Below are 72,089 nucleotides of genomic sequence, written 5' to 3' on the forward strand. Positions count from 1 at the left end.
TTGCGGAGTAGAAAGGATGATATTCAAACATATAGTGCAAAATAGACGAATGCCCACCAAAGCGAGAGCTGAGCCATGAACTATAACCAGCACGCGGCCGTATAATATCCAAAAATATTCGAAGCCCAGTCCAACCAGTACTGACCACAACCCCACCTCCCAAAGGAACAGGATTGTCATTAAAAAAGCAATTACGAGTGGCAGGAAAGGTGGAGCGCAGCAGAGTAATGAACCGAGACAACGACCGCAACCAGCATGCAGCAATAAAAGACGCAACACATTGCTAAGATCTGTGCAATCAATACCGCCCTAAGAACCCGTCCACCCACAAAACAGGACTGCCCATCGGTAAGGCCCCCCAATATCAGGATTCGAGTAGGATTTCAAGCATAAAAACAAAAACACATACAACACAAAAACCCCTTCCCCCCACCCTGCACCCCTGCATATGGCTTCCGCCTAACCCCAACTAGCAGTGTGCCTGTCGCCCCATCTAACTAAATACTAAAAATAGAAAATGGAGGAGGGCACCTTTGTGTGTGCCCCCGGTCCCCCCTCCCCACCGCCAGAACCAGCATCCCCAGAATGGACCCACAAATCTATTAGTAAGCTCATACATAACGGGACTGGGGAAGCTGTAGACACCGCCCAACCTCCCGTATGCACCATGATAGCAAATCCCACATCCATAGAGGCCACAATACCAAGCCCAGTCAATCAGTCTCAACCCTGGCCCTTCCGATTAATCGTGCGAACCCCCTCCGGTCGAACTGCCGCTTCTGCAGGATATTCAAAGTGCGAAAAAAGTTCAGCAAAGGTCATCCTGAGATGAAGCAAAGATGTTAAGTCACTGAGAACCCCATCAACAGTAAAGACTCCCCTCACCGCCATGAACTCCCAACGTTGTTTCCTCAGCAATCGTAGTGAAACTGCAGGGGGGGGGGAGACGCGGTTTTGAGCCTAGAACAATTCCCAACAGGAGTATCCAGAGATGGAGCACCGATTAGGCCTCCCACAGTCAGCAGCGATGTTAGGCTTGATGAACCGTTCGAAGAACCGAGCTCGCGGTTATCGGCAATCACACTGACCAGAGGCTTCGACACCTCTTGCTGCACGGGGCCCACATCCTCCATTGAGATGGCCATATTGGGCATATTAGCTCGCTTTAGATCGTACAATGGAGCAGGGTCCGGTCCGATATGCCCTGTTTCAAACGTGCCCGCAATAATTTTGTGGACAAGGGCTTCCACATGAGAATGAACTGCCCTAATGCCCGCCAGTACAGTCCTCAACAACGGTTCACACTTAGCCCGTCCCATCTCTCCTCGCTCGGTATCGACCATGGTCACTTCCCCCAGAGAGCCCGGTCTCTCAGGGGGAGCAGGCAAGAGCGGAACGGACGGCGGCGGAGAGCAACTTATCCTTCACCACGGCAACAATCTGCACTTCGCTGCCGCAAGCGTGGACCCCGACCCAACGAACACCGGCGGGGGACAGACCGGGTCCCCGAATCAGGGACCTCCGCCCACAGCCTCAGTCGTGCCTCGTCACCCCTCCTTCAATATTAACCAGCTCAGATGACCGCCATCAAAATCGGGCAAAGAAAACCTCCACAGCGATAGACTGGACCCTGCCGAACTCCCACGGCCGATGTTATTCAACTGGAACCTGGCTGGGCCAGTATTCAAGGCCCCGGCTCACAGGCCGCCAACTAAAATACGACGTAACTCCGTCCACCAAGCCGGTAAAAGTCTCGGGATCGCACCATCAGACTGTACTCCGGTTCATACACACGGAGGCAGGGCGTAGACACAGGATAATTGACAGGATCATCTGGCAGAAGACGGAGGCCGGAGGAACCGGGAGCCTAAGCAGCCATTTTGTTTGCTAGCGTAGCTCCTCCTCCACACTTTTTTATGTAAAAGCAATGGTCACGAGTGGGCAGCAGTGGCGAGTGAAGAGATGCAAGATAATTGAAAGGGAAATCATAGTGGAACATCACCAAATTGTATTCATTTTTGTAGTTTTACATAGCTCAAACTAGATCAAGTGAATATCTGAGCACTTTACATAAGAGAAGTTTCAACCTGCAAATAGCAGTTTGCTTTTTGCAGGATTTTGCTATTGTTATGCAGTTTGCATAAGATTGTTATGCCTGAGAACACATCAATACTACATAGGGGAAGTTTTGACTTAAATTGTTTCAAGAAGCTCAGTAGTAAACAGTTTCTTTTGATCGTATCACTTTGTAAGTGCTGTTCATCCCAGTCCCTGCCAGTTTGTTATTTCTTTGTGAGGACATCCCTCCTCACCAAAGATGGCTGCTAAAACTTCTTGCAGGGATAAAAAGGAAAGCAGGATGCTCTCTAGTCTGATCAACATTTCAGTTCAGCCCTTTCAATCATGGCAAAAGTAAACAATGCTGTTCCAATGTAGAATGACCCACGACCATCCCCATTCTGCACACTGATGGAGATTGTCGTTCAGCTGTGGGTTGAGTGGGAGACAGCAGTGGTGTGTGAGGGCGATTCTGCACGTCTGACCCCTCAGTAAGGCACTGAGCCCTCCCAGTCTTTTCCCTCTGTCAGACCCGATATAGGGGGGCCACAGCGCAGACCAGGGCTACTGGGTCAGAACGTGGTGGTTGAGATCGTTTGCCATTGGTGTCCTGGATCCATCCTATGGTGGCTCTGCAAACTGCGCCAAGTGTAATCCTTTCGCCACTTGACTCTCTAGTGTTTGCCGGTGAGTTGAGCAGGGCTTGTCAGGGAGGTGACAGGGGAGGCAACAGCTCTGAACACTACAATCAGTCAAGAGACACAATACTTTTAACTTCCACCCCAGTACATGTCTGTTAGTAAACAAAAATGCACTTTAATTACTAATTACTACACAAACTAACAATGCTCAAGATTACAGGATTAAAGCAATGGATGCATCCTTCAGGTTCTGCTGTATCCTCCCTGGTGATACATAGGCACTGTGGTTCCCAGTATCTAGTGACAGAGGCACAAACGAGGTTAGATTATCACAGCCACTACAGTTATTTTGAGTGCATCTCAACCCGTGTGCTCCAGTCACAGGGGAAATTTGAGGCCCTCACAGCTCTTGTAACAAGACATGAGCAGCCATCACTTGCGGTAAATGTCCCCTGATGTCACCAATGCTGAGTTCATGCAGTTCTAGTACTGATGTCACAGCCCAGCTGTGCCAGCAAAGGCAACATCTTCAGCTGGTCAGGTTCACAGTGATAATGTGCAAGTGTTGCCTATTAGGCCTAAAAGATTCACAGCAGTGTGGTGTAATTGCAACCTCCCAGGCTGATGAGTCTTACAAAGGTGATGTGTAGTTGAGGTTTCCCAAGTAGATGAGGCTCATTGCGGCAAGAAGCCGTTGTGGCCTCCCACGACAACCCGAAACACAGAAGTGAGGTGCAGTGGCAGCTGCACAAAGTCATAGCTGTAGTGGGCAGCAAGCAGACACAGCCATGTCTGGGTAATAAGTCTTTGGGGCAGTTCTCAAGTAGTATTCACACAGAGAGACCAGGGTCCCCATCATCATGTGTATGGCTCCTGACTTTGCTCTCTGATAGCATCCTTTGCGCTGGGGGCTCCACGCCCTGAGAATGTGCTGGGCATCTCCTATTTGACAGTCTCTCCTCCTGAACACACCTTTAAGTAGGCAGGTTTATAGGCAATAGGCACTCTCTTTTTTTGCCAGCAGTAACTGCAGAATTTAGGTGATGTCCCCTCACCTCTGGGAGACTGCCTCTTATGTTATGGTATGTTATGTTATAATATTTGTAAAGCGCATGGCTGCCCCAGCAACGGGGCGTCCCAGCGCTAGTCTTAGTGAGGCCGGCAAGAGAATAGACAGAGGATTTAGGCGGAGAATAGCCTGGTTTTCAAGGCTTTTCTAAAAGCCCAGTGATTCTGAGTGCTCCTGATGGACAGAGGTAGTGCATTCCAGAGGGCACAAAAAGAGTGCCCTCCTGCTTGCGCTCTTTTGACACACGGGACACAGGCCAAATAAAGGTTGGTCGAGCAGTGGGCCCGCAAAGGAAGAGATAGGTGGAGCAGATTGGAAAGAATAGAAGGCCTGTGAGAGTTCACAATTTTATGAGCTATGCATAGAACATTGAAATGAATCCTCTTGTCCACAGGGAGTCATTGCAGCCTGTGGATAAACCCGGACACCGAGCAAAACATAGGGAAGGCAAATAAAGTCTGTGGCGCAGTATTTTGGGCCATCTGTAGTCTTTTGGTTGCTAGATACAGCGCATTGCAGTAGTCCAGCCTAGAGAGTATGGTTGAGTGGATAATAACCTGGCGAGTCAGGGAATCAAAAATCCCAGAATGGGTTTTAGCCCTCGTAGGAGTCCAAAACATACATCTGTCGACGATTTTCCCTCCGCTTCGAAAGTGAGAGCGCTATCAATCCAAATGCCCACATTTTTAACCACTCCTTTGGGCTGGGGGGTGACCCTAAATTGGAGAGCCACCAATAATCACCCCATTGTTGGATATCTCGCCCTAGGAGCAGGCACTAGCAATGGTTACACAGTAGCTCTTCATGTTCTTCATAGCACTTCATTTCTGGTCAAGAAGACCTTGAGACTGGAACAAAGTGGGCCGTCTCACTTTTATACATATTTTCTAAAATATGGATGTGGCTCCACTGTCTCAAACTTCAGAACCACTTAGGAGTGGTTCAATTTCATGTATCCTTCTCAGGATGCTCTCCAAACACAGCAATGGGTAAAGTGATGCTTCATACAGAAGTTAGCACAAGGGCTGTCTTTAAGCAGGAGTGTTGTGTGTTTCCTGCATGGCCCATTGTCCTTTTCCCTATGTCAGCCTAATTGTGCACGTTGTATTTTCATACAGAAGCTGCATATGTTTTTTCCAGGATTTAGTCTGGACATCAAAGACAAGGTCAAATAACAATGTCCTACTACCACATATGTATAACATGCTTACTGCTTGCAAACATGTACTCCATACACATGATGTCATTGCAAGGTTCTGGGGTACACATAACAACATACAAGAAGGGTCAGTAGGCCACACTCCTACTGACATAAATATAAAGGTCTAATTACATTATAAATCGCAACACATAGCATGCTACCAGCACTACTTTATGTCCTACACACATGCCTTTGGTAGGGACAGTAGTTCTTTGCCCACTATGAGGGCATGCTTGGTGTGCCCCTCCAGCTACAGGACAGATCCTGGATATTGCATTCCCATGGACCGGCCTAGCCATCTGCACCCAAGCTAGATTAGCGGGACTTCAGGCATGGAGTAAAGTCAGGATACAACATGCAGTTGGATTCTCAGGGCAGGGGACATTCCCGTCTTAACACACTTGCTGTACCCTGGTGGCACTGGAAGACTTCCACAGCAAGCAGGGTTTATGCAAAGCACACAAAGGGCACCTGGTGGCCACATCTTGATGAACGAGTGAACCCAGCTGGACATGGACCAGGGAAAAAGGGCTTTTGTTGAACCCCTCACTCCAGGTTCACAGCAAAGCGGCAACCTGGATTCATTCAAACTTGAAAAACATGAGTACCATCAGCGGGACTATTGACGATGAGAAAATAACATTTTACAAATATCAATTCATGTATCTTTGTACTCAAAGTCCAGGACATCCTAGCTAACACTCCGCCTTACCTGCAAACATCTCTGTGCAAACCCAGTGAGGAATCCTCTCCATATCCCAGAAGGTGTGGAAGTTAACCACCCCAAAGTGGCACAGGGCTTGATGTCATCTTGTGAAAGCATCCTCAAAATCCTGAAAAAAGTCATGGCAACTGCTGATCCAGCAGGATATGTGTAGAGGAATATAGGATCCACTACGGTTGTATGTCTAAACAATGACTGCCTAAACCACGACTGCCTTAACCACTAAAGCCTAACCATGAGCTATTCTTAACCACTACCTTTTTTAGCACGACTTCCTGAACCACAAAATGAAACATCTCATGTTTGGCCATTAGATGGCACTATTGTACTTACAATACTTCTTGCGTGAACCACTCGTTAGTATGCTTTGACAACGCATACCATTAGCTTTTTTTTTTAATTTATCCTTTTTTATGGGGGGAGACCCCCACAACCCCCCTAATGTTCCCTTAATTTTGAGGAGTGACGTTATACAGGATACGTTATACTTCGTTGTTCAGCCTTTCGTACTTCCGGCCGACGTTGTTCAGCAGTCTTCGTTATTTTCTCCTTGTTGTTCAGGTGAGTCGTGGGTCAATCATCGTGGTTTTGGATGTTTCCGATCCACTACAGTAGTCCCCTTGAGATCCAGAGTTACTCTGAGCTGATTCCCTCATTAGTCCTGGTGGATTTTCCTCATCCTCACCTGAGCTCAAGGATGTGCCAAGAACGGAATAGGGACTGTCTAGCCCCCTTCCCACTGAATAAGAGTGTGTGGAAAGGAGGAGACAGGCCATGAATAATATTGAAGGAGTTCCATAAGGTAGTTCACAGGAGAGAAGGGTATGCCATGAGGCCCAAATTCACCGCTCCCCAACCAGTGACCCTGCACCACCTGGGAATCACAGTAGAGGGGCCCACTCTGCAGCATGGCTCCAGAAAGGAGGGTCAGATTTGAGGAAAGAGAAAACACAAATTGTACAATCAGAAATGAATACTAAAAGCTTTGTCACAGGGACCAACTAGCCAGCCATGCAATGGCTGCTGAATAGTCCAGCAATGCTGTAGAGTAGGGGAAGGCGTGTCCTTGTTCCCAGAGATCGCCCACTATGTGCCTGGGTGCCTAAAGCTCTTCCCACTGCTTGTCCATGTGCTCCAAGCTCCTGATCTGGCTGTCCATGTAACCCAAGACCCACTCACTGCCCCAACAATCTGTCCATTCACCCCAAGCTCCTTACAGAGTCTGGCCCAATGCCGAAACATCCGCCTCAAACACCCAGAGTCAGAACGAAGTTTTAAACGTCAAAGAAAACGGTAACGAGAGGAAGAGAAAGATGCAGAAACAGTGACAGAAGGAGAAAGCAAGGATGAAAAAGAATCTGCAAGAGTAAGATAAAAGAAAGGAAGTGCAGGGTGCGGTAAGACAGAGGCATGATGTGGCACCAAGAATAAGTAGCCTTGGTATTCAGCAATACCTAACATTGGCAGTGCTGGGCTTGTAAAAAAATACTTTTCACCGGTGCTTATTTATTTTGTATTTACTCATTAGGAAGTGAGCACTTGGGATTTAGCATATAAGCTACAGCTCAGAATAAAATGCAGATGTTCCTCACAGTGCCAGCGAGTAACAAAATATAACTAGACATTGTTGCTGACAAGTGACTGAAGTAAAATAAATTAAAGCCACGGCTGTAGGGATGAAATTCCTACGTCTGAAAAATATGTGCCACCCTTCCCTCGTTTTACATGACATGGCCTAGCTGCACGACTTTGTCCTACTTCAAGGAATGGCAACAATTTGAGCATACCTAAAGGGGTTGGTTGTCACCGGCTTCCTACTGTGCACCCAAAGCATAGTAAATACTGGCCTCAGCAAAACCAGAAGTTATTTTCCCCCACCTATCTCAACTACTATAGAATCCTGACTTGTACTGCCTGTGTTCAAGAAACCAGAGCACAGCCTTTGAGGGTGGGGATAAGCCCCCCCCAACCCCGCCCCCCCCCCTCCATCTGGAAGCGCTTTTCCTAATAGCCAACTCGACGGCCAGAATTCCTCCTCTGCTGAACTGTGACTGAGACCACTTTGGACTACAACAGGTCTCTTCCTCGAATACTGTAGTATGCGTTCTAGCTTTCTGTCGCCGTGCGTGTGACGCAACACGCCACGACGGGAAGCGGCGAATGAGTGCGCATGCGCGAACGGCTGTTTGCGCTCCAGAGTTCCCGGAGCAGTAGCGCTGTACGCACGCTCGGCGCTCTTTCTGCTTACATCTTTATTAAATAATAAACCAGCCTGCAAGCCTACAAGCCTGTCTCCTGGTCCTCATTTGGTGGGAGTAAACCACATTACAATGGCGACGAGGAGTGGGATCTCCCACAGACATAAATAGAAAAAGTCAAGGAGAGAGGGAAGGAAGACCAAAGGACATCACGGACCCAAGCTGGTACATTGTCCAGTGCAAACATAAGCTGGAGGAACAGAAGGAGCGTGGCAGAGGCGTGCAAGAGAGGGCAACACCCTACCAGTACCCCAGAGCCAGAAGGCACAAGAGACCAGCTAATTAAGCAAGGTAGGAGGGCAGCAGTGCCCCACCAGGCCCTGGCGGAAGGAGGAAACAGTGCAGTAGGGGGGGGAAGAGAACCCCGTCCCGACACGGAGCAGGAGGAGAGTACCAGTGCTCCAGGCAGCCCCAGGAACCGGGGAGAAAACACCAGCGAGCCTGGCAGCCCCAGAAATCAAGGGGAAGAACCGGAGCAGCAAGTAAAAATGAGCACCCAAGCGACCTCGATCACAGCGCTGATCCCATTTCTACCCAAACCAGGCGAACCGCAAATGAAGTGGGAGGATTGGAAAGAATACTTCAAAAAACTACCTGGAAGCATTAGAAGATGAAAGTGGGGAAGAGTTCTCGAGTGCGAGAAAAAAACGAATACTGCTGCATAACCTGGGCCCTGAGGGAATCAGAGTGTTCAAGAACATAGAGCCAGCGCCCCGGCAAGCAGCTGACGGTGATGTGTACAAACATGCCCTGAAAGACCTGGACACGCACTTTTGCCCGGCTGTATGTGTCTCTGTTGATCGCTATAACTTTCAACAGAGAAAACAAGGTGAAGGAGAACCCATTGAAGACTACGTAGCAGCTTTAAGGAGACTAGCGGTCATGTGCAAGTATGGAACACTCCAAGATGACTTTATAAAGGATCAGATCGTGATGCATACCACCAACAAGGCCATACAGGACAAGTTGTGGGCACATGGTGAAGCGACACTAAAGGAGGTGATTGCGATGGTGAAGAAAGCAGAGCTTTCGAAACGTTGCGCTGAGGCAGCGAAAAGAGAGAATGTGCAGAGAGTGATGGTCAACAAGGTGGATGACGCGGAAGCGTCAGGAAGACACAAAATGGTGCCAGGAGAGAGCAGAGGAACCAGCAAATGGGCGGGGAAACCAGGGCAAGCAGGAAAGCAAGCAGGGGACAGCAAAACTGCATGCTACAGGTGCGGAAGTACGAACCACGTGGCCCAAGACAAGCGATGCCCGGCTTTCCGCGCCCAATGCATGTACTGCGGCCTGATGGGCCATTACGAAAAGGCGTGTCGGCGTAAAGGGAAGAAGTCCATGGTGAAATTTGTTGCACAAACTCAACCAGGTGTAGAATCGGAGGAAGTATCGAATGAGGACGACCGGGTGCTATGCATCGAAGAACAGGTGATGGGAATTGACACCAAGCGCTCTGATAAACCACGTGCAGACATGCTGATTGGGGGAGTGAAGATAAGAACTGCAATAGACTCGGGATCCCCATACACCATAGTCCAAAGGTTGGTATGGGAAGAAGAATTCAAGCCCATCCTGTGTTCCAAAATGGAACCACCAGACATACGTCCGATCTCGTACACGGAAGACCCCATCCCCATGGTAGGCTACCGGAGCCTGAAGTTTGAATTCAGAGGGAGATCTGCAGTGTGCAAACTGTACGTAGCGGAGAAAGGCCCCTCTGTACTAGGATGGCGAGATCAGGGAGATCTTGGAATCAAGCTGCATCCGGGGGGTGCGGAACAAGTGTTGCTGACTGACTGCGGCAAATGCCCAGATGTAGAGAAAGTGAAGAGAGACATCCCCAAAGTGTTTGGGGGGAAGGTAGGCAAGTTGGAGAAGTTTATGCACAAGATAGTACTAAAAGTAAACTCCCAGCCAGTGTCCCACAAGGTCCGAAACATACCTATAGCGGTTAAAGAAGCGGTAAGACTCGAACTGCACAGACTGGAGGAACAAGGAATCATCAAACCTATCGACAGTTCGGAGTGGTTGGCGCCCCTAGTGGTCGCCAGAAAACCCAACGGCAAGGTGCGTTTGTGCGTGGACCTGCGCGAGTTCAACAAGTGCCTCGTTGTGGAAAAATTTCCCTTGCCAAGGATCGAAGAAATGTTAGCTAAAATGCGAGGGGTCAAGTGGTTTTCCACGGTGGATCTCACGTCCGCCTATCATCAAATAGACTTGCACCCATCCAGCCGGAGATTCACATCGTTCATCACACCCTACGGATGCTATAGGTTTTGCAGGATGCCATTTGGGCTGGCGTGTGCCGCAGCGGTGTTCCAGAAACGAATGCACCGCCTGTTTAAAGATGTCGAGGGCATCCAATAATTCCAAGATGACATTCTGGTCATGGGGATGGACCAGGAGGACCATGACCGGAAACTCAACAAAGTACTGAGTGTGCTACAGGAGAAAGGCCTAACGGCGGAATGGGAAAAGTGTAAACTGTCTTGGTTGTGATGGTCGCAATTGCACACAGTGTGTAATTTAGTTAAGCACGATTTATTCAGGTGAGTGGTGCAGTCGAGGTAAAGCTCTCTGAGCTCTGAGCTTAGTAACGTTCAAAGTGCGGCACTTCCCTCAGGAGTGTCGTCTCCTCGGCGCACTCCGAATACAATTTCACGTTGGTGGAACAATAAAGGTCTTAAATGGTATTTGTGGAAATTTCGATTTATTTTCTTAAATTCATTTTATTCCTTCATAAAATGTTTCAAAAGCATACGTTTTGCCCAATGCATTTCGGGCGTTAGCCCTTCATCAGGGGACTTAAGGTCCTGCAAAATAATACAAAAGCATATGGTTCCAAGTTTTCAATGTAAACATACAACTCAATTTACCATGTCATACGGTAATTCAGATCTATATTAGGTAACAACCAGTGCATTCAGGGAGAGGTTTTCGAAAGACAGTGGGTTTAATAAGAAATGACTCGTGAATAACGCTGTTCGTGTCAAGTGAGTGAGTTAATAAAATGCAGCTCGAAGTACAAACATGTGTGTTTTTTTTTATCGTGACTACATAACTAAAGTGAATCGGTGTGCAGTACATTGGAGTGAGTTACCGCTTCTCTAAAAAAGTGCACCATGCAAGGGTAAAGTGGTAAATGACCGAGATTTCTTACCTGAAAGTCGTAAACTCCATGCGTTTGGTTGAAACTGTACGAAGAAAAATATATTGTTAAAAAATGGCAGTGTGGCAAGTTCTATGTTCTGTGTAATCTAACTCTTCTAGCACCGTCAAACGGTCCATTAGGGCTTACCATAAATCGTGTAAACAATCCCTTCGGTTTTAAAACTCTCTCGAGGTCGGAAAAAGTGATAAGCGAATCTCGCGGTCGGTGAAAAGTGATCTCTGCGGGGTCTGTGTATATATGTTACGGATTAGTGCAAAGTTAATCACGTGTGTGCTGCTGTACGTGTCGTGACACTCGATTCGCGGGTTCGGCATTTCTAGGTATCGAGGGTGATTGGAAGTCGCTAGGCAACGGGCGGCAACAGTGAAGTTACGCGTGTGTTTCGGACAGAACGAGTGGGCGATCAATGTAAATAAAAATAGAAATGACACTACATGTGGAGACGATAAGAATGTGTGTGAAAGATCATTTTCATAACAAAAACATGGCAAAGTTAATAAACAAATTAAAAGAGTGTGAACGATGTGAATGGTATATAAGTTCAGTCATTTTCATAACAAAAACATGGCAAAGTTAATGGGCAACATTAAAGGGTAAATGAATATGGCAATCATGATTATAGCACCAAAATGCAGATGATGTAAATACAAATGCAGAATTTCTTAACACCTTAGCAGCTATGGAACGTCCAGCTCCAGTGCTGGACGTTCCATTGCGCAGGTGCAGTTGGAACGTCCAACGGCCGACGGCAGCACTCCCGAGGTTGTGGTGCCGTCGGCCGTTGGACGGGCTCAGCACTTAAGGTGTTAAAGGTAACAACTAAATTCTACGCGTTCATTGAGTCCCTTAGGTTGGACCGTACACAAACGGTCTATCCAATGTAATTCGCGCCTGAGCAGGTATTGGGTATTGTCTCTACCTGGTAATACTGAAATTGTCTCTAGAATACAAAATTTCAATTGGCTGGGATTGTGGTTCAGTTCGTTAAAATGTGCAGCCACAGTTGATTTCATGTTTTTTGTGCGTATATTACTTTTGTGCTCTGTGAGTCTTGTTTTGATTTTTCTGGATGTTTGACCCACGTAGGACAAGCCACATGGACATTTTAACATCTAAAAACATCAAAGAACTATTGAAACCGAGAACAACATTTCCCAATAAAGAATTCAAAGGAACATTACCGTGCCACAATTGCGGAAATTGTAATGCTATCATCAAAGGGAATGAAATAAATCATCCTACAAGAGGAACCAAAATCAAACTCAGAGTAAACGGGACATTTGACAGTTCTAACCTCATTTACATGTTAAAATGTCCATGTGGCTTGTCCTACGTGGGTCAAACATCCAGAAAAATCAAAACAAGACTCACAGAGCACAAAAGTAATATACGCACAAAAACCATGAAATCAACTGTGGCCGCACATTTTAACGAACTGAACCACAACCCCAGCCAATTGAAATTGTGTATTCTAGAGACGATTTCAGTATTACCAGGTAGAGACAATACCCAATACCTGCTCAGGCACGAATTACATTGGATAGACCGTTTGTGTACGGTCCAACCTAAGGGACTCAATGAACACGTAGAATTTAGTAGTTACCTTTAAGAAATTCTGCATTTGTATTTACATCACCTGCATTTTGGTGCTATAATCATGATTGCCATATTCATTTACCCTTTTATGTTGCCCATTAACTTTGCCATGTTTTTTTTATGAAAATGACTGAACTCATATACCATTCACATCGTTCACACTCTTTTAATTTGTTTATTAACTTTGCCATGTTTTTGTTATGAAAATGATCTTTCACACACATTCTTATCGTCTCCACATGTAGTGTCATTTCTATTTTTATTTACATTGATCACCCACTCGTTCTGTCCGAAACACACGCGTAACTTCACTGTTGCCGCCCGTTGCCTAGCGACTTCCAATCACCCTCGATACCTAGAAATGCCGAACCCGCGAATCGAGTGTCACAACACGTACAGCAGCACACACGTAATTAACTTTGCACCAATCCGTAACATATATACACAGACCCCGCGGGAATCACTTTTCACCGACAGCGAGATTCGCATATCACTTTTTCCGACCTCAAGAGAGTTTTAAAACTGAAGGGATTGTTTACACAATTTACGGTAAGCCCTAACGGACCGTTTGACGGTGCTAGAAGAGTTAGATTACACAGAACGTAGAACTTGCCAGACTGCCATTTTTTAACAATATATTTTTCTTCGTACAGGTTCACCCAAACGCATGGAGTTTACGACTTTCAGGTTAGAAACCTCGGTCATTTACCACTTTACCCTTGCATGTTGCACTTTTTTAGAGAAGCGGTAACTCACTCCAATGTACTGCACACCGATTCACTTTAGTTATGTAGTCACGATAAAAAAAAACACACATGTTTGTACTTCGAGCTGCATTTTATTAACTCACTCACTTGACACGAACAGAGTTATTCACGAGTCATTTCTTATTAAACCCACTGTCCTTCTAAAACCTCTCCCTGAATGCACTGGTTGTTACCTAATATAGATCTGAATTACCGTATGACATGGTAAATTGAGTTGTATGTTTACATTGAAAACTTGGAACCACATGCTTTTGTATTATTTTGCAGGACCTTAAGTCCCCTGATGAAGGGCTAACGCCCGAAATGCATTGGGCAAAACGTATGCTTTTGAAACATTTTATGAAGGAATAAAATGAATTTAAGAAAATAAATCGAAATTTCCACAAATACCATTTACGACCTTTATTGTTCCACCAACGTGAAATTGTATTCGGAGTGTGCCGAGGAGACGACACTCCTGAGGGAAGTGCCGCACTTTAAAAGTGTAAACTGGGCATGACAACCGTCACATACCTGCGGCACGAAATAGTGGGACAAGGGGTCACCCCCAAGAAAGGAAATGTGAAGGCCATTTGTGATGCCAGAGCTCCAATCAACAAAGAGGAAGTAAGGTCATTCCTAGGCATGGCAGAATACTATAGCAGGTTCATCCAGCACTTAGCCACGAAAACCCACAAACTGAGGCAGCTGGTCAGGGAAAAGACGGCGTTCCAGTGGGACGAGGAAGCTCAAAAGGAATTCGAAGAGTTAAAAATGTACATCAGCCTAGCGGTGCCGCTACACGGACACGATCCCTCAGGACAAACGATTCTGACTACGGATGCCAGCAATAAGGGGCTAGGAGCGGTACTGGTGCAGGAAAGAGAAGACAACACAGTGGAAACCCTGAGTTTTGCGTCCAGAGCGTTATCCCCCACGGAGCAAAAATTTAGTGTCATTGAGAAAGAAATGCTAGCTGTAACATGGGCCATGGGGAAGTTCCGACAGTTCCTGTGGGGAACGAGATTCCGTTTGCAGACCGACCACAAGCCACTGGTCAAGGTGCTCACCTCGAGTGGACACGACACAGCCACTCCGCGCATATCCAAGATGACCCTTAAGCTCTTAGACTACAGGTATGATGTAGTATACATTCCTGGCACGCGTAATAAAGTTGCGGATTATCTCAGCAGGGCCGCGGCCATGGAGGAAGCCCCTGATCCTGATTTGGAGAATGAGGAGATGGTAGCGGTGATGGAGGATACAGAAAAGGCCATCAGCAGGCAGGAGTGGGTGCAAGGTTACGAAGAAGATGAAGAGTTGCAGGAAGTCAAAGACTGCCTCATAAAAGGGTACCCAGAAAAGAAGAGATTGAGAGAAATGATCAGAAAATTTTATGAGGTGCGAGAAGAATTATCAGTGAGCGATTCCGGCATCTTCTTGTATCGAGGGGACAAAGTAGTTCCCCCAAAATCATTGGTGGCAACCCTTTTGTGTCAGCTACATGAAGGTCACTTAGGCATCGTCAAAACCAAGGGGAGAGTGAAGCAAATGTACTGGTGGCCAGGAATGGATATTCAAGTGGAGAGACAGGTAAGGGACTGTGCCCAGTGCCAATGCGCTGACTAAACATTGAAACCATTAAGGCCAGCATTAGGTAGATTTGAACGCCCATCTAATCCATGGGAAGATGTGTCAATTGACATTCTTGGTCCAGTGTTGGATAACCAAGGGACAGCGAAGTACTTGTGTGTTATGGTAGACAAATAATCCAAGTGGCCGGAAGTTCATGTGCAAGAGGAAATGGAGTCAGACACAGTGATAAAGTTCCTCACATCTGTGTTTCTAAGAGAGGGAATTCCGAGAACTATCTTGACAGACAATGGCCCACAGTTCACATCGGAGAAATGGATCAGGTCCACGGAGAGAAATGGAATCAAATCCAAGCACACTTCAGTGTATCATCCCGCAAGCAATGGACAGGTAGAAAGGTTCAACCGGGTCCTCATGGGGTCCATCCAAACTATGAAGGGCAAAGACTGGGAAGCAGAAATCGAGAGCATGTTGTGGGCGTACAGGATCACACCCACTTTGACTGGCTACAGCCCCTTCCAAATCTTGAGGGGTAGGCACCCCTTCACTAAGGACAATATGATGTGGAGAGAAAAAAAACATCACCAGCAAATAGTCCCCGGCGGTAGTCCAGCATAACCTGGAGAAGGCGCAAAGGGTGTACACTGAGTACTACAACCGGAAGAGGAATGTGAGAGAAGCGGATCTGGAAAGAGGAGAATGGGTGAGGGTGAAGTTGGCAGTACTGAAAAAGAAGGGAGAAAGTAAGTACAGCCCGCCCCTGAGAGTGGAAGAAGTGTATGACAGAGCTGTGTTACTCAGTGACGGGAAGGTGTGGTCCCAAGATCGCATGGCGAAGATAAACAAAATTGTAAGATGGCCTACAGAAGGAAGAAGCAATCACTCAGTCCTTACACAAGAGGATGGGGTGGAATGTGCGACTGCAGGAGACGACGGCCAAGAAAGCGAAGGAGAACAAGAAAGGAGAGAAGACCCAGAAACACTGAGTGGGAGAGAGACAATAGCCGAAAGGGGTGTCACGCCCCAGGGAGGTGAACCCGGTATACAGAGAGAGGCAGCAGTGAGTCATGCACCAGAAGGAGCACGTGAAGTCACCTCTCCGGTAAGATGCACACGAGCAGGAAGAAGGGTGGTCAGACCCACACGCTTTAGAGACTTTATATTGGAAGACTGTTGAACCTAAGGACTCATTCATTGTGTGTGTGAAAAAAGGGAGATATGTAGTATGTGTTCTAGCTTTCTGTCATCGTGCGTGTGACGCAACACGCCACGACGGGAAGCGGCGAATGAGTGCGCATGCGCGAACAGCTGTTCGCGCTCCAGAGTGCCCGGAGCAGTAGCGCTGTACGCACGCTCGGCACTCTTTCTGCTTACATCTTTATTAAATAATAAACCAGCCTGCAAGCCTACAAACCTGTGTCCTGGTCCTCATTTGGTGGGAGTAAGCCACATTACAAATACTGGCTCATTGTGGATACCAACTGATTAAACCCCATTAGTTCTGTTAAACGGATGTTGAGATTTTGTGACATGGCCAAGTGACACACTAACTTTATGTTGTGCATATTGGGTGGAGCCCTAGTTCCTATTTGGTGATGGGCTTGGGGTTATTTGCATTTTTGGACCACTTTACCTGCTGATATCTCAAGATCTGCACCCAGTACCACTGATAAAACACAGCAGAGGGCAGACGTGTACCCAGAAAGTGTAGTATTCCATCTGCCACTCATCTTCGTTTACTGGCTGTAGGAAATGGAAATTGTAAATCTGAGATTTCATGAGGTCTGTTAAGGACACAGGAGGTTTTTTGCATACGATAAAACAGTCCATGCGTAATTGGATATGCTGTGATATTTGTCCCAAATGTATGCTTCGAGTTGCATCTGCGCAGAATGTGCTAGAACATTGTGTGTGGGAGCTATTTCCACTTATATTTGCGCTACATTCCTGTCTCTATATATAAAACTGCTTTTTCCAATAAGATATTACTCTGCCTGGATATTGAGCTTATCAAGTCTAATTACTTGTGTCATGCAGTATCCAAATTTCAGACGGATTTCAATTCTAACAGCATGCCTAGCTGCCTCAAGAAACTGGGAGATACAAAGGGAGTAACTTTAGTTATCAAACTGAGGTGCAACAGCAGATGAGACCCCAAACAAAGCAAAGCACACAAACTCAACAGTCAAAACACAAGCGAAGAACAGGAAGAATACTCAAAAACATTATTATTATAAGATTGAAAAGCAGATTGTTAAAGGCGCAGAGGCCAGCACTCGCTGACAGCTTGTATACCACAAGACGGACTTTCAGCTTTTCACTTCCTGCTTCTTTTCACATTTCTGGTTAATGATTACTCACATGGGCATGAGACAAATATGAATGACTCTGTAAACACGACTGGACAAATTCTGACACCAGGGTGCACAGTCCAAGAAACTCCACTGCAGGGATGACCTCATGCTCCTCCCTAACATTTTACCTGTGGCCTGGCTGCGTCCACCACTGCATTAAGTTCTAACTAATAATTCTTACTTTTAGCACACTGCAGTAGCAACCTCATACGTTTTGACATCATGTTACCAGTGCCGTCTTAATAATGACAAACCAACCCATTTTCTTTGTCACCATCCTTTCAGGAATTGTTCATTGTAGAGCCGATTATGTTTTTCCTGTCATTTAATACGTGAAATGGGTTATGGCAAAAGTGTTCATGACAAAAGATCTGCAGGAAAGAATGTCCATCTCAGTCGCTTTTGCTTTTATGTGAATTGTAATCTGTACCCTTTTATACAACACAGTTTTTTACATAAATGTGGGCTTTAATAAGTATACACTTATGTAGAATTGTTTTTTCCAGCTGAACTTTGTCCAGTTTAACGTTTGATTGATGGTATAATTAAATAATACACTTTGACATTTGATTGCAATAATCCACCACTTGGGGCTTAATGATAATCCACGTTTTGAAATTACTATAGATTTAGATATTAAAACGAATCCCTTGAGGCCCTATTACCTGGTCTTAATGCATGGGCATGCTGGGCAGTTGCCCGGGGCCCTTCCAGAACAGAGGCCCCATGCAGACCAGAATAGAACACTCATTTTCCGTTAAACATTTTTCTTCCAGTGAGTGGGTGTATAGGCAGGGCCCAGAACACTGCTTTGCCCTGGGGTCTATAATGCTGTAAGACGGCCCTGCATGTGGCCTCACAATCTCAATGATATGGTGGCTTATTAAAATGAGAACTAATGTGTGCTATGGAACTGATAAATTAGCTCCTTCAATCTACTCTTAGTTAAGAGACAGACCCACAGCTATTTTAAAGACCTCGCTGGATTTATCACAGGGCTCCTCTACCATTGTATGTGTAGATACCCCGTATGGGCTATACTGCTGAAACCACAGAGAATCCATTCTTCACATGAGCCTGAAAGACTAAAACCCACTGACACAATGCACGCAACCTAGGAGGCCCTTACCTATGTTTGATTTTGTATTCATTTTAATTGTGAAACTTTTGCTGAGAACTATAGGATTGAATGTAACGGGGGAGCTTCTGACAGTGGTGGCCAAGCTGAAATAATGTAACAGGTAACAGTCATTAACATTAACATCAGAAATGTTATAATAGGTTAGGACAGGTTTTCATTTCGGTATATAAGAATGTAGATTACTTCAGAAGATTAACAACGAAACAGTGTTTTTATATGCAGTATATGTTAGATAAATCGTTGTGTAGTGGCAAGAACGAACGGACATTTGAATATAAGAAGCTTTATTCAGCTAAAATGTAGCCATAAAAGTAAAACTTTTTGATACAAAATGAATTTAGCCGTAAATTAGATTAAGTTCAAACATTTTAAAATCAATGCACCTAAACGCTAGGAGACCATAAAAACCATTATATAGCCATCATTCGTTCCCAGTAAAACTCCATTAAAAACTTATTATCGAACTGATGAATTGTCCACTGTTGCTTGTGGTGCAAAAAAGTGCAGATGCCAGATACACAAGTGCAAAATATGCACATTTAAGAGAGATTACCGCAATAATATGCATGATAATTAAAAACATGGGGGGCGTGGCTTACGCGCCGACGTGTGATGGCGCTGCCCGGCTGAGCTCCGGAACGACGCGGGACATAATCTATCTTCTCTGCATACTTCCCTCACACGGACACCGGGAAAAGTTCATTTCGTACGGCGGAACATGGTCCCCGTAATTGGCGAGCGGCGGCGGCGCTTTAAATTGCCGCTTTAGCGTCTTTTTACACTTCAGCCTCTATTTTCAGTACAGGGACGCGGGCGGCCGCCATTTTGTGCCGCCGCGATCGCGTCCCGTTTTTCTGGCGAATTTACCATCGTTCCTGTTCATATGCAGCCGCCACAGGTCACAGTTGGACAAGGTATGTCATGAATACTGTGCAGAATGCTTCCTCTACATTTTTATGAATCTTGGCGCCAGAGTCCCTCTCAACTTCTCTCTCACTACTAGTACTGCATATAGGCGGCCATTTTGAGGTGATACCTGCGCACCTGCTCTATTCCTGTATTTGTGTCACCATTAACCTTCGTTGCTCAACGTATAAACCACATGGTTTCCAACCTATATGGACGCTCTGCTGCTTTTTTCCTCATTATATCCTTGGTTGGTTCCTTGATGTGACTTTCTGAGTCTTGCTGCCTCAAGACGCCTATCCTATAGGTTGTAATTACTGCTTCTCCAGTGCTGCACATCACCCCGTCCAGGACTTCTTCCATCAAGTATTTTCTATTCATTATCTCGAGGGTTTCACAATTTTTGATATTTGGTTTGGCTTCTATTCCTGCAGTCCTCCTAGTTTGCCCCTCTGGTGGCATCATGTCTCAGGACGCAGGCCATGTGAGAGCGTCTGTCACCGGAACGAAACCAAAACGCCAAAAGAATGACCCTCCGTCCCCAATTCGCACCTCGCAAAACCCGGTGCTGGACTCTATTCTGGAAGAGGTTCGTGGCCTACAGCCTTTCATGACGGCGACTAATGAGAAGCTCAAACAGATCGAAGATAGATGGGTTATCATGGAAAACAAAGTCCTGCAACTGGAGCAACGTATCAGTGATGTCCAGGATGTATCCACAAAAATTCCTCTCCTCGAAAAGGAGATACAGCAGCTGAAACTTCACACTGAGGACCTTGAAAACCGTAACAGGCGAAACAACCTTCGAATTTATGGTGTTCCGGAGTCCCATGGGGAGGGCGATATGGTGACCTTCGTCCGTAAACTCCTATATGAACTTTTGGGTCTTCCACCTGAATCTACCCCACTAAACATTCAACGTGCACACCGTCTGGGTCGACCAACGTCCAACCCGGCCAAACCCAGAGGTATCATTCTGTTGTTTCTGGAATTCACCGAATTAATGACTGTCCTTAAGGCCGCAAGAGCAAAACGTCGCCTCATATGGTCGGGCCACACCATCTATATATCTCAAGACCTCTCGAATGCTACCAATGCACGCCGTAAGGAATTCCTTAATCTACGTCCTCGCATGAGAGAGCTCAACATCCAATATGGCATTCTTCACCCTTGCCTCTGCAAAATAACCCATAATGGTCGCACCCGTACCTTTGAGGATCTTCAGAAGCTTCGAGATTATCTTCTCACCATCTCTTCACCGACGATGGACACCAATGACTGAAACTAACTTTCTTCCACTTTTTGCAATGGTGTTTTTCTAATGTCTTGACGACTGTTGTGGCCTTGTCCCGGTTTCCTTCCTGTCCTGTCTTGCTAAAACTTTCACTTTTTATCGAACATATCTTACTTATTTTCCCGCGTTTTCCTGGCTCTGTTGGCTAAGCGCCCGCGTTGGCGTTTCCATGCTTCCTTTACTTAACTCTTCTCTTGTTTCTCAGATCTGGCATTCCTGCCTTGATCTGTTTCTTAGCTGTTTCCTTCTCTTTTCCTCTTTTCTCTTTTTCTCCCTTTTCACAGGCCAATGTTGCATATTCTTTGCTCATTCATGTTCAGTTATCTTCTTTGTTTCCCTTCATGTCTTTCAACTCGTATTCTCTAATGTTCCCCATGATCATTTATGCCTCGTTATATGGACTGTGATGTTCCTTCATATTTTGTTCTCATACATTTTCCCGATTTGTATTTCTAACGTGTATGTCTTCCTTGTATCTCCCTTTACTTCCTTACCTGCAGTGTTCCAGACCCAACTGTTATCTTCCTCCCTTACCTCCCATCATGTGTAACTTCGTAACGTGGAATGTTCGTGGTCTTGGCAACCCAGTTAAGCGTCAAAAGGTATTGTCCCATTTATCCAAATTGAATGCTCAGATTGCTTTTATCCAAGAAACACATTGTTCAGATGTCGAATCGTTGAAACTCAAAAGGGCTTGGGTGGGTCAAGTGGTGTTTTCTCCTGCGATTGACAAGAAAGGGGGGGTTGCTATATTATTCCGTAAAGGTCTAGACGTTCAAATTTTATCCTCCCAATCAGATGCTGAAGGTCGTTGGGTTATGTCAAAGGTGTCTATACAGAGCAAAACTATGGTGCTACTTAATATCTATGGTCCTGTCCGTCCTGACCCTCAATTTTGGAATAATATTAAAATCCTCATTTCATCTATCGACTGCCCTAATGTTGTCATAGCTGGTGACCTTAACCAATGGTTGGACCCATTCTCGGATAGACTATCCTCTTCCAAATTCCAGCCGGACAAGACTCATAAAGCTTTCCAGTCTGCAATTGCCTCTCGTCCCCTTTTTGACGTGTGGAAAACATGTAATCCTGATTCACTCGAATATACCTTCTACTCTAATGTACACCACACCAGGTCCAGAATTGATTACATTATGGTTAGTAAATCTCTTCTCCCTGCTATCCAAAAATCTGAAATTGGTTCTATTTTCCTTTCGGACCATGCACCTGTATATGCCACTTTTGACCTGTCCCATACTACCACCTCTTTCAGTCGCTGGAAATGTAACACTTTCCTTCTTTCTGATTCTGAATTCATGTCTAAAGTTAAGAGTTTTATTTCTGAGTACTTCTCCCTCAATCAACCCCAAGACACATCAGTTTCAAATAATTGGGATGCCTTTAAAGCTGCACTACGAGGGTTTACCATTTCTTATGTGTCTAGGAAGAAGAAAATCAATAGGTCCAAATACACTGCCCAGCTCGCCAACATTAAAACCCTGGAACATTCGTACTTCTCTTCCAGGGACCCTGACAATCTCCGTCTCCTCATTAAAGCCAAATCTGAACTTAATCAAATTGCCACTGTTGAAGCTTGCAACACCCTGTTAAAGATTAAATCCAAATTTCATGGGGGTCAAAATAAGGCTGGTAAAATGTTGGCAAATTACCTTAAAATCAAAGCTGAACGCAAATCAATTGGCTCTATTCTTAATGAAGACACTAATACCAAGGTTTCCTCTGATGAGGATATTGCGCAGGTTTTCCATAATTATTATAAACTCTTGTATACAGACGATACACGGCCTGGAGTTGATGATCTTTCTCGTTTCTTTGAAGGCCGTCCCCCTCCTCCATCACTTCCTACTGAATTTCAACAATTAGAAACTGACATTACACCCCAGGAAATACTCAAGGCTATTACCTCCCTTAAGAAAGCGAAAGCCCCTGGTCCAGATGGTCTCCCTATCGAATTTTATGCCAACCTGCATTCCATTTTTATCCCTCACCTTTTACAGCTTTTTAATTCCTTTATTGCAAATGCCAAAGCGTCGGGTTCATTTTTGGATGCCCTTATAGTCATAATTCCCAAACCGGATAAGGATCATTCCTTTTGCAAAAATTACCGCCCCATATCCCTTATTAATTACGACTGTAAAATTTTTGCCAAAATCCTAGCTGCCCGTCTAGAATCCCTTATACCCCTATTAATCTCGACTGACCAAGTTGGCTTTGTGAAAGGAAGACTTGCTGCAGACAATGCACGTGTTTTTACCAATATTATTTCCCACAGTAACCGTTTCAAAGCCCCTTTAGCTGCCCTTTCCCTAGACGCAGAGAAAGCGTTTGATAGAATTAATTGGCAATTTATGTTTAAGGCTTTACATTGGTTCGGTTTTGGCCCCCACTTCATTTCCTTGGTTAGACTCCTTTACGATGCTCCCCGTGCCAGTGTTTTTGTTAATAATCAATTCTCTAAGTTTTTCCCCTTATCTAGAGGAACCAGACAAGGATGTCCTCTCTCCCCGTTACTCTTTATTCTTTGCCTTGAACCCTTCCTTATTAAAATCCGCTCCAACCCCCTCATCCAGGGATTCAAACAGTCCTCGATTGAGACAAAAATTTCGGCATATGCTGATGATGTCTTGGTCTACATGGCCAACCCTGTGTCATCGCTCCCCCCATTCCTGGAAGAGGTCCGCCTCTATTCATCAGTCTCTGGGTATAAACTCAACCTTTCTAAAACGGAAGTTCTGCCCCTTAACTCATCCTGTTATCAATATATGTTTGACTCCACCGACTTTGCATGGTGCCCCTCCAAGATCAAATATCTGGGCATCTGGTTTTCATCCACCCTACGTGACACACTAAAACTGACCTTTACCTCCCTTACTCAAAAGCTTCACTCACTCCTCCAGACATGGTCTCCCCTTTTCCTTTCATGGTGGGGTCGCCTAGACACCATCAAAATGATGATCTCTCCACACATATTATATACTGTCTCCATGCTTCCTGTAAAAATTCCTAAATTGTACTTTAATAGGCTAAACTCCATCTGTTCTAAATTTTTGTGGAACAATAAGCGACCCCGAATTTCCTTACCAAAACTTATACGCCCTAAATCTGAAGGGGGGGTTCGCTTCCCTGATTTCCAATCATACCATTCGGCCTTTTTACTAAAACAAGCCTTTTCATTGGCGTTTGATTTTACTGATACCCCATTACCCAGGTGGATTGCAGTTGAGAGATCTCTATTAAAGGATTTCACTTTTCAACAATCCCTTTTTATGTCCAATTGTTCATTTTTGTCGCATCACCCTGTGCTGAAATATTCTCATACCCTGTTACACAGTATTTTTTCAAAAGAGTTATCACCCTTACAAATTTTCCTTTCCTCCAGTATTTGGTACAACAAATATCTTAAATACAAGGGTAAATCTTTCTACTTCAAATATTGGAAGGAAAAGGATATTATGTTTGTTTATCAATTCTTCTCAGAATCATCTATTATTTCATTCGAGGACATGCTAATTAAGTTTGATTTATCTGCACAACACCGTAATGAATTTGATATTATTGCTAATGCCATTATGTCTCACTTATCTACCTTTCCTACGTTTGCCATCCTTCCCTCTCTTACTCCTTCCACCCCTCTTTACCCGTTGTTCACCCAACAAATCCCCAAAGCTGCTTTAATTTATAAATTGTTATTGGAGAATGTTGGTCCTAGACCTAAAACTGTTATAGAAGTTGCATGGGAGACTGATTTCTCTTCTCCGTTCTCTATTGATACTTGGGATCGATTATGGTCCAAACTATTTAAGACTTCAGTTTCTGCTCGTATTACTCAGTCTCTTTTTTTCATTTACCATAGAGTTCTGTTCACCCCTATAAGCATTTCCAAGTTCTCCCCTTCATCTTCTCCTCTTTGTTGGTCCTGTTCCTCTCACCCAGGTACACTTAAACATCTATTATTTGAATGCCCAAGAGTTATCACTTTTTGGAAATCAGTTTGGAAATACTGTATGCGTATTTTTCATTTTTCTGAACCATTTTCATCATTGCATATTTTTCTAGGTTCTTTATCTGATGTTTTGGACTTACATTCTTATAATGCAAAATTGTTTGACCTGTTTATTGCTACTGCATACAAAGTAATCCTGTCCTGCTGGAAGGATAATTCTAAACTATCTGTGCAGACATGGTGGAATTTTGTGTGTGATGAGCACAGAATTGCTATTGCTTCTTCTTCATCTGTCACCTTAAAAATTAAGTCTGATCTTATCTGGCTACCTTTCTCCAACTTCTTATCCTCTCCTCCCCCCTCCTTGACCCCCCTTCCTCCTTTTCTCGCTCTCTCCTCCTCTTTCTCTCTTTTCTTCTTTCTTCTTTCCCTTCTCTCCTCTCTATATGGTTTTCTTACATTACATGATTTTAATTTAACGTTTCTTCTTCTTTGTATCTCAAAAAATGTCTTTCATGATTATATCCTATTGACTTTGCGATATCTTATGTTGTGACATTATGATGTATCATTTTTTTTTTCTCTTCTGATCGATAATTAAAAACATGTTCGAACGGAGGAAAAATACCACAATTTGTTACCTTTCTTAAAATATCTCACCCACAAGGGCTGACATGTTATAGCTAAACGATTGGGGCTAGATGCTATAAAACCCCAAATGTAAAGTGTGATAGGGTTAAAGTGCCCCTTGAGTACCAGAAGATCTGAACATAGGTCTGATGGAGCTCTCCTAGATTCTGCCATTCATAAACACTAGACAGACCTTCTGCCTCGCTAGACGGGGCTAAGGGAACTCGCTCTATTCTTCCAACACTAGAATATAGAACAATGCAAAGCATACACAATGGACTAGTATAAAGGATAACTGTCTTCTACTTTGGGCTATATACAAAATGGATATATTTACAATTTATGAGCATTCTGTGAGGCAGGGTACTTCAATAACCTTCAGGCTTCAAGAGGTGGTGTTCTAGTGTTTTAAACTGGTCTAGGGTCAGGCTGGCTCTGATAGTCTGTGGGAGAGCATTAAGTGTGTGAGTGAGTGCGTGCGTGAGTCCCAGAACATTGATGCAGTAGGATCTGGATGCTTTGGTATGTCAGTTTTACTGGGGCTAAGAAGGCTGAAAGGATGATCTTAGGCTCCATGCGGTGATGTATCTGGATTCGGTTTCTAGATGGTAACCTCTAGATGTTCCATTAATGTCTGTGAATTCTAGTGTTATGTTTGCAAAGTACGCTATACTGAGCAGGAAGTTAACCAGCTTAATGACAGCAGTGGGAAGTAGGGGTGTTTCTGCAGCTGTAATATAGTTCTCTAGTGTGTTCACTCTCGTGAAGGGGAGATAAAGAAAGGAAGCCCTTTAAAGGACTTTTCCAACAGAACATTTTGCTGATAATCATACAGTATGGTAGACAGCAGTATGTGAAAAACTGTTGTCACTCTCCACATTCTTACTATGGCCCGCAAATACAATATTATTACCACTAATTGTGTCAAGATACCCAATGCCTTCAAAAGCTATTGAAAAGTGCACACTTGGTGTGTCCAAAATAGGTCCTGGAGGGCAAGATACAAATCTGATAGTTAGGAAATCTACAGACTATAAACCAGACATATTCTTCAAATCAATTTATGTAAAGTCACCCTATGTTGATATCCTAAAAATGAGGCATGGAGCTGGATCTTATTCGACACCCTAGTACCAAATCTAACGTTATCCCATAAGAGTTATCTGACAATCTGTTCACCTTCTTTTATAAACAATTGTTAGACCTGACAGCCTTTGGTGTGGTCTTTTCACAAACTCAGTGTACTTTACCACTTATACCCAGTGGTAAAGTGTTTGTTCTCTCTCCTGTAAAATGATAAAATTGGCTTACTAGTAATTGCCACATTTAAATAACTTGTATGTCTCTAGTAAAGTGGTACTACTTGTACCCCGGGCCTGTAAATTAAATGCTACTAGTAGGCCTGCAGCACTTATTGTGCCACCCACTTAAGTAGTCCTTTAAAACATGTTCAGGTCTGCAATTGCAGCCTGAGTGCATTTTTTAAACAGCCAATTCAAACTGGCAAAATAAACATTTGCTAGGCTTCAACCTCCCTTTTTTAACACATATGTCACCCATAAAAGAGGCCTTAAACAGCCCACAGGACAGGTGCATAGTATTAAAAAAGTTGGACATGTACCTTTAAGTTTTAGATGTTGTGGTAGTGATGAACTCCAAAATTCGTGTTTTACTACTGTGAGGCCTAGCTCTCACATAGGATAATATTGAGTTACCTTATTACATTTAAGAAGTGCGAACATTTGATTTGGAAGACGTGGAAATATTATGTTTGGTTTCAAAAGAATTAATTGCAATTTAAAGTCCTCTTTAATTGTAAAGTTGGATTTTAAGTCACAATTCTAAAAATGCCACATTTAAAAAGTAAACACAACGAGTGACTGGGGGTGAGTGTCTGAAAAGTTTCCGCACTCCATCCATCATCTCCTTTGTTTGCCCTAAGTTGGCAGGGTATGCCCAGACATGGGTCCCTTGCTCACTTTGACACTGGATTCAAGCTGGCCTGGCTGATAAAGGGTGTTACCCAGAAACCACTCCCAGGATGCTTGTTTCCGGTTCAGGGAAGACCTGGATTTGCAGTTCGGGCTGGACTGTTCCCATGAGACACAGGGTCAAGATTGATTTGCATATAGCTGAGTCTGAACTGAGGTGGCGAAGTGAGCTAATGAATGATGATGGTTTCAACCCAGATCTGTGACTGGGGGTGAGTGTCCGAAAAGTTTCAGCCCTACGTCCATCATCTCCTTGTGTGTACATTTAAAAAGTTGGCATTTTCTAGTATCATCCATTTGATGCCTGCAGCTTCTGTCATGTGATGGTGATCAGTTGACATTTATGTATTCCCCCAGACAGTGTGACAAAAGTGGGCTAGTTGTTGGCTGGATGGGCCATCCTGCCAGGATGGAAGGGGCTGAGCTCCTCCACGCCCCAAATATATTTAAAGGGACAGCCTCCAGAACACTCACAAAAAACATGACACCAGTCCTCTGTCACCCTAGACCTCTTTTAGCCTGGGCAGTGGAGGAAGGATATTTTCCAAACTAAATGTGGGGGAAAGTCCAGATGTTTCTCCCACTTCAAAGGCTGGCATCAGGTCTAAATTTTGGCCCTCAAACCAACTCTTCAGTTTACTCCTGGACTTCGGAAGACCACCCTGTTGCTCAAGGCCTGCTTTGTACTTTAAATGATTGCCCTGCTGCTACCAGAGGACTGCCCTACTGATTGAAGCCTGCCTTGTACCTTCCGAAGAATGCCCTACTGCTTGAGGTCTGCCTTGATGCTTGTTCCCAGAACTACCAGAGTGACTCCAAGGGCTCGTTGGCTGGCTGACACAGTGGCTGGCTTGTTGGCTGGCTTCGTGTTGTGAGCTACAGGGACACAAAATGCTCTGATAACCTTAAACCCGCACCTAAACCCTGCCATGATTCCTGCCCTCCAAGTGGTGCCCACCCGGTCCTGGAGCCTTGGAAGTGGTGCTAAATGTGCCCAAACCAAAACTTGAGATGTAAAACATTTTCCTCTGAAACGTGGTCCAAGACTGACAGGAGACCAGACCCAAACTGCTCACAGATCTGCCCAAGCTACATCGCTGGTGGCCTGACTTCAGGATTTTTCCTGCAGAAGCAGATCCTGTGCAGCGGCTCCTCTTCGGAAGGGTATACGGCCACATAGAGCTCTCTTCAGCTACAGCCTGCATTTCTGTCCTGCTTTAGTTTTCTGATTTCCAAAAAAGTGCCAAAGTCTGAACGTAAAAATCTTCACAGGGACTTTGTTAAGTGCCTCTCCGATGATGATGCCTCCTTATGAGACCCCACTGGCTGACTTGCCCCGCTGAAATTTATCTTATCAGAAATGTATCTACAAAATTTCTTTTAAGTCCAAAAGTAATCTCAGACCGGGCCCAATCCACCTTGTGTTTCCAAACCGGGCTCCATCACGGTCTGTCATAACTTTTGACTTTGACCTGGTCTTGAACGATTAGATGCTCATAGTTTGTGCTTTGATCTTTTAGGTACTATTAAAAACTTTCAAATTCATAACTCTGGTTCTTCTGATTGGATTTATTATTTTTGATGTCAAATTATTTATAACATTTTCTCTATTTTTCTAAATTGTTGTGGAATTTTTCTTTTGTTATTTATTCACTTCATTATTGTTTGTGTGCTGTATACATACTTAACACATTGCCTCTAGGTTAAGCCAGTCTGCCTTTGTGGCAAGCTACCAGAGGATCAGGCACAGGCTAATTTAGTGGCTTTTGTGGTTCACTCTGACAAGGATTGTGGTTGTTGCTTGACAAGGGTTCACACCCATTCAACCAAAAACCCACATTTCCCACATTTTTCTCTCACATTTAGACTCAAGACAATCATTTCTCTAGCAGCATTAATAAAATTGCCCCCAATTCAATGACCTCGAATAAAACTGAGTCCTATTTCAATACATTAATCAATTGTAGGTCATTGGCAAAACATCAATGGCAGATCAGCAACCTCTTATCTGATAGGGCTTGGAATTTCCTTGACGTCATCGTAACATGGTTAATTAAATCAGTGGCCACATATTTAGCAAATTGCTTACCCCCAAGTTATTACATTATGAACAGCTATCGAGAAATCGGATCAAAGACATAATATCATGGTAAAAAATATTCAGGTAGATTCATCAAGCTAAATTGCACTCGCAAAGGGCCAGATTCTGAGAATCTGGCCCTTTGCGAGTGCAATTTTTGCATTTGGGATTCATCATCCCAAATGCAAAAATCGCTATTTGCGAAATCGCACATTTGCGAGGAATTGGATTTAAGGAATCTCTATTAGAGATTCCTTAAATACAATTCATTAACCAATTTGAAATTGCAAATTCGCAATATTTGGTCGCTATTTACCACGAAGTCTGACTTCGTGGTAAATTGCGAAAAAATAGAAAAAAGCACTTTAGTGCATTTTTCTCTGCTGCATGTTACACACACACATGTCCTTTGGACATGTGTGTGCACAACACCTGTGTAAATTTGCATAATCAGGGGTGCTACAGGGTGTCCTTTGGACACCCCTGGCACCCTTGAAATCGCTATCTTATTTGCGATTAGCTAATTGCTAATCGCAAAAAAGGAATAACTCCCCATTCATTCCTATGGGCCTAAATGGGGAGTATTCCTTATTTGTGATTAGCAATTTGTTAATCGCAAATAAGGAATGTGTAGGAATCGCAATTTATTTTGCGATTCCTACATGAATCCCGTTTTGCGAGTCTGTAATAGCGATTCCTTATGAATCGCTATTAAAGACTCGCAAAACGGGTCTTTGATGAATCTACCTGTAAGTTTTTACATTTTTTTATTCTCTGTATTGGAGTTTACTGGGACAAAACTCAATAGAACGAATTCACTCAGTACATACATTAGGTGCCACCAGGATATTGCATATTTCCCCATCTTGGAGGTTGTCCCCCATCATGGGTCCCCTATCAGTGTCAACATGAACAACAGCAGGGCACTTAAAAGCCAGGGCAAACCATCCGATCCATTGTTCACTGACGTAGGTGGGTCTCAGATGAACCATGACATCCCAGGAAAAGCAAACAAAACGGAGACAAGTACAGTAAAATACTTTACATCTCATGTTTATCAACACAAACCAACTGTTGTTATCAGAACGCTTCACCCTCACGGTGGCATCTCATTATCCTTCGCCTCTAATCTCTGGATACATGCATTTCATTCTGTGGTGTCCGTGCCCATCCCCCACACCTGCGAAGGTCCACCAATACTGTCACCTCCACCTTGGCCCACCGAACTAGGGGCCTCATTAGGATCGCGGAAGGACTTGCGTCCGTCCGCGACCCCAGAGCAGGAGGGAACCTCTGCATGGCATGCGGAGTTCCCTCCTGTGCAATTAGGATGTGACCGCCACCCTGGCGGTCACATCCTCTATTTTTAACATTGCGGCGGGTGCGGCTTCAAGCTGCACCCGCAGCAATGTTAAAAATGAAGGTGTTGCATTTGTATGCAGAAAGAGGCAGGCACCGTCCGGTGCCTGCCGCTTTCTGCATACAAATGCAGGGGGGTACCATAGGTACCCCCCATATGCACCCCCCACCCCCCCTTCACCTAGGGGGCCCGCAACGGGCCCCCGCAGTGAAGTTACACATGCTTTTCCACGGCGGAAAACGCCCCACGGAAAAGCATCTGAAACAGGCCATCCTAATATGGCGGACGGTGTCTGACAGACACCGTCACCATATTAGAGCTTTTCCACCGCGGTTGTAAGCCAGCCGCGGCGGAAAAGCTGCGAACGGAAACCAGGACCCACCAGCCATCCTAATGTGGCGGTGGGTCTTTGGTGAGTCCGCTGCGGATTTTCCGCATCCTCCGGGCCGGCGCTGGCTTCCGCCGGCCCAGAGGATGCGGAAAATCTGCAATCCTAATAACCCCCTCAGTCTTGGAGCTAGCAGCCAACCTCTGGTGCTGAGCCAGCCTTCCATGCCATTGCTATCTGCTGAATAAAGAGTTGCGGGCGAGTGTAAAAAATCTACCAGCATATTTATCCCCCTTGGGAGTGGGGCGTATTTCCAGTAAACTGTTTTTCTTGGGTGAGAGGCATCCCACATTTGACCACCACCAACATGTTTCTGTCACCTCCTTGCATGCCTATCTCAGGAAAAGATAAGCACACACCATGTGGAAAAAGTGAGTGGGTTGCATGTTGAACTGTGGGCATTCTGAGGTAGCTCCCATAATTATCCAGTGTATTGTCTCAGGTGTAGGTAAATAAACTGTATGTAGCAGATCTGCAGATTCTTGGAGACCCCTTTCACATGTGCCGTGACTTTCACCCATTGCTGTCCATGAGATCGGCGCCCAGTACTGCCGTCCACTTGGCCCTCACCGGCCACACCATCCCACAGTGTTGGGGTTGAGGTGTGCTGTAGATCACCGTGACAGTCCCGCTCACATCCCTGTGTGTAATCTGGACCTGCAGCGGGAGTAATGTCTTTTGCTCAGAAGTCCCCTAATCCCGAGCACATCTACCCCCTCTTGATTGGCATTGTAGTATAGGAAGTGTCTCATTGGTATTCCAATGTTCTTCTGGCATAGCCTGAAAGGACCGTATTACCCTCTCCCAGTAAAGATCTTCTGACTGCAACACGTCTGCCTTCTTCCAGATGCACACTGTTCTCAAGCCAAATTAATCCACTAAAGATGGCTGTTGCCAAATAGGCACCTGGGGTGCATACTCTCCCTTGCCTTGGACATATTAGTGCCAGCATTTACATGCCACCTTCATCATTTGGCTTTCAGGGAGAAACGGACAGGCACCTCGTCACAGCCAAATCAGGGCAGGCTTCCTTCAGAGTGTATGCTGCACGGTCTCAATCTTCACAAAAGGTGTCATCCTTTGCCAAAGCATCGGCCTCTCCAGCTCCGCTGCTGTGCAGTACAGCTCTTCCAGGGGTGACTACGGCATTGGCATTCAATTATTAATTATTTAACTGTCCACCTGATACCGCTACAAACCTAGCAGGCCGCACCTAAAGTACAACGTACTAAATAAGTATTCCATCATTTACATATCTAAAATGAACTAACTAATTATTAATAAATTGTTAGTTATTACTTAACTTCCTAGCTTAGACCCCTACAAACTTAGCAGCCCGCAACTAAAATATAATTTAAAAAATTCAATATTCCATAATTTAAATATTTCAAGTTCAAATAATTAATAATGAATTCATTATTAAATAAATAACTTTCCACCATATACCACTACAAATCTAGTATCCTACAAACAAAATATCTGTACAATAAACCAGTATTACATATTTTTCATTACTAAGCATTAATTAAATAATTAATTAAAAATTACTAATAAATTAATTCATTATTACTCATCTTCCAATCCTAGACCTCTACAAACCTAGCAGCTCGCAACAAAAATGTAAGTAATATAAATAATGTTTCCATACATTACATATTTAAATCAATTAAATAATCACTTAAAACAATATACTTAATTGTTCATGAATTATTACTTAAATAACTTCCAACCTTATACCCCTACAAACTTAAAAGCCCACAAATAACATATAACAAAAACAAATCAATATTACATAATTTACATAATAAATATCAATCATATAATTAAATGAAATGTATTAAATAATTCATAGCTATTATTAACTTCCCAAGCTATCCTTCTATAAACCTACCAACCCGCTATGACACTATGAATTATTATAACAAACTAAATAAAAAAAATCTAAATCACTTAAAATGACCAGCTATATTTTAAATGAATAACCTTTTATATAAATAATAGTAACACATAAAATAATACATCAACTGAAACACAATCAAAACATTTTAAATTATATTTTCAACCCCTGTATTATTAAAAACATTATTAAAAACAAAATTATTATTTAAAAGAATGTTACCTACCTCAAAAAACGATATTCTTGTCAAAGATAATTGCGCATAGCGAACTTTGTGTATCTCAATGTTTATTTTCTGACTTTCCTGCCTCCCGATGTTTTTAAATCTTTATTTTGTTCAAACACATAAGAAATCTGCAGAGGAGGAGGTATGACTCTTGTCTGTACAGCTAACTTGCAAGATACTCGTATGGACTCAGATTCAGACTTCAATGTTTTATTAATATGTAAATTTAAAATTTCTACAAAAATTTTTTTTATAAACAATTTACTGCTGCCTAAATGCTACATAAACAGTGGACGAATTAGGTGGGATCTCAGGGGCACGATGTGCCCATATTGTTTTTAATTTAAGAATAACAGTTACCCTGCTTTTCGTGAACAGGCAACAGTTCCAGGACGGTTAATTCCAACAGTTCAATCAATCAAGAGTTTGTATAGCCCGGCTCCTCATTCATAAGGGTCTCAAGGTGCTGTTGAAATGCTTAAACTGAAGTGTAAGGAAGGGAGTCTCTTGTGCTGTGAAACCGAGGGAGAGGCAGACAGCTAAACAAGCTCTAGTATCCTGTATATGTATTTATCCTTCTCTCCTGTTGCCTTCTCCCTAGTTGCTCAGCCATAGTGAATGTGCTGCGTGGAATGTTGGTGTGATGATGATCAATAGAATGTTTGGGTGCGGTGAGGTGAGGGGTGACAGTTGGAGTACGGGCTCAGCAGCAGGCAGGCTGCTCATGGTGGGGCTGCTCTTCATTAACTTACCAACCTGTAACTAAGACTAAATAAACCTACATATACTACATCTCAGCTACTTGATCTCAAGCCTTCTTGCCAGGGTGCCTTCTTTCCTGAAAACAATTTAAATATGCACAACTGGTTAACGTGCAATTGTAAAGGGTGCTTAGAAGCCGGTATTGGCTTTCATTGATGGAATCACTTGAAGCTTCCTGATGACACAGATGTATTATTTTAAGTGGTATTGCAAAGAGGTTACCAGCTGAGCTGTGAAGTGTGTGCTTTTAAAGGAAAGTTATTTTAAAAAATCACTACGTACAGTCTGAGTATTTATAAAATCTATATTTTGGAAGCCCTTTTATATCTTAACTCTTTTGAGCATTTTGCAGCAGTCTATCCTCTACTGTGTGTATTCCAAGTTTAGAATACTGATTTACATGTTCACAGTGCTTTCTGTCACAGACTGGGATCTCATAGCACTAAACATACACAAGTCACTATTCTCCACTGCACCAACTAGGATGGAGTTCTGTGGATCTGCAGTGCATTAACTAATTAGGTTTCATAACGTATTGTATTTCCCACTAATTAAGTAACTTGCATTTATGTTTCATTTAAGCTGTGGGTTATTTTGTATGTAGTTACCTGAAGGTAAAAGAATGGAAGACGTTACAGAATATTTTGCTTTTTTAGTCATGCCCTTGACCTTGCAGTCACACTCATTCACCCCGCCTCCGCAGCATTACAGTTACCGTACTTTTTATAATGCGCTTCAGCCACTGTACAAATGCAATTACGGAGTCTATCCTGCAGACCATCACTCAAGTACCATAAAAACTCACACACATAATAGCATTAGGCAACTTTAACCTTCATGCCATTATGAACGAGAATAAGACATTAGTGTGTATTAGTTCCATAGAAATGTTAGGCTAAATCAAGCAGGTAACGGACCATTACAACACTCTTACCATACACACAATGTCATTTTTTTGCACAAAGCAAAATACATTACAGTGATCAACATAACCCCCATTGGCTGACAGGTCAGCATTCAATTGAATTCAGAATAAAAACACTCCGCAGAACCATAATAGCCATTGCCTTAATGCTACTCAAATTAGATTCATTATGCTTAGTACTCAACATGTGATGAAAGATTTGGGAAACCACTTAGGCCTCTCTTTTACCAACAACCTAATTTCAGTGTGAATAAATAAAATAATTTAGTCCTGGGACATATTGCAGACAGAAGAGTCAAACAGTGTGTAAAATGTGTCCACTATACCCTCAGGACAACAGTTTTACTGAACAACTTAAGACTGAAAAAGCAAAAACTAAACAGGCATGTTATATTGGTATGCACATGCTTACTGCCAGTATCAGTATTTTAAGATAAGGCTGCTGCAACGCAGCTAGGGTAAGGAGAACTAGGCTGGTAACATGTGAACACGTGTGCATACACACATGCGCACAAGTACAGGCTGCATGTGAGAAATTACACTTGTGCCCAGGCTGGTAGTTGCACACCGGTAACCTGCATGTGGCAGTTTTAAAATGCAAATCTGACCTGTCAAAATACAGGCTTAAACCGTCCTTTAAAATATTAATAAATCAAGCCTTATTGCCCATAAAAGCAGGGTGCAAATATCTAAGAGAAAAGCAAGTTGGAATCAAAGTTAAACATCTCCTTAAGGGGGAAATCCCCTAAAATAATTTTCACTGTAGCAAAGCTGGCTGCTGCCATAGGGAATTATTGGGCTACATTGGTATGTTTATCACATGCTAAATTTGGATTGGTAGCAGCAGGAAAAATTCTTTTTACACTCTTTTTAAATTGCAATTTAGAGTCCTATTTAATGGTAAGGTTGTATTTTAAATTATTATTTTAGAACTGCCACTATCAGGAAATTGAACTTTGGCATTTGTCTCCCTAAAGTTTCTGGGAGTTCCATCTGCCTGGGCTGGTGATAGCTCCCCTACTGGGAAATGAGTATAGAAGCCAAACAGTGCAAAAAAGGGTCTCGGTGTAGAGGGAGTGGGTCTTCCTGAAAGGATGGCTGAGGAGGTGTTGGACCCTGCCCTGCCCTGATTGCACGTCAAAGGAACTTCCCCCAGCCCACACAAAAGACCTGACACCAGCCTTCCTGTATTGTACCCCTGGGGTGAGACGGTGCTGGGTTGGTGAAAATTTATTTTAGGTATTTATACCCGGAAGGGGGCTTGCATGCAGCTCCCCTTCCCTGACTTTTATTCAGCCCTGGACCTCTGGTTCAAGGTTAGCATATACATTAAAAGGGACCAGGGACTCCAGGCCTGGGTCCTAAAGATCAATACAAGTCCATGGGCCCTATCCCCAGGACCCAGAAGAATAATGCTGATCCCTGCTGCTGGAGCACAAAGGATGTGTTCCCAAGCGGTGGAAGCTAGAGAGGAGATGTTGCCTGCTCCCACTCAGCGCAGAGCTGTGCGTGGGGAGCCGGGCAGGGTCGTGTGGGCCCTGAGGCTCCCCCACATGCAACCCCCTTCACAGTACCGGCTTTGGGGGTGTCCCAGTTGAGCCCGGACCATCCGTTTAGAGAAAAAAAAAGAAAAAGGAGAACAAGCGGTTTTCGTTTCGTTTAAAAGCTTTATTTCGGTACATTGACCATAAAAGTGTCACAAGAATGAATAAAACGTATATCATTACCACAGGAATCAACAACATTGGTACAGTTTTACATCCAGTCGCCATAGAACAAACAGTTAGAATAAAGTGCAGGTGCATATGGTCAGTACTTATACACAGGGAAAAAAATTAAGAACCAACTTAAAAGCCACTTGGGTAATAAAATAGTTTTTAAAACAAGAGGAAATGCTCACTTTAAAAAAGAAAAAAGACAGTTAAAAGTTAAATACCATGGGCCATAAAAAATATTAGCAGGCCTGAACAGACCGTGTACTACATTCGGCCACTACATGGAAGGCTCCAGAAACTTCCTCCTCATACACCACATTGAGAATAAAAAGCGGGAAACTGAATAGACTATTGGGAGGTGGAGCTCAGTTTTCAATATTCTATAGGCCTCTCTAAAGTGCCTTGTACCCAAGTTCTTACAAATTTGTACAAGCCAGCGTCTTCTTGGCGACCTGTAGGAGTCACATTGGAAATGAACATGAACCTCAGTTTAGTCCACTAAACCACATGCAGGACATTCAATCGTAACCTGTCCCCCAATTTTTTAACATACGATCGTAGGGGGAGGCACCCATGCCTGAACTGGAGAAACAATTTTCTTGCCAACACTGGTTGGATGCTATAGAGAATGGGCTCTGCCTGATAAGTATTTTTAATTATAAGGAATTTGCTTGTCAGCCGTCCTGATGAAGAGCTACGCATCCTCTTGGACAGCCGGTATTCCCCATAGGCAATCACCAGTGTGTTCCTACTTAATGATTGAGACACGGTTTGGGGCTCATCCCACAGATCAACGCGTCCCAATTCCATACATAACGCCTTAAGGGGCCTCAACCAGGGTATCTTGCCCACCCCCTTCAGCCCGAGTATCTCAGTTAATTCCTCACTATACGGGGCTAGCTCGGGAGTACTCCACAAGCGTCTCCAGAAGGTTAATGGTCTAAGTGCGGCATCCTCTGCAATGGGTCTGATTCCTAGTTCCATTCTCAGCGGGATCAATGGAGTACTTTTGGGGAGGCTAAGAAGCTGTCTAATGAACGCATTCTCAGTGCGTTCAAGGGATACAAGTGCACAATGGCCCCAAATTTCTGCACCATATAACGCAGCACTTCTTGCCTGCGCCCTATAGGCCTCCATGGGTGCATAGACCTGCTTGTGTGATGCCCCCTTGAAGAATTTATGGATGCCTCCCAACACCTGGGTAAGCTTCAAGTTACACTTATTGATCTGCGCTCCCCAGTCCATACTCTCCATCAGGGTGATGCCAAGGTAGTCAAAGACCACCACTCTTTCAAGTGTTTGGCACCCCAGGGTCGGATTGCTGCGTGTGCTTTTACCGCCGTTAAAGACCATATATTTGGTCTTATGAAGATTTATCTCCAGGCCCGATGTTTGCAGAAGACAACAAAGTTGTCGAGCGTCCTCTGGATACCCATAGGGGACTTAGCCAGCAACAACGTGTCGTCTGCAAACATCAGGGCTGGCACACTACGCCCTGCCAGTTTGGGGGCATCAATATTAAGACCTTTATTGAGATGGTCAATGAGCCCATTAACGAATAAGGCGAAGAGTGTTGGGGCCAGGACACATCCCTGGCGGACTGATCGCATGACTGGGATTGGGGATGTTAAATTGCCATGTTTGCCGTACCTGATTTGGGCATAATTGTCCTCGTGCAGGAGAGCAAACAAATGGCAAAGGTAAACCGGGACCCCCATCTCCAAAAGGATCGACCACAGCTTCTCTCTGGGGACCAGGTCGAACGCAGATTTCAGATCTACAAATATTAAGTATAGAGTGCCACTCTCTATACTCACGATCTTCCAGTGGATCATTTGCAATCTGAAAATCTGGTCGACCGTGGATGTCCGTGCTCTAAACCCAGCTTGTAGTGGAGTTAGAATGCTGTGATCCTCCATCCATCCGTGTAGGCGCTCAAGGAGAACACGAGCGAATATCTTTTGGGTTACATCTAAAAGGCTTATGGGCCAGTAATTCGATTGCCAGAGTGGGGACCCTTTTTTAAAAATGGGTATAATTTCCGCCCCCGCCCGTGTAGAGGGCATGGGGATGTCCTCAAATAAAGCATTAAAAAACAAGGTAAGATTGGGACCCCAAACTGAGACTTCACTGTGGAAAAGATCTCCAGGTATTCTGTCAAGCCCTGGTGCTTTGTTAGGGGCTATTTTCTCCATTGCAAACTCAACTTCGCTTAGTTGAATTTGTGGCCCAGTGACCCCTCTTGGTTCTTCTTGCCCTCCCTCTCTTGTGTTATAGGGGCCATTAAATGGGGAAGCATAAAGGGGTTGGAAATGAGCAACCCAAACATCCTCACTAATATTTGGCTCAATGGCAGATTTATGGTTCCTCGAGCCCTTATTGACAAATTCCAAAAGGCTCTAAGATCCCGTACTAACAGGGCTGCCCTAATGTCTTCCAACTTCTGGTTTTCCCAGCATGTTTTGGCCCGTTTCAATTCCCTAGTATAATTGGCCCGTGCTTCCAACAGATCTAACCTTTTATTACTCTTAATTGCATTCAGTAAGTTTTGCTTAGCAGCTTTGCAATTACTATTGAACCATTGATGACTAGGTTTGGGCTTATCCCTTAATTTACTATGGTTAGCAAAGAAGGGAGCCAAAGTATCCATTAGTTCTTTATGGTTTTCACAGATAGTTAGCTTAGAATCTAGAGAGCATGTTTCAGTCGCTAGGGAGTCTGCTTTAGCAAAGAAAGGGAGTGCAGTCTGATACAGACTGGACAGCTTTTCTTGGGAGAGTGTGAAGTTCCCCCAGCGTACCCTTCTCCCTCTGTTTACTTGAAATAGGGCGGGGACTACATTCCCAAGCCTTAAGTCATGATTTGTGCCCGTTGATAAGCAGATATTTATGTGCAGGGCATTATGGTCACTGCCACTGCGGGGACTGATAATAAATCCAAGAACTCTATCCCAACTACCAGTATCAACAAGGATATAATCAATAACTGATGTGGCTCCTAGTCTATTAAATGTGATGTTGGAGGCATTGCCAGCCGGGAACCGGCCGTTGCAAGCCCGGAGTGAACATTTTAAACAAAGGGCATTTGTTTGCAAAGCTAGTGGGGTCCAGGCAATAACAGGCAGGAGGCTTTTTTCTGGGATTGACCAATAATGGTCTTCATCATATATAGTGTCAGGTGCCAAACCCTTAAGGGGTTCAAATTGGGTATTGAAATCGGCACCAATGATCATCCTAGTGTTAGAGGGAATTATTTCTAAAAAGGCAGACAAAGCGTCTAGGGTTAAAGAGGTCTTACCTCTTGCAACAGGTCGGGAATAGACATTAATCAGGGCAACAGGTGGTTCATTGGGCAAAGTGAGAACCACACACAAAATGTCCATGGACGTGGTATCTAATTCTGTAGCCTCACACCCTAAGTGCATGCCAACCCAGGTGGATAAACCACCTGACGGTCGCCCCTTGCCCAGGTGGGTAGCTGTTTTATCAAATATGGCGAAGCCCAAACTGGCGGGCTTGGATTTGGCCCAAGTCTCTTGGAACATGCATACATCATACTTTGGATAAATAGGCACCACTCGGGATTGTTCAATTTAGATGGAAGGCCCGCCACATTCCAAGACAACACGTTAATGGCAGAGTTAGCTATGGATCCTCCCTCTATCCTCAAACTTGAAGGTTGTGCCCCTAGGGGAACTGGTGGACTGATCCCATGAGTGGCAATAGGGGAAGTTTCCTTTGCTGGTGACTGCAAACCAATCAGTCAATCGTTTTGGTCAAGAGAACATAATAGCTCATACCTGTTACTTAGGGAAATGTGGCCAGTGGATACGTTTGAGAGAGGGCATTCAACATTTGAAAAGGTGCTAGTATTAGAAGGGGGGTAGAAGTACCCCAATGGAAGAACATTGACGTGATCGTGATTAATTAGAACTGAACCAGTTTGCCTTAGTATATGATTCACTAGTTTGGGGGAGCCAAAATTAACCACGACACAATCACCAGTCTACGTTTTCTTGGTTTTCCCTACCCAGGGAACCCTTCTCACCATTTTAAAGTTATCAAACAGGCGCTCACCCAGAACGGTTTTGTTACTTAAAAAATGGAGCACCTTATTATTCAGGGCGGACCAGTGTTCAGCTTTTCCATCTTCTAGTTTGGGACATTTGCCAAGATGACGGTGTAAGGGCATGACTCTGGAGGAAGATGTAATGAGGGATCTGAGGGGGATGCCTGATCTGGGGGATATAATCTACCCACTGGGCCAACAGGGCCCGAGTTGGCAACTCACTTAGAACTCGTTGTCTTTTGGGCTATGGACGGGGCATTAATATTTCTAGCCTGGGTGACAGTGGTTAGAGTGGTGGTTGCCCGATCAGTTAAGTTTGGTGGAATAATGTTCAAACATGGTACTTCCGGTGGTTTGGGGGTACGTAATGATACTGCCTGATGCTGTAATTTGGTTTTGATAGTAGAAAGTCTATTACCTATTTCCTCAAGTTTGGTTAAAACAGGGGAAATAAGTGCCTTAAGCCTACCCTCGGTGTAATCCAATGCTTAATCCCCCCTGGGTTTGATGTATTGGGCTCAATCCCTCTTGCGTTGCTTGAAGTTGTGCTAGCCTCAGAATCCAGATTTACAACATTGCCCGGGTTACCCAGATGGTGCTCATGCCCAGGTGCAGATTTTTTACTCCTAGGCTGATTGGCTTCATGTCTACTACCCTTAGGTGTGCCAGTGGCTTTTCTTTTCCCCCCTAGGATGTTGTTATTGGCAGACGCTATTGCCCGCGAGTGCCTAGTACGGGCTGCTAACGGAGAAGGCGATGAACTAGAACCAGCGCATATGGCACCAGATGGTAGGCTAGCAGGCAGGGTTCCCCCCTGAGTGGGATCAATGGGAATGATGGAAATTGCACAGTCATTGGTCAAATTAAGTGGGGTAGCAGTGGGGCTTGACAGCTCTGTGTTAGCCAATCGAGGAGATGGGTGGGTTAGAGTGTCTAGTGATAATCTCCTTTGGACATTTGCTATCTCTTTAGCCACCTCATGCTCAGCCCTTCTAAGGCAGGCGTCCAGGGTCCCTACACCCCCAACCCCTGGGCAAACTTTAGGATTCAATCTAGCCATATGTAGATCTAAATTGACCACAGCAAGCTAATAAAGGGGGATAACACTGGACACTCACGAAAGAAGAAAGAAATGAGCCAGAACAGTAGCAATCACGGGGCAGTGTCTTGGTTTCACCAGTTGCTGGTTCCAATACCGTCCATCAGATCAAATCCGAGGGCGAAAATGGTGTGGCCCAGCCCGCCCTCTGCCTGGGCTCAGCCCGGCACCACCCGCGCCCGTCCCGCGACGCGGGGGCTCTCGCTGTCTTTTGAGCCTCTCCGAGGGCGGGACAGGGCGTTCGTGACTTCCTCTCGCAAGGGCCTGTGGGAATTGTGGTCCGGTGGTCCAGTAGCTGCGGCGGCGAGAAGATTTGTGGCAACACCAGCAGAGCCAAGGAAAGACTCGAGCGTCCTACGGTGCTCCCCGCACTGCCCAGGTCAGTCTCCAAAGTGTCCCTCCCAAGCGGTTTTCTCAAAAACAGTGAGAGAGTCGCTAATACAATGTTAACTGCTGTACGAAGGGAGCACCCTATTATACTCTGCAGGCTTAGTTAGCATAAGGTTTGTCTCTGCCTGTGATGGCCCCAGGATGATAGGGGAACCAACATAATTTAAAAGCACTCTGGGGATTACTGGAGGGGCAGCAGCCCTGGAATTGGTCATAAAAATGAGCCCAATGTCACCCAAGCTCTAAAATTCATTCATTTTGAAGAACTTCCAGGGATGGAACTTTGTTATACTGCCTGGGAATGTAGCAGTCTCAAGTGTTTGGTTCTATGGCTGCATGTTTTGCAGCCTAAAGTTATACACAAAAGACTCAAACTTGTGTTATGTTGATGTTAAATGTTTTATTGACACTATGATGCTGACAGTGGTGTTTGTAATGCTTTATTAACAATACTATTTGCATCTAACCATAGTTATTGGTTTCCGTGATCTAATGCCTGTTTTTCACATGTGGTTTATTCATCTTTTGATGAGGCGAGGTGATCCCTTGACAAAACCAATAGGCTGACTTTATTTATTGATGTGGTGACCCTGAAAAAGTCAATAGGCCTGCCTTATATTATTGTAAGGACAACCCCTTGACAAAGCTAATAGACTTGCCTTATATTTGATTTGATGACCTTTAACAAAGCCAATATGCTTGTCTTTTATATTGATGTCATGCATATATTTGTAAATTAATGTGTAGTATTGATTAGTGTTTGTAATACATTTACTTTCCCTTTGCCAAAGAAAAAGCTCACACCTGGTAGTCATGTATTCAGTGTTATCATTGAGTGCCAAGAATAGTGATTACTAGCCTACACCAGCTCCCCTGAGTAGGCCTTGGACTGTTCTGCTTCGCTACCCTGAGAGAGTCAAGTGCCGCAATGCAGAGCTTTGTTCCCAGTAAGGAGAAATTGCAAACCCATTACTTTCACAGCCCTGACGTTCTGTACAACTAATAACCCAATACAGTTTTATTAAACAGTTCCATAAAAATGGAGATCATGTGATGAAAAAAAAAGAAATCTGTAAAGGTGCAGAAATTTAAATCATGGGATAGGACACACTCAACCTTCAATTTCATTGAAGAATATAAACTGTCATAATTGGGCAAACCTCTTTGAGAATTCTCACCTCTGATGCCAGATACGAAAATGAAACATTACACGTCACAGACAGACACAACTTGGTAGCATTGGTTTAGCACAGTGCAAGAACATTGCTGCTGCTATAACGGTTATGCCTTGGCTTTTCCTCTGTACTAGTGAAATCTTCAATGCAAATCAATCAGATAAATGTTCATCTTTCTTTCACATCATGAAACACATTATCATCATTAGGAGAGTCAAGTTTAACATTGACATCATCATCATCAATGTCCAGTAAAGTTATTTCTAGTAAAACTGTTAATGGAGTATATGCAAATGTTGATGAATATTAAAAGCAGGATAAGTTAAAGGAAACTATCTCTAGTATCTTCATCTCCAGTTCCCCAATCAAGCCCACTTACTCTTTTAATTCTTTTCATAAAGACAAAAGTATTCATTAAGTTTGTAGTGTTCCTTAACATTATTATGGATGTGATCAACATGATCAGGTAAACTCAAAGGAGAATTCTTATGAATGAGCTACATACCTGATCCAGTGCTTTAATAAGTTTCACTCTACAAATCTAAATCACATAGCATAACAGCATAGCAAAACATTCAGGTCCTACAATGGCACAAAGTCAACCCTTGGTAGTCAATGTCATTCTGGTTTGTAAAATGCTAGTTCTTTGGGCTTCTAAGTGATTGGATATTAACCCTAATGCTGCATTGTTGTGTAGTTCCTATAGAAAATATACAGGATCTGCGCGTTTAGACAACATAAACTGTGGGATTGGTGTCAGACAAACTCTGATCACCCCCACCGGGTATGTTGGCCCTTTTTGTACCAACTAGCTCACAGTGCACCTAGGCTCTCCTCTTACCAAGCAGAGAGTAGTTCTTGGCAACCATCGAATAGGAAAACTCTTATCCCTCAGGACAGTGGGAACAATATACTACCTTTTGCTCAGTCACTCATGCTTACTTAGCCTGTCTTAGAGAGATACACAGAATAAAACAAGCTGGGCATTTTCAATAATCATTTATTGAACAGTTGTTATTCTGGTGTAGAATTGATGTACTGCAACAACCGTTAGACAGTATAAGATATAAATGATTAACAGTACTATGAAGGTAAAAGGATGGTATAGTTCTACCATCTTACTAAAATCATGAATACATTGAAGTAAATAAAACACATGATAAAAGATGCGTACTCCTATGATGCCTTCCGTAACTAGATGTACCTACATGTACCTTGCCTGGGTGTAGGTGTTAAGCCAAGAATTACCTTAAGTGAGACTGTGGGACCCCGTCCTGGTCTCGAGTTGGACACCCCGCGAGGGATGTTAGACCACTGCGAGCTGGAGCGTTTGCATGCAGGAACCTCAGCGTCTCTGGTCAGTGTGTCGGCCGGGAAGTCACGGTCTCCTCTAGCTATCCTAGCAAGATGTGGTGTATATACCCAAAGGTTTCCCCGGGAGTCCTACCTTGCTGTATTACTGGGTCGGTCTAAGGATGACGTTGGGCATGAATTTTGTACATAGATTTTATACAGGAGATGGCAGTCCTGCTGTGCTTCCAAGAAACCTCATGCATAATGTATGAGATTTTGAACTAGGGAAAACCCACATTCTGAATGCAGTGTAATATCTAGGTGAAAGGTCAGTCCCTATAAACTGTAACAAGTGTAATGTAAGGAGGGAATATAGGTGAAGGGTAACAAGTTTACAGAGGCCTATATTATAGCCTATATGAAATATAACAGTGTGTATGGCATTGATAACTTCTTCTAAAAGAAGATACAAAGAGCACAGCGCAGACCAAGGTCAAGCACATAAATTCCGTCAGTTTCGATTTATACGTTGGTGCTACTTCTCCCAATACCCGCTGCCAGAGGTTGTGTAAGAAACAAAATGTTCATAGGAAGAGGAAGGTGAACTCCAATGAAGTCAGTTGCGCAAGAGGTTTGTGTGAAAGTTCTTCTCTTTATTTATTCTTTACGCGAAAAGAATAAATAAAGAGAAGAACTTTCACACAAACTTCTTGCGCAACTGACTTCATTGGAGTGCACCTTCCTCTTCCTATGAACTTCTTCTAAAACCTTAGCTACTGTTTGAGCTTCTTGGGTTGTCAGTCCTATTCCTTACATTGTGAACAAGATGGTCAAGAACAGGAACCTTTACATGCCCCCTCAAGCGTCACTGGACAAATAGGCACAATTCCTGAATGTGAGGATCTGTCAGTAATATCAAAAGCCATAAACAAGTATTCCCACTGTACCAAGACTGACGATCCTGAAAGTGCACAACAGGCAAGCTACTATTGATTTCAAGGCACCCAGTAACCAGTCACTCCAGACGGAACCAAATGGTGAGCCAGGCATCAAGGCTTGAGCAAAGAAGGCTGGCTGGACCCATGGAGAGCTCAAGTAGCAGGAGTACCTTCAACTACCTTGGCCAGAGGTGTTATCTGTGGGAAGAAGGATGTGCTGCATCCCACCAGCAGCAAAGTCATGGAGAGTTGGCAACTATCATTCCTTCTTGCACTGAGGCATGGTTGTTCACTGGAGCAGGATTCATAGTGAAGCCTGGCTCATGAGCACTGATAAAGAGTAAAATATTAGACCACCAGGACTCAAATAAAAATATTAGAAATATGCATTAAAACGTAGGAAATTGTGCTTAACCCTGACGTTGAAAATTGAATAAATAAATGACACGTAAAGAAATGTGTACAATAAAACAAGAAGCTTTAAATGCAGAAAGCTCCCATTTTCAATGACCTTCTATAACTAGGCCCAGATTTTTTTTGAATCTTGCTTTCATATTTTAATAAATGTCTTGTTACAAATGTTCACCCTAGCACCAGCATTTGACTGTGAATGTGCTGACTTACAAAATGTATACTTTGCTTCATTGCACCATATGAGCTCTTATTTGCTTAGACAACATGCTTTGCTGTTGCCTTTATAATGAAAAGAATTTTAGTATAATCAGCATATTGGAAATATTATGTGTATGCTTTGGCCAGGACACTGTCAACAGAAATGTTTCATTGCATTAGACTCACCTTTTGTGTTCACAATGGGACACCAAAAGAAGCTAACAGCGTAGGTAGGAAGGTTCTCATGATAACCTTCTCCTGTGTATATAAACTTGCAACATTTTAGGAACACCTAGTTCAGCTATGTACCTGCGAGAGTGTATTTTCCATGGGAACCAGGAAGAGAGGCGACTGATGGTGACAAAACTATCAGATGATTGGTTCCTATTGGGCGAAGATGACTTAACCTGCTAACTTGCAACATGAATTGAGTGTTTTAATATATATGCATGTTCCTAGTTAGAGAGGAAGGAATGTGCTTTACGATGCTTTGGACGTTTTATGCTTAAAGCTTAAGGCTTCATCCCCATCAAGCTCTCTATGCTTACCGACTTCCCTGTCCTTCATTTCTTTAAATTGCTTTAAGCTGTTGCTAATGGTGATTTCCCCTTGACACTTACCTTTTTTGATGGGAGACTTTCTCCTTGCACCGATCATAGCTAATGCTGGACCATCTTTTTTTGCTTGGATTCAATGGCTGATATTTCAACTGTTGAGGGAACTCAGGTGAGTTTCCAGGACGGCTATTTATGAGGAGTTCATTTTCTTGATTATGCTCTGGAATCTCATTTCTTTCCAGAACAAACTCTTTATAGGTTTTCATTGGGATAGGTTAGGTCCTTTTAGATAGAGGCGTTTTTACTTCATGGAACACACTGGTATTTTACATGCTGTCTCTAACCAGCCTTTTCTCTTAGACCTGGCACCTTGGCGTGGGTCTCCCTTCCATTATTCATGTTGCCTCATGTGTTTTTGCTGGTGTTAGATGCTTTGGGCACTGTGCCACTGCTGTCCAGAGCCATGGTGCAAGTGCTCCCTATTGCAAATTGATGTATGGATTAGTGGTTTCATGATTGGCTGATTTGGTTTACTGGTCATACCCTAGTACAGTGCACTGAGTGTGCCCAGGGTTTGTAAACCAAATGCTGCTAGTGGTCTTGCAGCACTGGTTGTGCCACCCACAGAAGCAGCCTATAAAAGTGTGTCTCAAGTCTGCCATTGCAGAGCCTGTGTGCAGTCTGGTACTTCCATGTTGACTGGGCAAGTGCACCCACATGCCAGTCCCTAAACCTTCCCTTTTCTTCATATCAGAAACCCCATGGTAGGCCCAAGGGCAGGGTGCATTGTAAGTATAAGGTAGGGCAAGCCCTGATGTGTGTGGCATGTCCTAATAGTGAATTACAGCCATTTTCGTTTTTCACTATTGCAAGGCTCTCTATTCCCCATAGGCCAGAATGGGCAGTTATATTATGACATCTATAATCCTAACTGACTCAGGAATTAGGTAGAAATTCGAGTTTAGTATGCCTGAACTCAGAATGATAAAATACATATTTTAGTGAAGTTGGTTTGAACATTCTGTGTTTGTAGATACCACTTTTAGAAAGTAGGTATTTTCTTGTCTAACTATCGAAGCCTGCCTCTGCTAGGTTGTGTATTCCTTGTCTGGAGTTTGAGTGACAGGGGCTGGGGGATTCTAGGAGACAGGGTGAGTCAGCCCAGTGGTGAATAGAGAGATCTGCATCTAGAAGGGAGGGAGGAGTTGCACCTGAGACCTGAATAGGACTGTGCCTTCCCTCCACAATGCTGGCTCCACCTCCTGTGGTGCGTATGATGTCTCTACCCTACACTGTGAAAGGAAAGAAGGAGTCATGTAAACAGAGTGCTCCAGGACTGACCAGAACTGGGTTGGACTATGCACATGCCTCTCTGCCTCCAGAGAACAAAGAGAAACTGTGTATAAAAGAGGGGACCCAAACCACAGAACTTTAGATCACTTTTGGACAACAAGAAGAAACCTTTGCTGGGGAGAAGAAGCAGAAGAAACTGAGGAGAGACTATCCCTCAGCTAAAATGCTGCTTGGGGGATTGGCCTGCAGTGGTTGCCTGACTGTCAAAGAAAGGAGAAAGGACTTTGTGTGCACATTTTTCAACTTGTGATGGATCTCCAAGGGCTTGGAACAGAGCTTGCCTCCTGCTGAAGTCTCAGGGACAACAGACTTCACCCACCAGCTCCCCGAGAGTTCTCTTGAAGAGCCTGCAGTTGTGCTGCACTTTTTGAGGACTTGCGTGTCGCAAGGAGCTGGAAGCGAGACTCAAGAACAGGAAGCATGTCGCCGAACTGCCGCGTCACAACACAAAGCGCCTTGCATCGCCGTAGAAGAGGATCGACGTCGCAGCAGACGACGCCGCATCACCGGGAAGCGTGTTGCAGAAGAATTGTTGAGTCATCGCAGGTCCACCGAAGCGCCTCACATCGCCAGGAGAAGATGATAGACATCGCAGCAGATGCCGCCGCATCACTAGGAAGCGTGTCACAGGACCTGTCGTGGCCCATCGCCGGAGAAGATCGATGTTGCATCAGATGCCACTGCATCTCCGAGAAGCGTGTCGCAGGGCATGTCACGGCTCATCGCCGGAGAAGAGGATCGACGTTGCAGCAGATGCCGCCAAATCACCGGGAAGAGTGTCACAGGGCCTGTCGCGGCTCGCATCGTTGTGGAAGCAACTCGCATCGCCAGGGGAGAGGATCGACGTCGCAGTAGACGCCACATCATCGCTGGGAAGCATTTCGCAGGGCCTGTCGCGGCTCACATCCTGTAAAGAATCTCGCATCGCCAGAGAAGAGGATCGACGTCGCCGCAGATGCCGCCGCATCACCAGGAAGCATGTCGCATCAAGGAGAAGCGCCATCTTTGTTTCTTTGCACTAGATCTTCAACGCATCACCATCCTTGCATGTAAGGGACTACCGCATCACCTTTTTTGCAACACTTTTGTTGACCTACGTGTCGCATCTTAAGGTAGATTGACTCAAAGTGTCGCATTTTAAGATCTAAAGAGAACTAAGGTAATTCTACCATTTTAAGTACAGTATTGTGAATTTTTGTCATTTGTGGTCTTATGTTTAATCTTTATAAAATATACTTATTTTTAATATACAACTTGTGTGGTGTCCATCTGTAGTGTTGTCACTTGATTACTGTATGTGTTCACAAATGCTTTACACACTGCCTCTGAGATAAGACTGTCTGCTCGTGCCAAGCTACCAAGGGGGTGAGCAGAGGTTATTTTAGGAGTGTAACCCCTTACCCTGACTAGAGGCAAGGGTCCCTATTTGTCACAAGTACCTACCTGTGCCAACTAGAGACCCACAAATCTAACAATGAGAAATAAAAGTTTTAAAACTATTTCAAAACTCTCATCATTGACTGAACATTAAAAGCCTAAAAGCTGATGATAATTGGTATGCATTTGTTTACAGATCCATTCAAGTGTGGTGGCAAAGGTCCATTGGCCTGATGACGAAGCGCCACAGAAATAGAGGTCCATTTAAAATTGTATGAGTGAATAGTTTAAAATATCACCGACACATCCTTGGTGCAAACAGCATGGAGGCTTCTGCAGGGCTGAAGCCATTCGGGTTGGTGGTCATCTTGCAGTGGCCAGCATGAACCTGGGCTGGTATACCATGGCATGTTACAGCAGTGTTTGTAGTAAGCAAGACTTGGAAGGGACCATGCCTACATGGCTGGGGCAGATTTCTGCTTATGGGATCGAATGTGAACACATTTTCTTGATTGCAGGCTGTGACAGACTTTGGTTGGACAGATGGGTAAGGCAGCTCAGACATGATAATGGATCTGCAGAGACCGAAAATAGGTTGCTTGCAGTCATAGGGGGGTAATAACATCATTTAATTGTCAATTTAGGGTTGCTGCTGAGGCGCTGGGGAATGAGACAAAAGCAGTGTTTGTTCAGCCCATGACAATCCTTTATTCACTTTGCTCAGTATTTTGTTTTGAGATGCTCTAATTTACCAAAGATCCAAGGGGATCAGACCACTGGAGACAAATCTTAGTTAGTTTATTTTTCAAAGTGTAGTTGAAATGCTCTACTTGTCCCACGGGCTTGGGTGGAAAGCATGGCATACATTTTGTTTTATCACCAAACCTTTGTACAGCTCCTGAACTGTAGTAGACACAAAGTGAACGCCATTGTCACTCCCTCTCTGAAGTATAACCCCAAATCCATGAATGACATTTCTAATCAGCCCTTTCGCAGCTCAGCATGGAAGCAAGCATGGGCTTTAATCCAACCTTAAAACATACAGACTAGGACTAACATGTATTGATAGGAACAACATTTAGACATTTGGATGAGTTCCATCTCAATGTAGTCAAAGGGAGGTGTGCAGGCAGCTGGGATGGTTTATGTTCCATTCTCAATATTGTAAGCTTGACAAGTAGTACTGCAGTGACAATACCGTTGGGCAACAAAAGGGAAAATGGGAGGAAACCAGTGAGTCCTTGCAATATTGATGCCATCTCTGCTGACATGAGTGATACCATGGTACAGTAGGGCAAGGTTGAGGAGGGGGCATTTCAGTTCAACCATCATCTCCCGGGTATGTCCTTCTACAGTCCATTAGGGTCCCTTTTACAGTTCTCTTTCGATTAGATCTGCTTCTCGGATTAAGGTGCACTATCCTGTAATTTAGACACATCCCTTATAATATACATAAGAGATGAAAAAGTTTGAAAAACATATAGAGTAGTTTCAGAATTTGGTGATGAAGTAGGCTTTTCTAGTTTGGTCAGCAAAAGAGTTTCTCCTGGACACTACATTCTTAGAGGACTCATATGCAGCACATTTTAACAATTGCAAGGCTTGATGGTAACATAAGAGCATCAAGCAAACCTCTAACATAAGTAGCATTTTTAAATTGGATCACAGCTGATGTGAGGAGACCCAATTGCATCCAAAGTAGCCCAAAATATTGGGTTCCTCCAAAGGCATTTTTCATATCAGTGAATATAGGTATACATATACCATTTTTCAAGTAACCAGAATATAAGCACCAGTAAAAGCAACCAATTCAGCAACTTAAGTGGCATGTTCTTGAGGTAAACATCAGCATCAGACAACTTCATATAGTGTACATCTGGCGTAACCAGCCACCAATGAGCCACAGTCATTTCTGAGATGGGATGCATTAACACAATACACAAGATCACAATCCGGTATTGGTGCACCAGAGAGATCAATGCGAGATTTTGTCATGTGGGAAGCTACCATGAGGCAGTGATGTTGCTCACCACCCTGGGCATTGGAGAGTAAGCATTAAGGAGTTAAGGGGTGTAAAACATGGTATCAGACTTAGGTAATGTGAAACGCAGATAGCAAACAAATTGCATGTTGGCATAATTTTACCATGGACAAATACTGGGTTTGTAGAGGCGAGCAAAATGACAGCTACAGCCCAACCGGGGCATCATGGCACACATTCAGCACAAATAGGCTTATTTTCATTCTAAAAAAGTGCTGGTTTTAGTGCTTTCATAAATTTGCTGTAGTCAAGACAGTATATAACAGACAATGGCAATATGTTCCAGAGGGTAGGGGCCAGAAAGATCTTCCCCCATATCTAAATCGTCAAATACGAGGGACTGCCAGTAACTCCTACTCACTGAAACGCATAAGGCACCAGGGGACATGAGTGGTAACATGGTCTCCAACCCCTTGCCTTGGCTATTCCTCCTGAAGAAGGAGGGCATCAGACATGTTGAATGGGACATCTGGAGAATCATTATTTATATCACGGAATGAGGGGTATCGTTTCAGGAGTTCTCTCAATTTCTCTCAATCTTCTTCTCATAGTTCTCCTCTGACTACTCCGGGTTATAGGCAGGATATGTACCCTAATGTGTGAATATCTAGCATCGGCTTGTTATGGTGTTGAGTGCAAAGAGTTCTAAAAGTGGTGTGTGAAGTCATGGACATAGCCTTTCATCTTGAGTACGTTGCACTGCCCGCTCGCTCTTTGCCACCTGTCTTGCTATTGCACACCACAATCATTGTGTTCGCTTGCACATTATTTGCCTCCACCCCTTTCTCTGGCTCTACCACCGACATTTCTATAAATTTTTTAAATCAGATGGATGAGAGTCCTTTTTGGCGGTGCTTGTTTCGACATTTGCCGTGTTTTTCCTCTCTACGCCCTCATTCGTCATCAGGAAGACATTAAGGTGCAGGCATTGTGCTGCAGTTAATTCCTTGGAGGGGGTGTGGTAGCAGGGTGAGGAAGTGAGGGATGGGACTAACCTCTCTTTCTTCTCTGTTCACATGGAGGGAGTTAAAAAAGGATCTTGCATGCTTGCTGTTGACCCCCTGCTCTCAAAGGTTTCTGGTCACAGACTGTCAAGGCTCTCAGAGGTTTTGATGCATCTGGGTCAGCTTCAATCTTTCATGCACACATTCATCTGCTATAGGGTAGGTGCCGGTGTTCTAGGTAGTTCTTTGTCGCCCACCACCTTCTCCAGAACCACCTTCTCTATAACATGCATTTCACTCAGACCTCTAAATTCCTGAAATTCCCACCTCTCCTCCCTGTGGCTACCCATAATCGGGCTGTCCCATTCTTACCTGCACTAATGAGACCTTCAAAGTTCTCTTTAAAACTTTACAGTCAATAAGCACAATCAGACTGCATATCACAAGTTTGAAAGCACACTAGTGCTATCTGACCTAATACAACAGGCAATCTCCACCCTATCTTACCTTGTTCTCGGATCTCACAGGGAACCTATTTTAGCCTCTGGCGCACAACCTTGATCAAGTGCAGGCACTTCCCATCATCTACACACCAGGATGTGAAAGAAATCTTCCTACACCGGATACAGAAGCCTCAAAATGTTTATTCACAAAATAAAAATATTCTGTGACAAAACAGTAGGGCAACAAAAGGAACACTGTACATTCCAATGAGCTGAAAAGCTAAATCACATTTGCAGAGAACTCAACTATATTTGTGTTCCTAAACAGAGCTCAAATGGAGAACCTGTGACCGAACCAACAGCAAAGACTACGCATGTGGAGAAACTGAAATCATGGAATATTGCACACTCGACATTGACTTAATAGAAGAATGTGAAATTGTAGAACTGAGCAAGCTATTCACGAATCCTCATCTTCATCTTCGATGTCAGACATAAAAGTGAGGCTTTGCATGTCAGAGAAGGGCACAGCTTAGTAGCATTGGTTTAGCACTGAGCAGGAATGTGGCTACCACTATTATTATACTAAAACCATATTTCTTAATTCTAAAGGACACAAAACACTCTGGCAGTGACCCTGTTAGACCACCCTGCTGCCATTGCATTGATGATTCCAAGTTTCACATCATCAGATCAAAGGAAGTAGGCACTAGAGAAACCATACTTGCAAGGGTTTCCCATTTTTCTCCAGGGTAAGACACAAAAGGATAAACTAACTACTTTCTTTTCTGATGATTTGCTGATAACACCAGGAGTAATTAAGTGTTCTTCATTGTCTTCCTTACTTTTGTTACTTTAATTCAGTCATCTGGCTACAACACTTTCTCATCTGGGAGGATATGCAGATTGTGGTGATATACATCAGCAGTCGAAATCATCTTTAAACTCGCTCCATGGCTGCCTAAAAAAGAATTCAGGGTTGGGTGGTGTTTAACTATTTGAAGCTAACTAGCTAGCTAGCTTGGAAACAATCTAGATAATTGCGAAATCAATTCAATTCAAATAATCTTTATTTCGATCGTAAAAGATCATAAAAGATATACAAACGATTTTCATCATTAAAAACATTATAAAAAATATTTTAAGAAAAATACCCCCGACTCATGATTACAATCAAACTACTAGGAAATGCATTTTGATTAATAAAAAAAGGGGGAGATATTCATAGAGCTTTAGAGTTCCTGTGAATTATTGCACGTAAACGCCACATTGCCGTCAGGAATTTCGCCATTGCGAACACGGTTGGTGCCGATAAGTCTGTCTTTAGGACTCTGTAAGCCGGGGCATAGGTGCGAAAGCCCAAATTCCTCAAATAAGGGACCAACCAGTATCTTCTGATTCTGCTATAAGCTCTGCAGAACAGGACCACGTGGAGATCGCTTTCCAGTTTATACTTGCATGCTGGGCACTCCCCTGTTTCCAGATTGCCAACCCAGGATTTAGTAATGGACCTCAGGGGGAGAGAACCGTATCTCCATTGCATAAAAATCTTCCGAACAGACACAGGCATCATAGTGTCTAGTACATATTAGGGACTATAGGAGTCTTTTATTTTGATAAATTTGTCCGTTAGGGATCCATCCCGTGTAGAGTTGATGGTTTTCTGGAGCATAGCGCTATAAAACAGGTTTGAAAGTTCCTTTCTCGAAAGCCTTACAGCCGCTGCTTCCGGGTTGGACCATAACTCTGGGACTCCGAGGAACGTACACATGTCCCTAATGTACTTTATCCATGGGATTTTGGTGGCATAGGTTGATCCCAATAATTCCTGGAGTTCATTTCTGTAGTGTACTAGTTCTTGACTACTCCACAGGCGCCTCCAGTAGATCAGTGGTTTAAGACCCAATTCCTCTGTAATTGGTCACAATGCCAGGTCCATTCTTAGGGGGAGTAATGGAGTGCTCGGGGGAAGTGCAGCCAATTGTCTTATGAAATTGTTTTCTGCAACCTGTACGGTATGCAATGGTATATGTCCCCATAGCTCGCCTCCGTAAATGATGCCCCCCCGGGCTTGGGCTTTATAGATATTGGGAAATAGAATGCTGGCCACAAAGTGTTTCTCTCTCTCTCTCTCTACAGCTCCTCAAGTGGAATCCTTATTAGGGGTGGGCGAATAATTCCGCTCGGGTGGCTGAGTTTGCAGAGTTTTACCCACTCTGCATTCCGCATGGAATGTGGAGTTGCGGCATTACTCCTCCAACTGCTGTCCCGAAGAGTTTTTTCTTGTGCGTGGCTTGCCAACATTAAGTTGACAAGAGCGAGTGAGAATTTGCATCCCCTACTGCAATTTTCGGGCGCTAGAACACCTTTCCGGTGCGATTTCTCAATGCGGGCAATTTTGTAGATCGCGACCATTAGCGTTGAGAAAGCTGCCGCTCTAGAAGAAAATCAGCTTGAGCAGCAGAAAGAAGCAGAGCCCTCTGGCACGCTGTGTGGTGCTATTTTTGCTGATTTTACAGCACGGAACAAGCTCTAGTGCTAACAATCAGCGTGAGCAGCTCGACGTGCCGAATTCCGCCCGTGGAACTCCACAGAATCTGGTGGAGTTTTATGTAACTCCACGAGTTCTGCCCACCCATAATACTCATGCAGCATTATGGATTTAAAATAGGGGTAAACAAAATTTGCATAATTTGCTTTTGTGTATTTACGTAAAATTTCTGAAAAATAACAGAAAATGATGTGAAATGCAAACCGGCATTTTAGCACATTTTTCGGATAATGTATTTCATGCAAAAAAAAAGCAAAAAACAACACGAGCACTGCAAACAGCAGATGCTTACATTCTAATCGGCTGTTTTGTTCTCATGCGTTTGTGCCAAATTTTTGCCATGAATAGCATGAAATTATGTGAAGAGGAAGAATATCACTCTTTCAGAAATTTTGCATAATATGAAATTACCGAAATTATGTGAGATGAGATCACGCTGATGTACCTACATTTTGGCTAGGCCAATTTGTAATTTGTCAATGTGTCCTCAAATTATTAAGTATAACCAGGTGCACAAAGCTCAGAGAAGCCTTACTAGTTACCCTAGAGCAAAGAATTTGATTCAAATGCCTGTGTCTTATCCATAAAGCTTACAATCTTACTAACTCTTCAGTCCTATCCTCTCTGTTTCTAGTAGTAGCCTTAGATCTGAAGAACAAGTGCTCGCGATATGCAAAGCAAGTACAGCAGCAAATCCTTCAGATACTTAGAAGCCAAGTTATGGAATAGCCTCCCATTAGCTGTAAGACAATTTTCTGATCATTACTCTTGTTGGAAAACACTCAAAACTTAATTATTCAACTAAAAGCTTTCCTATTGCGTCTAATTCTGAATTTGACTCAGAGCCAAGAAATAGTTGGCATTAGTGCACGTTACAAGTTTAGTCAATCAATCAATCTCCCATTTTTAGCATTCTACTAGCAGCATTACACAAGGCTTGTCACTGTTGCCCTTGTTGCTAATGTGTATCTTTGTCCTCCAGAAAGGGTTATCAGAGCATACCCTACTGTCTCGTATGTTTCATGATGAAACCGCGATGCTGTTCATGCTTGACCGCTGGGGTCTGGTTTTCCTGCCACTATGGCGAAGACCAGAGAGGTGCCTGGGAATGCAACAATTGATTAAACTTTCTCCCAAAAAATACAGACATCTCTATATTGTGTGACAACAAGAAGGTGTCCTTGTCCGACCTGAAGCTAACACCAAAGGGTTATAGTCCATCTCTCATCTCAAGCCTATAGGTTCTTGTTGACTCCAGGCTGACAATAGATACTAGGTCAAACCTACAGAGCAGATGTGCCCTCTTAAAATCAAGATACTGACAAAATTCTTTTTTTTTTCCCCATGGCATGATATATAACAGCTTTATTAGCTTTGAGGCTTTGCCGCCAGTCTTTGTTTGGACACCAAGGCCATGTTGACATTAAGCGTCTCCCCTACAGCTACTGATCCAGGCTTGACAGAGCTGCACTCCACTAGTAGCCAGCAGAGCAATATTGTATTTAACTGGCTGTGTATTGGGCACAGGGTTACTTACTTGACTGTTCTTCCTTGATTTCTAAATGTACTAATTTAATTCATCCTACATTAAAAATGACTATTAACTGCTGCATAAGCCATTCTTATCACTTTAGGGGCTTAAATTAGTCTGAATTGTCACAATTGTAGGAGCGTGATAGTTAGTAGTTTTGTTACTATGTTTGGCAGCATTCAAGGGCAATGTGTGGTGCAAGCTGCAGTGGTATCCTGATGAGAGCCCTGGCACTTATGTTTTTAGAAATTAAGCACTCTAGGCAGAGTCCCTGTTGCACCTGTTCTTTCCACAGAATCACCTATAAACATGGCTCTAGCGCCATAGCCAACAACCTCTGAAATTGATAGTACCTCACTCACAGTTTCTCTCCAAAAGATCCCTCTCATCTCCAAGAGAGTAGGTCATGGACAGGAAGATTCTAAAGTGGTGGCATAAGTTCCCAGTGTTCATCACCAGAACACAGCGCCATTTATTAACAATGTTTGTAGATTGCATTTCTTTTCCAGTGTGCAGCGTTGTCTGCACACCCTTGTAATCCATTTTCTTCTAATATGTAATTTACACATTGAGTTTTTGAGTTGTAAAAACTTCTTAACTTTATCTTAAGGCTAGGTAACATAAGCTAGGTTTATGTTAAGTGCCAGATGTCATACATATGTAAAGCATTAGGGGCGCACCTAGCCCCACATTTCATCGGGGGGGGGGCTAACTCTTCAGTGAATGGTGCTCCAAAGCATTTCAATCAAATGTAGTTGGAGAGATCTTTATAGCCAACTAGCAGCCCGCCCCGGCCTTGCCCGGGGCAGAAAGGGGCAGGGGGCAGCATCACAGCAATAGAGGCGCAGCAGAGCGGCCGCTTCTGCCCACGCTTTGTTTCCCCCGACGTCCCGACTTTGTGCTCACTCTCTGTTCATGGCCCCCCCGTCCCTCGCTGCTTACCCTTTATCACTCACTGTTCATGGCCCCCGCCTGTCCCTCACTGCGCACCCCCGGCTGCTTGACTTACCTCATCCGCCGCTCCTCCCCGCGCTGCTGTGTTTACCGCTCTACTTCCCCTCCGCTTCTCGCAGCTCCTGACCGCTTGTCCGCTACCTCCTCCGCCGCTCCTCCCCGCGCTGCCACTGCTCCTCCGCTTCTCGCCGCTCCTTTCTGCTTGTCCTCCGCAGCTCCTCTCTGCGCTCATATCCTCCGCTCTTCCTGTTGCTCCTGAACGCCGCTCCTCCCCGCGCTCCCGATGTCATCACGCAGACGTCGCGGCCGGCTCTACTTTCTAGGGACTACTTTATTTTTATTTGTAAATGTTTTAAATAACGTATATTTTTTAAATTTTATATCGCCTATGTCCTTCTGCTTGCCCTGAGGTTTTCATAGATGTCTTGGGTGTTTAGATTGGTGGTGTACTTTTCGAGTTTACCTGGCTCAAAGGACAGACTTCTCTCTTTATAAAAGTAGTATAGATATGAGGGAAAGAAGTGCCATACTGCTGTTTAGACGAATTAAACTAACACAATCTTATTATGAGTGACAGACTAGAGACCATATTTATCCCTAGATTCCTCACTTAGGCTCAGTTGTTGGCAGTGGGTGAACTTGCTGAAGCCATATTGTTGATAAGAGGTGTTTGATCCAATTACTGCATTTGGATTTTTCGATTTGCAACATGTTTATTTTGCTGTGGTTAGATATCATCGATTATTGTCTAATTGAGTACGAGTCAAAGTCAGATGAGTTTTCATACTTAAGTATGATTTGTTTATTATCTGCTTAACAGTAACACTTGAAATTGAAGGAGCAGATTAGGTGCAATATAGAGCTAATGTAAATGTTAAAGAGGAGGTAAAGATGTTTTGCACATTAGTTGAGAATAAATGGAGCTGACATGAAGGGAGCAGTGAGATGATGATCTGTCTAATAGAAAAGATGCAATCTGCTTCAGTTATGCGTTCTGCATTTTATGTTGTGATGTCTCTGTAGAAGCTTGGGATGGTAAACTATCAAAGGCAAGGGAGAGCTTAAGTAATAGGCATGATGGTATTCCAGTTTTAATCTATTGTAGATCATGTCAAAATCACTGCTGCTTCCGTGTCTCAGAGATACTAGAATCTGTTTCGGTAATCTTGAAGTAGGTTATTTTCTTTGAATGTCAGTATATGTTTTTAAGCAGATCCTTCAATCTTTCTATCATTTTGACTAAAAACAGACTGTTGTTGGCAAGTGGTTAGAAAGATGGCTCTGTTTGCCCAAAAGCCTGTTTGGTTTAGGGAGAGTTTTATGTGAGGCATTTAGAATTTCTTTGGGAAAACACCTATATTCGATGAGTTGATGACTGTTCTGACCGGATTGGCTGCAGACGTAGTCATAGGCATGGTTCTGCTGGGCCACAGGCCTTTGCAATATTGATGAAGGATTGATGAAGCCTTGGGGAGAGTAAAGGTGAGTGACTGTAGATGTTTTTCTGTTTTATCTGGTAAAATGTATTGAGCTTCTGGAATTGTGGTTGAGTGGGGAAAGGCATGCAAAAAGAGTCAAATTGGTGGGTGAGATGTAATGCAGGTTTGCCCTCCAAACAGCAAGGGCCAGTGGGGAGGATGCCTTTGGCTGTACTGCCGAGGAATCAGGATGTTCTGAGGTACTACCACTTCAGGTATTATGGCTGGCAGACCCTTTTTCCTCTGGGGTCTTCTCACAGAGCCATTGTTTGTGATCTTGGGGACTCTTATCAGGTCTGAACGTCCCTCATCAGCCCTCTCTATTCAAATCTTCTGCCCTGTGTTAAGGATTTGTGGCTACTCTCAGCACTAATGTCTGTAGGTAAGCTCTCCAGGACATATGGCAGGTCTCCCTTGAGCAATATGGATTCATTCTGGTGAAGAAAAGAAAACACCCAAGCTGCTTAACATCTAGAGGGTGAGGAGCAGCTATTCCTGCATGTATGCACTGTGTAGAGATGGACAATGATCAGAAATAATGTATATTTACATCAATGTTTACACATTGAGACACAAATATGCACTTGTTATGTATCCACAAAATAGCATATTTATTGGAGTCAAGTAAACGTATATGTAGTGAAAAGACAGCCATATTAATTTAGAAAAAACATAATTGCCTGAATCTGCTGTTGGATTGAGAATGTTCCCAGCAGGGTGTGCAGTCAAGTTGCCATGTTCTGAGTGCTTGACTGTGACTCACTTATATTCCAGTTTTGGATTTTGGCTCTCGGCCCACGCTGATATAACATGAGAAGAGGCCTTCCCATGTCCCTGTAACAAACAAACAACCTGTAACTGCCCTATGACCTGGAGGGGTGCACAATTGTGCTTTCATTTTGCTGTTAGTAGACTACCACCCCTGTCATGGGTTTAGCATGCACAGCGGTGGTGGTAGGATACCGTGTTTTGTGAATACACAGTCATGATCAGACCTTCTGTTAGTGTAGCTGGCCCCACTTGTGTGAAGTTCTGCATCAATGTGTAACCTAGCTCCTAGCACTAACATCATAACATAACATGTATTTGTAAAGCGCACGCTCACCTTAGAGTATCTTGGCGCTGAATAACAGACGTTTATTGTTGCCCAACTCAATGGTAATCATTTTGTTCATCTCAGAAGGATGAAAGGCTGAGTGGACCCACCAGGATTTGAACCTGTGACCATTTGGTAGAACACATGCCCCATACAGTGGCCTCATTAGTCCACTAAGCCATCAGACCCGGGCAAGTGGATGTGCGTGTTTGTGGCGTTCGTAGTGCATGTGGTATGTGCCTGACTGAGCCACAGTAGTGGAGTCCTGAAAGTCCTATTATGGAAGCTCCTAGTCTGCGCCTGTGCACAAGATGAGGGTGAACTTGTTTTCACAGACAGTGGAAGAGTAATGCTGCCATTCCTAAAAATGGAAGGAGGCAACATGGCTCCTTTAAAATTCACTTAAGCAGCTCCTACTGAGTGGAGCTACTGATTAGTTTTCCTGTGGTACTGTCATTTGATAGGTGTTCAGGGTGGGACTCTCTTCTTTGTTGTTCAGGGTGAGAGAGCTCTTTCAGGTGAAGCCATCCTTTTGTCTTCATCCTGATCACTGTTCAGTGTGGCTGGTGAAAAGCCAGCTGCGGAAACTTCACGCCTCTTTTGGCATCTGTTTTGAGTACACCAACAGTCTGGAGACTATCCTGCTGCGAAGAGCATCACTCTACACAAAGTCTCTGTCTGGAGAATAGCCTGGAGAGGACACTTGACAAAAGAACTGCTGCAAACCTGTTTTGAGATTGCAGAAATGGAATCATCATTCCTTATCTGCTTTGAATGCATAAAAGTAGCAGCTACTTGCATCTTTGTTGCTCCAGTTCCAAGTCCTTTGATGAAGGAAGGAAGTATTCCACAGCATAATAAAACTGAGGACGGCTGTACAACAACAAAAACTGGTGTCTGTGTGACAGCCAGTATCGTAGAGGAGAGGGTACATTAACTAAAGTCTTTACTTGCTGGAAGAGCTATATACCTGACCTAAAGTGCCTGGAAGGCAGCCTGCCTGCTGAGAGAGTAAAAGAGTCTATCAAGCCTCAAGAGGTGTGACTGTCCAGGTAGAGCCAGGAACTGCCAGACTCTAGCGTGGAGGGCCTACTGGGGGAAAGTAGACTGCTGAAAGTGATCTGTGAGTTCAAAGAGGGTGGGTGCAGTCTCTCCAGAAGTGTGGTATCAAGAGGTAATCACGGGCAGGCTGCCGACCTTGCAATAGGAACAATCACGTTTGATCTTGCTGCTTAAATCAAGAGCTGTGCCCATGGTGAATGTAGCCACTAAACCCCAGAGCTGGTCCTGTGGCTGACCTCACCACAGAAGTCAAAAACTATGTCCATGGTGGACGACATGGCCGCAGCCAAGAATTGTGCACGATGGTCAGCACTGCATTATTTACAAAGTGTATCACGTGGCAGCTAGAGGCCCATCTGCTACCCAGTGATTCAGAAGTAGGTCTGATGCCTGCCATGAGCATTCACCGAAGGACTAATGGCTGCAGCTCTGGCTGCCCCATCCTGCTGTGACCTACTCAGACTGAAGGCCACTCCTGCAACCATGACGTCTGATCCTAGAAACAAATGAGATCGGAGACATGAGATGCTAAAACACATAGAGACTTGCATTGTGATAAGGCTGTACAAGGAGACTGTACTGAACTGAGCACAACCATAATTGAACTAGGGTACCTGCACCTGAGCCTTGATTAAGGTCTCACAAAAATAACCTAACGGGGATCTGCCTAGACTCACAAAAGGAGGGACTCATTTGAAAGAGAGAAAAGGAAGACAGTAAAGGCAGTATCTCAAGGTGTAGTAGCCTAAGAGGCAGTGCATATTATTGTATCTGCAGCAGTATACTGTTTTAAGTGTGTCTATTAAAGTCCATTTCTTATCCAAATAAAGCACTGTTTTGGACAAACAGATATTGCTCTGCTGGGTGATCAGAATTCTGAGTTTCCAACCCCTACACTACCTCCGTGAGAGGTGTGCGAATGCTCCAAAGTGCTACCACTGAGAGTCAAATGCTGAAGGGGTTGTTCTTGGCCCAGTCTATGAAGCCAAAGTAGTACAGACTCCAGGACATCCGAGGTAAACCACCCTTGCCCCCACAACTGAGGCTCAGTTACCCCTGCCTGCCCCATGCTCCCTGAACTGGACCTCACACATGCCATCTGGCAGAAAGGATATGTATTCAGAGTGACCAACTATACACTGTATGCCACCTAAGTCTATAAAGTCAGTATCATTCACTTAATACTAAGTTTTTAATGGAAGTTAAGCGCACAATGGGTACAGGTAGGAATGGTGCAGGATGCACTACAGGCATTAAATGAAAATAATTAAAACAGAGATTTTTTGAATAAAAATAATACTGTTTTAAAAACCACTCCACAACTTTTTAATAATCATCATTACTCCGCAACACACGACATTACTCAAGTCAAAGTCAAAAAATTATTTATTGCACAGTTACTTAAAACCATTTGCAATGTATCACACTTTAAGAACACAAGAATGATTAAATGACAGTTATAACTCTTTTCTTGCTGTAACAAAACATAAAACAGTATAAAAATTAGGTGATTAATTAATTTAAAAACATTATCGACGAATTGTCACTTCTTATGTACATAACAAGTGTATTTCTGTGCAATTGTCTGATTCATTAGCTTTGTCCAGTCTGGAGCGAACTTCCTGCATGTATCTCCTAATTCTAGCCAGATCAGTTGTTAATGTGCAATCGAATATAGCTGTAACTGCCTCTGTTGTAGTTCGAACACCTTTGCGTAGCCATATGGGTTTTAATAGCTTTATCCGGGATTGTAAGAGTCCTGTACAACCACACATTAGATGTAGCAGAGATTCTGTTTTGAAGTCATATATTCTGCATCGTTTTTTATTTTCCAAGGTTTTCCAACTCAGGTTTAGGTCTTTTATCGGGAGAGGTACTAGCTTAGCCCACTGGATAGTTTTTTTGGGCCTTTCTCCCAATTGCTTGATCAAGATAAGGATGGAGTTTGTATTCCTTGTAGGTTGCTTTCACCCCAGATTGGCCTCTTCCTTCTTCAAGATTTCTTAAGTCGATTTCTCTTGACAATCGATGGCAATGTTTGCTTATTGCATTTTTGATAATCTGATTATGCCTCCCTGGCTCTAGTTTTGATTTGCCAAGCCTAAAACTTCTACTGCTTCCTGCAGATAAGCTTGCCATGGGTTGGTTGGGACATCATATATGGGTTCTAGCATGCTCTTCAAACTCCCGTCCGGGGCATTAAGTACAGAGTAATAATATTTTGCATGCACGCCTTGGCATTCTTTGCTCTGCTGCACCAGGCCAAATTCTAGGCAAATCCCACTGTTACGTGTGTATTTTGGTAATTTGAAAATGAGTTTGTACGCCCTGCACTGTGCTTTGTCCATCATTGTGCTCATTTTGCCTGGGAAAGCCTGCTGGGTGTATCCCGCAACTGCCCTTATTTTTGCTTGTACTACCTTTCTAATTGGAATGGTGGTGGGGCTCTGCAATTTTTCCTGTAGTTTGGACAAAGCATATATTGTTGCTTCAACCTTAGATTCCATTTTGTGTACATGCATATTAGCTTTTGCTGAGTCACTCAACCAGCACCCAAGGTAGTTGTCGAATTTTGATACGGTTATTGTGTCCTTTCCCAGATGCCATTTTAAGAATGTTTTTCTTTTACACTTACCGGAGATAAGAACTTTGGTCTTTTCTGGGTTTATCTTTAATTCATTGCTCAAATTGTAGACATTTAGAGCATTGAGGGCCTTTTGTAAGCCTATTTTGGTATGATCCATCACAACAAGGTCATCAGCATATTGTAAGATTTGAATTTTGCTGACACCTATTATCGGGACGGCTAGGTTTGCACTTTCTATCATCTTACCCATGTCCGCAGTATATAAATTAAAAAGTGTTGGGGCGAGTACACAGCCCTGTTTTAAGTCCCTATTTGTGAAACACTTTTTTGTTGTGATGTTATTTGCCAGTTTGACTCTGCTCCAAGTGTTACTGTATAGTGAGATAATTGCATTAAGTAGGCCAAAAGGAATTTGCCAATTGTGCAATTTGGATCAAAGCTTTTCACGTGGCACCCCATCAAACGCTGCTGAATAATCTATGAAGCAAGCATAGACTGGTTTGATTTCCCTGCAATTAGCTTGCTGACCTAAATAGGATATTGCTGTGATGTTGTCAATCATCGAGCAACCTTTGCGGAAACCTGTTTGATAGAAGGGGAGAATTTCATGGTCTTCAACCCATCTGGTTAATTCTGTCAGCAAGGTATTTGCTTAGGCTTTACCTTTTATATCCAGCAGGGCTATTAATCTGTAGTTTTATGGTTCAGTGTTATTGCCCTTCTTAAATATGGGCTGTAGGATTGACCCGTGCCACGAGTCTGGCACTTTGCCCTGTAATCGGCATTTGGTGAATAGTTCTGATAGGATTGTTCCCCAGAAGTAGGATCTTCCATAAACATTGCAGTCGGGAGACCGTTGGGTCCTGGTGCCCCATCTTTCCTTATCTTTTTAATCACTTTTTTGACGGCTATCACGTCCTGGTCTTTAAGCATGGCTGTGTTTGTGGGATTGGTGGGTTCCGCATCGTTGTTTATGTTCTCTGTATACACCATGGCGCTTGCAATTTTAATGCTTTTTTCCTTGTCTGCATATGTTGTGTCCACGTGTCTCACCCATGCATCGGCGTGGACAGCATTACTCCGTGCTACTCTATTGTTGTCTAGCTCAGCTATGTATTGCCAGAGTTGGCGTTGTTTGTGAGGTTTCGTCAATTCATCAATTTTCATCCACTCATCTTCAAGCCTATTTTGCTTGATTGTCAAGAGCAGGTGTCTCTGTTCTTTGTGTAATTCTTTATACTTGTCCTGTGTATTTTTCGAGCCAGCGACATGACATTACTCCTTGTGCTGTTTTTGAAGATTTAATGTACTTAAGTTAATGTATAGTGCCATGATGTGAGGTTTTTAAGCACCATATTGAATGTGTTTCAATACTTCTGCAATGTACTTTTTAGGTCTGGCTATCACCAAACGTTGTGCGATTAACAGAAAAAAAACTTTCAAAACACAGCCTTCTGAGTCTTTGGTTGCACCCACATGTTTCCCTTGATTACAGCATTTGTTTGGGCAGAACTTGTGTGGGGCTGCTGAGGGTATTGGTGAATAGAGCTTCCCAACAAGGAATTTCCCTCATACAAAATGGTTGCTATGTCCAGAGTGATGAAGCAGATGCATCTGAGCCTGTTTGCTCTTGCTTTCGCATTTTCATTAGTCACATTCAAAACAAAAACGTTTGTTTTGTCCAACCTTCCTTGCACTCCAGAATTGCTGCTCATTGCAGCCTGACTACGGTCCAGCATCGCAACAGCTTCATCCCAGTCCCTCCTCCTACACCAACCTATAACCTCAATTCACTCTCCTCTACTTCACTGCTCCCATTACACACACTAGCTGTAGCCTCGCCACACTCTTCCCTCCAATCCCAGCCCCTGCAGAGCGCTATTTCTATGCAGGCTAACAGGGACCAGATGCTGTTCTACATCATGGCTTCAGAAGCAGCAAAAACAGCATGTCTGCACAAAGGTTACCACCCTCCGCATTTTCTTCACAGTGGCTGTTATGAAGGTCAACGGGGCTCAGTGCAGAGCCAATTAGTACCTCTTGAGCTGTAAATTCTTCCCCAACCTGCACTACACACTTAGCCTGCAGTACCATTCAACTCACACACCATATCACAGTCTTAGTACACTCATCCCTCTTGCATTGCACCTGTAGATAGGAAAGGAACTTATTAAGCATCTAGTACTGCAAGAAGGACACATATTATGTGACTGTATTTGTAGATGTGTGCATGTTCACAAGTATTCTGTAGTTTCATGTGTGCTGTGTTACAGGTGGGGTTTGGTTGTGCCGAGTGATGGTGAGTGTTCAGGTGTAAGTGCAGGGCGAGCAGTGTGAGTGCAAGGAATGCCTGTGTAAGTGCAGGGGGAGAGGTGTAAAAGCAGGGTGAGTGGAGTGCCCGTGTGAGACCTCGATGACCAGCGCGCTGTTGTGAGTGGATGGGGAGAATAAAAGGGGAGCCTGTGTGAGTGGAGAATGACTCTGTGCAATGGCGGAGGAGTGTTTCCCCACTGCTTTAAAGCAGTGCGAAAAGCACAAACATAAAATGATAATAACTAAGTTATTATCATTTTATGTTTGTGCTGCTTGGCGGGCGCCGGGCTGCTCTGCTCTCAGAGCAGGGCAGGGGAGGAGTGGTATTCCCACTACTAAGTGCGCAATGACTGTTTGCTCCGCCTTCTCGGGCCACCCAAACCAGTCATGCGCACTTTCCCTGTTCTCCATGCAGGTTGTATTACAGCCTGAGTGGAGAACATGCCCAGGGCCCCATTCCCTGGCTGTGCATCCAAACAGGATGCTCAGACCAATAACAACGCTGCACTGGTGCGTTGTGATTGGTCAGGGAGCCTGGGTGCTTAGCAATCACAGTGCTGCACTGCAGCGTTGTGATTGGTCAGTGGGGCTGCTTCCTGATCCTTGAGTTTCGGAGAGCAGGAGCAGAGAAGTGGGACCTGGCGGCAAGGTAAATAATTTTTGTAATTTATTTTTGTATTATGCGCATTCCCTCCTGCATTCACGACCCCCCTTTTTACCCTGCACTACACCCAAAGACCCCCCCTTCGATACCACCCTCTCCAATAACCACCCCCATCCGCCCCCCTCCCCCGCCCCCCCACAAGCCATGCCGGCTGCCACTGCTCTGTGCGAGAGTAGTGTGAGCTGTGCGAATGCAGGACGATGTATCCCTAGACACTCTACGTAATTCACCTTATCCTTGGAAGTTGACAAGTGGGGATTCAGGTGCAATTTGAACTTTGGTTATCAAAGCTGATCCTGCAATAAAATGTCAGCCTTTTGGACATGTTGAAAGTTACTTTTCTAGAGTAGGAATTGCCATTCAAGGCCATACCCTGATGCTGGGCTCTGGCTGTGGAAAAAGTCATCTTGGATCTTCGGGCCAAGACTTCTAGTGGATTCTTCCACCCACACCCTTTTATCAGTCACAAAGCCACTTTCCCTTCATCTAGTGGCTAAATTGTACAACATAAAACTAGGGAACCTCGTTTCAAACACTGTTTATCTGCTTGACAAAATACCTTATTTCATTGTGCCTCTATGTATTCTATCATCCCTTTTAAGACTACCTTAAAAAAACTCAAGTTATCATTTGCCCCCTAAAAAAGTGTCACTTTTATATGTTTTAATAGACTTTAGTGTTGCTCCACATGTTCTAAAAATCTAAGCGGGATTTACATGACAACTGGTTCACTACTAGCTAGGGCCACTGGAATTATGCGGCAAAGAAGGATCAAATAATGCAGCAGTGTTGACTAAATGAAGCGTCAAGAAAAGGCAAATTATGCGGCGTAAATTGCATCACATTTTGTGATAGTATTACCTCATTATTCTGTCCTTTTTCCACATTGTAACACTGTCTCTGAAAGAGTTCACATAATTAATTCTAATTCAACATCTAAATACATCACTATGCAACCGAAATATGACGATTCGACCTTTGCAAAGTGCCTCCAGAGTGAAGGAACACACATCGCAATGTTTTTAGTAAATGTTGACCCGTTTCACGTAGAAACTATTTTTTTTGCCAACATCTCCACATTATGCAGCAGGCAAAGGATTATGTGACAAATGCGGCAAATCCAATATTACCTCTACGTCCCTCGTCCTCGACCCAGTCATCACACATGAGGTATTCCACACAAAAGGAAACAAAACAGGAAACGCTTTTAGGCTCCACCCACCCTCCTGTCAGGTGCTATAACACACCTCACCACCAAAAGCAAATCCTGTTTTGTTTCCTGTCGGTGGTTTACTTGATGGGAGACGCTGGGGTGAGTGCCGGGCGCGGGCTGGGGCGCAACTCTGGCCCGTTGGGTGGTGCTGGCGGGTTGGCTCCCATCGGAGTCTCGCAGGTCGTCCCCTTGGAGGGAGTTGTTTGCGGTGGAGTGGGCGCTTCGTTGTTTCCATCTTCGTCTGGAGGGTTGCTTTGTCCTGGTGCGATCGGACTACACAGTGACTGTGGCATGTCTGAATCACCTGGGGGACCCGCAGTTCATCCCTGAATCTGGTGGTCTGTTCCATCTCGGCTGGGCGGATCTTCATCTTCTGGCCCTGTATGCTCAACACATTGGGGGTGTGGACAATGTGGTGGCGGACTCCCTGAGTCAGTGGTTTCCCTCATCTCTGTCCCTGTGCCTGGCTCCCGGGACCTTTCGGATGCTTTGCCCCGTGGTTCAGGACTCCGGCTCTGGTCTTGTTTGCCTCGGGGTCCAATGCCCTGGCGCCCCTGTTCTGCTCCAGGTCTCATGAGGTGTGCGCATGGGGGATGGGTGTCATGTCTCTCCTTTGGCCTCCTTGGCTTCTCTATGCCTTTCCTCCCTTTCCTTTGATTCCTGCTTTTCTGCTGAAGGTTCAGCGGGAGGGGGCTCAGGTGGTGGCAGTGCTGCCTCACTGACCGAGGAGGTCCTGGTTTCCTCTGCTGCTGGGCCTGGCGATGGGGCCTCCTTGGCTTCTGCCCCGCCGCCCCTCTCCTCTGAGGTCTCCGTCCCTCTTTCTGGTTCCCCTCTCCTTGGCAGTTTGGGGGTTGAATGGGTGTCTCTTGGGGCCCGTGGTCTGCGGGACCAATTGATTTCGGTGCTGTGGGCTTCTCGTAGGTAGTCTACCTTGTCTTCCTATTCGGAGCGCTGGTCTTCTTTTTCGAGGTGGTGTTACTCCTCTGGTTACCTTGCTGGGCCTTTAGGCTGATATTCGTGCCTTCCGGGTCCCGGATTCCTTTCTTCCTTCTAATGGCTTGTTGGTTTTCTTGCCTTTTTCGGGGTTTTTCTCTTCTCCATCTGTTCGCTCTTTGGTACCCCCTTGGGGTCTCTTCTTGGTGTTGGGGGTCTTTGCAGTCTTCCCCCTTTGACCCTTTGGAGTCTGTGGTCCTTGAATTTCTGTCATGCCTGGTGGCTTTTCTGTTCTTTCTTTTGGCCTCGAACGTGCCTTGTCCAATTCTGTGGCTCGTTCTGGGGTGTTTCGCTCTTCTGACTCTCTCTCCGTTTCCTTTGGCTTGGCTGGTTTGGATACGGCTGCTTCCAGGCTCTCTTTGGGTCGCTGGTTAATGGCGGGTTTTTACTCTTGCCTATCTTGGTGCTGGTTTGCCCTGTCCGGCGGGTGTCCTGGCGCATTCCGCTCGGGGCGTGTCTGCCTCCTGGGCTGCTTACCTGGGTGTGTTTCTTGGTGAGTTTGTCGGGCTGGGTCCTGGGCCTCCGAGTCCACGTTCGTGCGGCACTGCTGGTTGGGTTGTGCCTTGTCTGACCGGACCGGTTTTTGGTCGTGGGGTGTTGCTGGCTGTGGGGGTTTCCCCTCCGCTCTGATTCTGTTTGTTTCTTGCGACTTTATCTTGCTGCACTCCTTTGTGTCTGGTCTGTGTTTTGTTGTGTGTGGGTTGCCAAAGGCCTGTTTGGGCGTTGCATTGGTATGCCTCATGTGTGATGACTGGGTCGAGGACGAGGGACGTAGAGGTAATGCTATGATTACGTATGGTAATCCCCATTACTCTTAGTCCTACTCGTCCTCGACCCAGTCATACAACCCGCCCGCCCTCCCTTTCCAGTCCTTTGGTGCTTGGTACATCAGAATTTGCTTCTGGTGGTGAGGTGTGTTATAGCACCTGACAGGAGGGTGGGTGGAGTCTAAAAGCGTTTTCTGTTTTGTTTCCTGTCTGTGGAATACCTCATGTGTGATGACTGGGTCGAGGACGAGTAGGACTAAGAGTAATGGGGATTACCATACGTAATCATAGCATTATTCGAAAAACGCTTGACTAACATAATTACAGTGGCTCTGCTCATAGCATCGTCATTGCATGCATGAATGTTTCAAAGTTTATATTTGGAAACTGACTGGTTTTCAATAATAGAGGCCACATTGAAAGAGGTGTGCGACGAGTCAAAGAATAATATCCAGATATGGAATCTTTTTCTGGATAAATTGGTGACAAAAATGAAATTACCGGGCAAACAGGCTAAAACAGTAAGGCCCAACAATAAACTACCGAAATCACTTCTAGAACTAAAGAGGAATTTGCGAAGAACTCAAAAGAAGCTACAGACACAGGATAAAGACGCGCCACAGTGGGACATTTTTTATGCGCAAAGACGTCTATATAAAAAGAAGGTCTGGGAACATAAAAGGAGGTCTAACGAAAATTTTTGGACTACTTTGTTGTTTAGTTCAAAGCTTCCGAATTCAAACAAATTCTGGAAAATAGTAAATGAATTAACAAGACTGCGCAATGCATTGACCTCAAATGTCCAGGAATCCGAATGGGTTACCTTTCTCTCCTCCAAATTTAAAGTTCGCCCAGCAATAGCCATTGGGAATATACAGCTATCATCGCAACAACAAATAAAGACATTGGAAGAAGCCAGCATCAGTCAAATACTAATCACTAGCCAGCCTAAATATCATACTTCTGTCGCATTACATGGAAAAAAATCCGTTGAGGAGATAATGAAAATAATTAAAAAGGGCAAAAGTAATGGGGCCCCTGGGCCAAACGGCATACCGCCAGCTGTTTTCAAAGATGCACCGGAATACTGGAGCACATTACTTGACAAACTCTTTTCAGACATCCAAACATACAATCTTGTGCCTGAAAGCTGGCGCGGTTCTATCACAATGCCAATATACAAGGGCGGTGAGAGATCCAACCCTGCAAATTACAGATTAATTGCCCTGCAGGACGTCGAAGCCAAATACTTTGTATCACTATTATTAGCTGATCTGGTAAAGTGGTCAGGAGAGAGGGACCTGATCCCACTAAATCAAACAGGATTTACAGAAGGGATCGGGACTATAACAAATATTTTATCCATCTCCATGATCGCGGATAAATGTAAGCGCATTAAACAAGATCTGAACTTGTGCTTCATTGACCTCCAAGCAGCCTTCGACAGCGTGGATAGGAACCTATTATGGGCGAAATTAAGAGCCTGGATGATTCCAGAAAACTTATTAAGGGGTCTGCTGCTATTCTACTCTGACACCTGGACGCAAGTAAGGCTAGGAGACGGGTCACGACTATCAAAAAAAGTGCGCACAACATCTGGCTTAAAACAGGGATGTGTCCTCGCCCCACATCTGTTTAATTTATTCATTTCGGACCTCTCAGCAAAGTTAAATGGATGTAACGCCCACCCGCCAAAATTAGGCAACTTACAATTGACACATCTGGCTTACGCCGACGATATCGTCCTCATGAGTCAGACAAAGGTTGGCTTATCAAGACAGCTATCGGTGCTATCTGCTTTTCTGTCTGCAAACAACTTGGCTCTTAATTTTTCAAAATCTAAAACTATGCTAATTACTAATCGGCATATAACTTCACACAATGTTTGGCTAGAAGGAC

This window comes from Lissotriton vulgaris, unplaced genomic scaffold (genome assembly GCF_964263255.1).
Source record: "Lissotriton vulgaris unplaced genomic scaffold, aLisVul1.2 SCAFFOLD_401, whole genome shotgun sequence".
Classification (NCBI taxonomy): domain Eukaryota; kingdom Metazoa; phylum Chordata; class Amphibia; order Caudata; family Salamandridae; genus Lissotriton; species Lissotriton vulgaris.